This window comes from Xenopus laevis, chromosome 4S (genome assembly GCF_017654675.1).
Source record: "Xenopus laevis strain J_2021 chromosome 4S, Xenopus_laevis_v10.1, whole genome shotgun sequence".
In the NCBI taxonomy this organism is placed as follows: domain Eukaryota; kingdom Metazoa; phylum Chordata; class Amphibia; order Anura; family Pipidae; genus Xenopus; species Xenopus laevis.
The window spans coordinates 97,361,210-97,433,298 of record NC_054378.1 but is presented as its reverse complement, the minus strand read 5'-3'; the positions used below and the strand labels follow the sequence as shown (position 1 = coordinate 97,433,298).

The following is a 72,089-nucleotide window of genomic DNA, read 5'->3' as shown; positions in this document are numbered from 1 at the left end:
TGGTAAAACTGGTGTGTTTGCCTCAGAAACTCTTCTATATTTTATATAAACAAGCTGCTGTGTAGCCATGGGGGCAGCCATTCAGAACTGAAAAAGGAGAAATGGCACAGGATTCTTCCGAACGTATCTGTTATCTACTGTGTATCTTGTGCTTGAATGGCCGCCCCATGGTTACACAGCAAATTGCTTATATAAACTACCATAGTATTTCTGAAGCAAACACACCAGTTGTACCAATGCAGGGTAACAGTATATTCATCTCAACTGTCCCTTTTTTTGCTGGACAGTCCCGATTTTGACAGCTCAACCTGCAGTACTGGATTGTTACTGAACTGACCCAATTCCTGCACTGAACAGATAGAAAAAGATACAACTTTTCTAACTTAATTAGCTTTTGGCAGAGAGCCCAGAATACATGGCAGGTGCACTTAAGATACATTTGTAACAATTTAAGATAAGCAAAATAAACTATCATAACAATTTAAGATAAGCAGGTCTCTTGGGGAAACTGACTTGCAGCTTAAAGGGCAATTCACCTTCACTAGCAAAACTGTAATAACTGAAAATAAAACACTGAAATGTGTTCAAACTTTCATAACCTGCCAAATTTTGTAAAATGAACATGGTAATTGAACAGAATCTCAACCTTAATAAAATTAATTCTCACAGTTGCCCAGTACACATCGGTTTCCTGGTGCCAACTGCCTGGATGGAAATACGCAGAACCAAGCTGATACACAATTTTTAGGGAGCATATATTTTGTAAAACAGCTTTATTCTATTTGTTAGCCGTTCTGTTAAGCAAGAGAGTTACATTTATCCATTTGTTGACCACAGGACTAATATACTATAAATAACTTTTTTCCCCTCAAAATCAGATCTTTAAATTTATTATTTGCTTTCTCACCCCTCACCCTTCCAAAAATAAAATGAAAATCCTTCCAAACAGTTCATTAAACTATTTAGCCTGGCAACCTTTTGCTTGCAGCAGAAACAGTTGTGTTGTATGATTGGGAAGAAGGCTTTTCATTAAGTGTGGGCAATGTACCAACACATCCATTTTACCCTGTTCATGCAATACATCAGGTACCACATACTGCTAAAAACTTTCAAGAAAAACATTAACTGGTTATGACCCTCACTGCAAGAGACTTTTCTTCCCTTCGGATTAAATGTAGTTCATTATCCATAGTGTATCCTATAGTATGTGCTAAAACACATTTAACAAGGAAAATCTGATGTTTGCACGTAACAATTACAATATCAATTTCCCCTGGGAAATGTGAATATAGAGAGCACTGGCTGTGAAGAAGCAGCACTCAGATTTAGCTTGGAAGTAAAGGTAATTGGATAAATGAATTCTATAAAATGTTAAAAACACGTTTTAATTATATGTGTGCAGATGGGAATCTCCTTCTGCCACATCATGAGATGTTGTCGTCATTTTGTTGCTATTACCTACCCCATAAAAGTATCAGCAACAAATCTCTAATCTGTTCTGATTTCCCACTTTTTAATTCGGTCTCAAAAAGAAGACTGCTATTCTATTGTGCAGGTGTGCTATACCTGACTGGATCATAACTGTCTAAAATGGGGAAAAGACTGGTGTCAATTCCATGTGTTCTACTGTAGTGAAGGCACTAAAAAATATTTTATTGCATATTCAAAATTATTTCCTAACCTGCTTTCCTAACTTTTAAATCCCCTGAGCATGCATTGGGCAGAGAATCTTCTTTGGCACAAAAATAAAATGTAAAGCAAGGTTTTTGGAATCTAAATGGACATATAAAAGGACATGAGGATCACTCATTTGAAATGTCTTTCTAGAGGTAATAAACAGGAGATCTTATTAAACACACAAAACTCTCTGTGTTCCCAAATCAGAAATAAAAACAAAGAATGTGATGCCTGTTACTTCATACTGTGACTTTTGGGCTACAGTGCGAAAAGTGACATATGATCAATATGAACCTGAGGTTCTTGAAACCAATTGTTTAACAACCCTTTGCTTTTCATGAAGTTGAATGTTCCTTTTAAGTGTAGTGATGGGTGAATTTATTTGGCAGGCATGGATTTGCGGCACATTTCCTCATTTTGCTGACTGCAAATGTTTTTGCAAAACTGCAGTGAAAATTCGATGTGGAAAACTTTGCTGCGACATTTTTTTTTGCGCGTCAATTGACTTTAATGAATTCAGACAAAAGAGTTGTGTGTGTAAAAAGTTTTGCGCGTCAAAATTGTCAAACATCAAATTATTCGGACGTCCATTGACTTTAATGCATTTGGCCAAAAGAGTCACACGTATGAAAATTGACGCTCGTGTCAAAATTGACGTTTCAGAGTTTCATGGATTTTTCAGCGAAACAAAACAGATTCGCTCATCACTATTTATGAGTGGTGGTTATGGTGATACAGTAGATGTGTGGTAGCTAATGAGTTGGTTTAAAAGTGGTGTGCTTCTACGTACTCTGTATATCCTATATTTCTTGTAATTGTGCTATCTAGGATCTAGGGGTCTTTGTAGATAACACGTTGTCTAATTCTGGGCAGTGTCATTCTGTGGCTACTAAAGCAAATAAAGTTCTGTCTTGCATAAAAAAGGGCATTAACTCAAGGGATGAAAACATAATTATGCCTCTTTATAGGTCCCTGGTAAGGCCTCATCTGGAGTATGCAGTTCAGTTTTGGACTCCAGTCCTTAAGAGGGATATAAATGAGCTGGAGAGAGTGCAGAGACGTGCAACTAAATTGGTTAGAGGGACGGAAGACTTAAATTATGAGGGTAGACTGTCAAGGTTGGGGTTGTTTTCTCTGGAAAAAAGGCGCTTGCGAGGGGACATGATTACACTTTACAAGTACATTAGAGGACATTATAGACAAATGGCAGGGGACCTTTTTACCCATAAAGTGGATCACCGTACCAGAGGCCACCCCTTTAGACTAGAAGAAAAGAACTTTCATTTGAAGCAACGTAGAGGGTTCTTCACAGTCAGGACAGTGAGGTTGTGGAATGCACTGCCGGGTGATGTTGTGATGGCTGATTCAGTTAATGCCTTTAAGAATGGCTTGGATGATTTTTTGGACAGACATAATATTAAAGGCTATTGTGATACTAAACTCTATAGTTAATATAGGTATGGGTATATAGAATTTTAATTAAAAGTAGGGAGGGGTGTGTGTATGGATGCTGGGTTTTCATTTGGAGGGGTTGAACTTGATGGACTTTGTCTTTTTTCAACCCAATTTAACTATGTAACTATGTAACTATGTAACTATCATATAGAGGAAATCATGTCCTTCCTTATTTCATCATCAATGAAGCAGATAAACGCCCTGGAGTTGATTTGAGGAGGGTGCTTGTATGTGGAAGATTTTGCTGTGAACAGACAACATGAAAATAAGTTATCAGCACCCCTTTCTGCTCAAGCACTAGTATTTAAACTTCTAATACTGGCATTTGTGGTGAGGCCAGGGGGTACTATGGATGAGGGCAAGTTGACTATGTTAACTGCCCAGCCACACAAAGTATTCAAATCTCTCTGCAAAGTGAATACATCTTGAATAAACTTACTGATTTGAACTATTTAGTCTCATCAGCAAACACAGAAGCAGTACTTCCAATGTCAAACTCAAGGTTGTTTGTAAATAAGTTAAAAGCATGGACAAGACCGACCAAGACATACCCCCTCTAAGTACTCCACGAACAATGTTCCAAATGTTCCATTTATCACCACTTTAAATAAACTTTCAGCCAGTTCTCATGCAAATATTATGTTCAATGCCAATATTTCTTAATTTAATAAGCTAACTTTTGTGCTTTAGCAAAATCTAAATTAACCACATTCACTGCAACTCCAGAGTAGACATTTCTGCTTATTTCTCATAAAAGGCAATTTGATTAGTATTGCAGGATCTTCCCTTGGGCTTTAATACCAAAATAACCAACACCAAAAAAAGATGTCCTGTTTGCTGGTGAACTACAAATGAAAGGAAAATCCAGTTTTTGCTCCTAGAATGTAACCTTTTTGGGGTACTGCATAGAGTACCTCGAAGTAGACGAGAAATCCTTGGCTGTAGGAGTGTTATGGCCAAAGGCTGTAGAAAAGAAGCCACATATTTTTCCAAATCAATTAATTCAATTCTTTCTTCTTAACTCCGATTCTCTTTAACTATTGCTTTTTGAATCTTCATACCTTAAGTCGACTAGGCGATCATGTAAACATTAAATAAACCCAGTAAGCTGGTTCTGCTTCTAATAAGGAATAATTATATTTCAGTATGGATCATGTACAAATTACTGTTCTATTCTTACAGATAAAAAGTTCATAATTTTTAAAAATCTATAGGAGACAGCTTTCCATAATTCAGATCTTTCTGGATACCGGGTACCGGGCTTTCTTTCTACACCAAAAAGACAAGGGACACTCCTTTGAAGATAGCAATGTCCAAAGCTTGGATAAAGAAGACCGCTGGTATGAAAGAGGCGTGAAAGAGGCGATTCATGTCAAGGTGGAGAAACCAACCCTGAACAGAGGCGGGGGCCTTCGATACTACCTGTCTGCTACATACAAAGCTGTTCTAACATCTGTACCCCGGCATTTTCAGAACACTTCACACATCCATTCAGGCAGTTGGAGTTGCATGACACATTGATAATCCTATCACAGTAACTACACAGAATCAACACCTGTGAATTTTAGATGTTGCCTCTCTGAAGAGTGACAATGTGCCGTTGTGATTGAATTAGTGGAAGAAATGTCGAGAACTTCCCACACCAGTCAGTTGAACTAAAGAAGCTGCTCGGATGAATAGTGAAACGTCTTCAATAATTACTCAGCAAGTCCAGTTGTTTTTTGAAATTCTTATATTAGATATACCATGACCTGGATGAATGGAAATCTTCATAATCACTTATTACAAGCCCATCTCTGTTCTAAACAGACTATTACTTCCTCATCTAAGCTGCCCCCCACCACTTCCCTTTAGAAATCGGGTATGCCGCTGTTTGAGTTTCATCCACAGTGCTACTAATTATGCTTAATGCATTATAAACAAACATACCTAAATTGTGTATACTCATCCTGTCTTGATGATCTTTGATGTAACACAGGCTGAGGTGAAACACCGTGTTTATGGGAAGATGTTTTTATACATTTACACAACTACTACTGTGCTCTTTAATTTGTTAGATATGCATGTATATACTCAAAGCCTTAGGCAATACTAATCATAAGGTTCTCACAAGGCATCATATGTCACTTTGACCTTTAACTCAGACCTTTGGATCTAGCTTCAAGGCAGTGAGCCTCTGATTTTAACAGGTCAGTAGAGGCCTATCTGATGTCTAACCCACTTTCTCAAATTGGTCAGTACAACTAATAAACCACTAATAAAACGACAGGTTACTAGGGAAAGTAAAACGTCATTTCAAGAGTAGGAGAATAATTTTATTTCCCATCCAACTTTTTAATATTTCTAAACAGATATTTTATTATTTTTCCTTACACAACTTTAACAATCAAATCCAGAACGTTTTTAAAATGCACTAAGCACTAAAATGGTTATGATAATGTGATTATATGCTAGGCACAGAATTAAGGAACAATCAGCTTTGTTAGCTTGGAAACATAATATTCATTATATGAGTACATCTAGTTATTGTAGTACTGTGTAGATTAGGCAGAGATTTAAATGGCTGCAATACATGTTTAGTGCAGAGAGAACACATGGGGGCCCATTTACTTAGCTCGAAGGAATAGAATAAAAAAAAACTTCGAATTTCGAAAGATTTTTTTGGCTACTTCGACCATCGAATTGGCTACTTTGACCTTCGACTACGAATTGAACGATTCAAACTAAAAATCGTTCAACTATTCGACCATTAGATAGTCGAAGTACTGTCTCTTTAAAAAAAACTTCGACCCCCTACTTCGCCACCTTAAACCTACCGAGGTGCCATGTTAGCCTATGGGGAAGGTCCCCATAGGCTTTCTATCAATTTTTAGGTCGAAGAAAAATCGTTCGATGGATGGATTAAAATCCTTCGAATCGAATGATTCAAAGGATTTAATCGTTGGATCGAACGATTTTTCATTCGATCATTCGATCCTACTATTTGCGGTAAATCCTTCACCTTCGATATTTGAAGTCGAAGGATTTACATTCGCCAGTCGAATATCGAGGGTTATTTAACCCTCGATATTCGACCCTAGGTAAATCTGCCCCATGGTGTACAGTATTACTGTGAAGTTGCCACGGGTCAGAGGAAATTTCCAAATACATTAGTTTGGCTTGGATAGATGGAGATTAAATACTTTTAAAAGTGCAACAGTTAATGGGACTAGTAACTTAGTGCAAAATTAAGATCTTTATAAATTAATGTTAAAGCTCCTGTAGTAGGATCAGTGGTCTGTTTAAAGATATATGGGGAAATGTAATAATGATTGCTAACTCAAAAAGTGTTCACAAATCATTGCCAATGTGAATAAATGTTTACAAAATGAACAATCTCACCTTTGCGAACACTTTGCCCCTCAAGTGACAGTAGGATAGCAATTGCAATTTGCATTTGTCTTTGCACTCTGCCCCACTGATAACCCCAAAGATCATTTAAAGGAAATGGAAAGACTCAAACACTAAACAGGTACATTTGTTTAGAACATTGAATTATTCTTAATTGTAAGAATTTTATGTAGGTATGGTCACCAAGGCTATAAGCACGTCATTTCAGATGCATAATCTGGAGTAGGCAGCTATATTTTGCCAACAATGCCACTAGGGCAAAACAATAATAACAATTACAACAGCAATTCTGCAATTTAACAGCTGTGCTTTCTGCTAAAATGTTTCAGAATACAGGCAAGAGGTTGAAAACTAGCCATGGGGTAGAAAGAAAGTGGGAAGAGATGTTTTATGCAGAAACTTTACATTTTCCAGTCTTGATTATGGTCCTCAAATCTTTAACTTCAGCCCAAAGCAATAAAAGTAATTATCTGAAAAGCTGCCAAACTACCCCCTCCCACAGAATGAGGAAGCTCATTCTTTCTGAGGCTTCAGGGCTCTAACCCCAAGTGTGCTTATTGGCTGCTGAGCAAGCCCAATTAGATGCTTATACAGTCCCTGGTTGACTGTATTTTTCAACAAAGCTCAAGCCCAATGCATATTCAGAATTTAGGCTAGGCCTATTAACTATGTAGTGCTCTATTATGATTGTTTAAACCTACTGCCCACAAGATTGGATATGAAAACAGTTTTCTAGACATTTTTTCATTGCTTAACCGGTTTTGCTCTACATTTATCATTACTCTAGGTACAGATATGGGACCTGTTATCTTTTAGTTATTTGCATCTTCATACCTTAAGACTACTAAAAAATCATGTAAACATTAAATTAATCCAATAGGCTGGTTTTGCTTCAAATAAGTATAAATTATACCTTAGTTGGGATGAAGTACAAGGCACTGTTTTATTATTACAGAGAAAAGGAAATCATTTTTACATTTTTTGATTATTAGGATAACATGGAGTCTATGGGAGATGGCCTTTCCATAATTTGGAGCTTTCTGGGTAATGGGCTTCTGCATAACATTCTGGATACCATACCTGTAGAAAAATAGTAGTCAGCATTTCTTTCATTATATATTAAAAAAAACTTTTTTTTCAAAAAATGACACAGACTATAGCAGGCAATGTTTATGCCTTTAATCAATCTCAAAATATGGGTACAGACTATGACAAATTATATTTCAAGCCTATGCTAACAATTTGACAAGCACAGGCTGAACTTGTCATGGTCATTGCCTAATTTTGCAGATAAAGGCTCATTGAAAATATGAGCGTATGCATTAAACTGATGAGTGCTACCACAACTTAAATCCACGTAAAACCCATAAATACAGATGCCACTGATGTCACTAAAATGTTCTTCGCCTTCTTTGTGAAACTTGTTATTGATGACTCATTAATGTCACATAGAAGAACCCCAAACAAATCCAAAAAAGGCTAATCATGCTAATGGTACCACAAACTTTTAGTGAGTTTGACCAAATAGGGGTAAATTTACTAAGCGGCAAAATGCCCCAGCAATGGCTTTGCAGCCATCGCAACACTTCGCCAGGCAAAAAATCGCTCAGACAACGCTAAATTACTAAAATGAGAAGTTGCATCCAGGGCACTGAACGATTGCGAATTTTCACTAGCGTTACTTCAGCAATCAATGCAAAGATGCGATAGCGTTCAATTATGCCTAGCGCAACTTCATTAGAGGTCTTCGCTCAGGCTAATTTGCATACGATGGGAAATTATAGAGTTGAATGGACGTATATTTTGCAGCAAATACATTACATTACACAAGTCCACGGAAGGTTAATAAAGAAAATAGAGTTGTTATAATGCCCTACACATGAGCCCACTGTATAGTTTATGTTCCATATGTTAGAAAATGTATGGGGGATCCTGGTTACCCAAAAAAAAATTTAAGGACTTTTGCAGGCTATCACTCTGAAAAAAGAATTCGCTGTACAGTGCTGCATGCACACTGATATTGCATTGGTAGATTTCTCTCATTCTCCTACTATGTTACTGATTTCTGAATTGTCAACAGGTATACAGTATCAGATTCCAAAAATCCTATGTAAAAACAAACTCCTGTAACCTAACTTGCAGCAGCTTCCCCAGCAACCCAACTCATTACCCAATAAAACTGTAAGTGACATCATTTTGAAGAGAACGTGGAATCATAATCACCCAGAAAGATGAAGGAAGTTAAAAAAAGGAGGGTGGAGGGTATTAAAAACCTAATGGCTGACTCACACCTATACTCACATCTGAATTTTCTACCTGCAATACAACCAAGACCTACTTTTTTGCAGGTTCTCTATTCTCGGCAGGACTTGCTGTAAAATAGCTACCTACTCCAATAATATTATTTTTTATGTATGGGCTGTAATGCAATTCACACCTGCTAAATCCAACTGACGATTTTGTATGCAGGTCAGAGCTGTGTGATTTTCATATGTGAACCCCAGGTTCACCAGGGACCCTATTTGTGTAATCCATGCTAACAAAACAAAACTGTATAGAAACTACAATGGGCCTTGGATTTCTTACAGCCTAGACAAACATCTGACACAGCTAGAGTGTGAGAGGTTAAGTGTTTTTCCTTGCACCACTCTCTCCCAGCTACAAAGATCAAATACAAGCAAGAATGAGCATTTTTGTGGCAGCATAAAAACAATGCTTACCAAACACACACACATATATATATAAATAAATTCAGAATATGCAAAGGAGTTTTCCCTCTTTCCAGCACAAAAACCTTTTGTTCCATGAAGCCAGCAATGTTCAATTCAGCATTAACCCAGCTGTTACATATCAAGCAATATGCCATGCCAGCAAAGTTTGGTACAGATGGAAGTACACAAACTAATAGCCCTCCAGAAATGCCTTTTCTCCCTTCTGATTTCTGCAAATATTTTCAAATGTTAATGGGTTCCACTCAGCATCAACGTAGGGGAGGCTACAGAGCAGTCCTGTGTGTGTCCAGCAAATTAATAAATGGGATGCAAGGCGCCTTGGTGCTGTTTTGCCCTAAAGGCACTGTCTGGGGTTTTAACCTTTAAACTGCCATGCTAGTTTCTATGCTGATATGTTTCCCATGATGCAGGACTAGCATTTGAAGTAAAAAGATCTGAATCTGCAGAGCGAACAGAGATTCAGAGCTTTGCTGGGGCTGCCAGAAATGGATTAGGCCAAAGCCTTTGGCAAACTCTTGTTTCCTTAGATTTCCTATCTTAAATGCTGAGCCGAGTTTGCAGGCTGGATGCCTGAATGCAAAAATATCAGCAACTCTTTCACTTAACAACCCTTTCACAAATCCACAGTTTAAGTTAGCTATTTACAGGGATCCAGGGCAGTTGGACATTTCACAAAGACTCTCAGGGCTGAGTTTAATTACTAGTTCTGGCAATGGTTCTTGCCCATGGAATACCTGCTATTTCTTTCGAAAAGTGGAAGGATTATACATTTATAGAAATATATGTAGATGGTTCTATTTATTAACTATTGATTTATAATATAATCTACTTTATTTCTATTTGTTTGTGCATGAGATCAGCTTACACCAAGGGGCCGATTCACTAAGCTCGAGTGAAGGATTCGAATGAAAAAAATTCGAATTTCGAAGTATTTTTTTGGTACTTCGACCATCGAATTGGTTAAATTCGTTCGAATACGAACGAAATCGAACGAATCGAACGAAAAATCGTTCGACTATTCGACCATTCGATAGTCGAAGTACTTTCCCTTTAAAAAAAACTTCGACCCCCTACTTCGGCAGGTAAAACCTACCGAAGTCAATGTTAGCCTATGGGGAAGGTCCCCATAGGTTTGCTAACCTTTTTTTGATCGAAGGATTTTCCTTCGATCGTTGGATTAAAATCCTTCGAATCGTTCGATTCGAAGGATTTAATCGTTCGATCGAACGAAAAATCGTTCGATCGATTGAACGAACGTTTAGCGCTAAATCCTTCGACTTCGATATTCGAAGTCGAAGGATTTCAATTCGAGGGTCGAATTTCGAAGTATTTTTTACTTCGAAATTCGACCCTTAGTGAATCTGCCCCCAAGTAACACAAATTCAAACATCACTCGAATAAATGGTATCCAAGGCAGAAGGACTAACACATTAAACAAACTGTGTTTAAATGGAGGGATGTGTTGTTAGCACAAAAAAATGCTCACAGACACCTTTGCGAATGTTAGCGACCATGTTTATGTCCTTTTTGACTGATTACAGGCCTCAACGACACCAAATGGCTGTTGTGAACGTTTGCAGCATATGTAATAAAATTTTGCAAAGCATGTTTGGTTTCAAAACATTTAACGAAACGCCAGAGCAGGTGTTAACGGTAACCTCTGCTTAGCGATAATGTGCAATGTAATATTTGCTAGGGAATGTTTTTTCATTGCAAGCAGAACTAAGCATTCACAAAAATGCCTTGGGGTGGGCATTTTATTTCCCCCATATTTACAGTATATGTATAAAGAGATTTTAATTGCCAAAGCTTTTTAGCAAACAGTTATTATAGAAGAATTTTAGTATGAACACATTATATTGTGAGCATATTACTAGCCATTACATAGTGCTTGTAGATAAATACTTATATAATTATTTAAACTATTAAAACTTCTTTCCTACTATTCTCTTTAACCTGGGGAACATGGCAGTTTGCTTATTACAAACATTCCACAGATGTTGGTTCACATGGAGTGACATCTTGGTCCCCAAACATCAGTATTAGGGGCAGATTTACATAGGGTCGAATATCGAGGGTTAATTAACCCTCGATATTCGACTGTCGAAGTTAAATCCTTCGACTTCGAATATCGAAGTCGAAGGATTTAGCGCTTTTCGCTCGATTCGAAGGATTTTAATCCATCGATCGAACGATTTTTCTTGGACCTAAAAAACATTAGAAAGCCTATGGGGACCTTCCCCATAGGCTAATATTGCACCTCGGTAGGTTTTAGGTGGCGAAGTAGGGGGTCGAATTTTTTTTTAAAGAGTACTTTGACTATCGAATGGTCAAATAGTCGAACGATTTTAGTTCGAATCATTCAATTCGAAGTCGAAGTCATGGTCGAAGTAGCCAATTCGATGGTCGAAGTAGCCAAAAAAACCATTCGAAATTCGACTTTTTTTTATTCTATTCCTTCACTCGAGCCCCTTAGTGTACAATGACCAAGAAAGGTACATACAAAATGTGTGGTGTTGAGTGCAGTGGAAGTCGGGAGGGATCAAGGTCAGTATGAGTGAAATATGCAGCTAAATGTTTATTTACGGGTCACTTTGGGAAGCTTGCATCCAATTACACTCTACACACAATGGCTTAGGGTATGGTGTGACAACTGTTAATACATTGCAGACAAAAGCATTGTAAAATCACGGTACATGTGGCTTATCTTTTGCTGGTGTTTTGTAGCTAGCGGAGAAGTACCTGAATTTGGGTGTACAGCCTGTGAGTTGACAACATGCTTCTATTATAACAAACGACAGCATGTACTGCCAGGTTTGAGTGCTTTTGCACTGGCTTAAAAATGCTGGTAGAGAATATACCAAATGGGCAATTATTATTAACATAGTGAACATAATAAGAGTGAGGACCTGGCTTTTTTGAGCACATCATTCAAATAAGGAGATATCAGGCACAATAGGCCAGATGCAATTCAGTGAGGAAAGTCATCACATGATTTATCATGTGAAAAGTCATGGACGAAATTCAATTCAAGGAGAAAAAACTTTTCTCATAATTCAGTTCCAGTTTTTTCCCATTGACATCAATAGAGTTTGGTGAGATAAGTTTTTATCTTATCTGAACTGAATCTGGCTCAGTAGGGCAGATTTATCAATGTGTTAAATTTGAGTTCACCACAGAAAAAAATCACTCACACTCTATTAATTTCTATGGAATTTTCAGAAATGTATTTATGAAATTATAACTACGCTTCTAAAAATCCCATAGGAATAAAGAGAGTGAGTGAACTGTCCAGTGTTGAGCTCTAATTTCACATTTTGATCGATCTGCTCCAAGGTATAGGGTTGGGTCTTTTTAGCAGTTGGCTCTGGCTTGAAATTTTTCATGAAAGAGTGGGAGGAGATCTAAGCTAGATGAGTGAAGTAATGTGTTTTAAGAAATAATTTTAACACTGAAAAATTAGTCTGATGGAAGTTAAAAGGGAATTCCAGAGAAAGGGTGCAACTCTAGTAAAACATTGAAGCAACATATTAGAAATGAGAGTAGTATTAAGAAGCAGATATATAGACCGTTTATGAAGAGTTTGTTGAATACTAGGGGGCACGTTCACCAAGCTCGGGTGAATGAATAGAGGGAAAAAAGTTCAAATTTCGAGTAGTTTTTTGTGCTCCTCGACTATCGAATTGGCGTAAATTCGCCTGAGTAGAATGATTCGAATAGATTGAGCGCAAAAACGCTGCGAATATTCGCCCATTCGATAGTCGAAGTACTGTCTCTTTTAAAAATTTGACTGCCTACTTCGCCAGATTAAACCTACCGAATTGCTTTAAAGTCCCATAGGCTTGTTTTCTAAGTTTTTGATCGAATAAAAAGGCATTCGATCGAATGAAAATCCTTCAATCAAATATTCGATCATGCGACTATTCGCCGGGCGAATATTCGCCCATTCGACTATTCGCCAGAATTCCCTATTCGATTCTATTCCCCAGTCGAATTTCGAGGGATTTAACCCCTCGAAATTCGACCCTTGATACATCTGCCCCTAGATGTAGTGGTGAACTACTTAAACATCAGTATCAGTAGTTTAAATATAATTATGAATGGTATTCAAGCCAATGTAAGAATTAGCATGGAGGAGAATGATAATTTGGTAGGTGTATAAGCCTGGCAGCAGCTTCTGTTATAGACTGCAGTAGTGACTGTATGTGGAGGGAAGATTAATTACTAGAGAGTTACAGTTATCAATATATGGCAGGGTGAGAGAGCAAATTAGAACTTTTGTGACAACATCAGTAATGAATGGTATATGTTATAAATAACCTGTTGGTAAAATGTATGGGAGGTTATGAACGATGGAGAGTAGAAGAAAACACCCACCAACAAAAAGCTACATTGTTATTTAGTTATATACAGTAGGTGCATTTCTTAGAAAAGGAATTAGGCATTTTCAGTCATAAAATTAAATGCTACAGATGATTTTACAGCAAGCTAAAAACAAATAATAATAATAATAATAATAATAATAATACCCAGTTAACACATTTCTCCTATTTTATAGTACAGGCATGTTAAAATAATATTGTTGCCTATCCTATAATGTAGTATTTTTTCATTTACTTTCTTTTTGGCCTCCTTATTAGTGATGGGCAAATAAATTCGGCAGACACAAATTCACAGGGAATTTCCACGTTTTCACTGCAAGCAAATTAATTAAAGGGGTTGTTCACCTTTGAGATAACTTGTAGGATGATGTAGAGAGTGATATACTGAGACAATTTGCAATTGGTTTTAATTTTTTATTATTGAAGGTTTTTGAGTTATTCAGCAGCTCTTTTTTATAAGCAATCTGGTAACTAGGACCTAAATTACCCTAGCAACCATGCATTGATTCAAATAAGAGACTGGAATATGAATAGGAGAGGGTCTGAATAGAAGGATCAGTAATAAAAAGTAACAATAACAATACATTTGTAGCCTTACAGAGCATTTTTTTTAGAAGGGGACAGCGACGCCCATTTGAAAGCTGCAAAGAATCAGAAGAAAACAACAAATAACTATAAAACTATAAAAAAATTAATAATGAAAACCAATTGAAAAATTGCTTGGAATTGGTAATTCTATAACATAATAAAAGTTACTTTAAAGGTGAACCACCCCTTTAAATGCGTGCCAAAAAAATTGGTGCTCGTCAAAATTGAGGAGCGCATAAAAAATGTCCCAAGTCAAAACTATTCAGACGCCCATAGACTTTAATGCATTTGGCCAAATTAGTCATGTGTATAAAAATTGACGATCACGTCAAAATTGACGCTCGCCAAAATTATTTTGATGCCCATTGATTGAAATGTGTTTTTTGTGCCGTTTCGTGAGTTTTGCAGTAAATGCGGCACCGATTCGCCATCACTACTCATTATTCATCATTTAATACGTTTATGCTTTTTGCACGAACGATTGTAACAGCAGAAAAGCAGCCATACTGTGTGTGGCCTTTATATGCTTTGCTTTCAGTGGGTCAGTTGAATGGATAGTATCCCCTCCTTGATCGCTTTTAGTCTGCAAGCCTATGTATTATTTAGCAGGACATCAAACACAATAGAATTCAGTGTAATGTTGTTTGTAAGACATATAGACTGTTTCTTTAAAGGCAATCAGTCATCACTGCAAAAATGTATCTGGACTATCAATTTCCTGTGAGATGTTGAAATTGACAAACTTGTAATGTAAGTGGAAACATTCCTTACTCTACATTTACTCTGTCCAGTGACTAATTCAGTGTTCTGTATTGGCTTATCTACATTAAACTCAAATGGCCTTTTATTTTCTAGTTGCCAGCTTACTGCCTTCAGGAAGAAAAAGTCAAAGGTTAATAAAAGAATGGGCCTGACAGTAGAAAAAGCCCTAAGGGAGGGTCAGAATGTTAGAAGCAAACTGGCATCTGTATGTGTCTCCACTCAAACAGCATATTATCACAATGACTTAATTTGCTGCATGACACGGGGCGAGTGTATTCTTCCATTGATACTCAGGGTGAAAATAGTCATTTAATAACAACAGCCAAGGTTTTTGTTGTTACATCTGATGTTGATCACTACTAATAACTCTCTAAGCATCAGATAACATTTGGATTAACTCAACTTGGCTGAAAAGGCTTAGCTGTCTAAAGAGTAATATCTAAATCATGTGTTTCTACGGTGAAACAAGAATGGGGTGAAAATAACTATAATAGTATGGCAGTAACCATTACAGAATGTGTGATTTTTTTTTCTGCAGCTTGAAAAATAGTTTTTATATAAAACGCGGGCCTGTATTCTGTAATGTATCCTTGTAATGTATGTATATTTTAATGTCAGAATTCAGAAGGGAAAGTCTTTTGTATCCCTTGCACTTGTGTTTGGAGTCTCTGTAAATGACCCCTGACAATACAGAAACACTCAAATTAATAAAGGGATTTTTTAGAAGTGAGAGATGGACCAACAGAGTAAAGTAATTCAACCTAATACTAGTAGACTAAATAGACCAACTAGATAAGATGGCATAACAGGAAGTTTTTACTCTCATTATATTCTGTATGTTATAATATATGTAATATATGATATTATTAGGGAACTAAATTTCAAAGTCTTAAGGCGTTATTTACTAAACTCTGAATGCAAAAATCACGAAAAATTAATGATTTTATTTTATAAAATCGCACTTTTAAAAAATCACAATTTTTTTCGGAATTTATTAAACCCCGAGGATGGAAAAGTCCATATGTGAAAATCCAGCATCTCAGACCTGTCGAGGTTGCATATAAGCAAATGGGAGAAGTCCCAATGATTTTTTGATGTGCACTGGGTTTCATGCAATACCCCAAAGTTTTCCGGAAAAATCAGAGTTTTTGGGTGAAAAATCCCAAAAAAATGTATGGAAAAATGTAATAATAAATACGCGTAAAATAATAATTGAGATAAATTTGGAGTTTGATAATGATAATGATAATGATAATGCCAGAATGATGATCTCTTCTCAATTTTATGATGAGAAAAAATAAGTTTAGTGTTTCACCACTACTGTTTATTGCAATATGAGCTGAAGCAATTGCATAAAAAGATGCATCAAACTTTATCCAGACATTTTATTACGGTGGCTCGTCATTGCCATAATGCCAGGGTATTTAAATAGATATTTTTTGCTACAAAACAAAGTTTCCTGTATATGATTTATGAAGAAACTCCAGGTAAAGGTGAAGGTGTCATTTTAGGCAGTTGCTCGGATAGTTTCGAAAAATAGAAAACATATATGGGGTTATGTAATAAAAGGCACTAAGTTTGCCCTGGGGCAGTAACTCATAGCAACCAATCAGCAGGTAGCATTTACTAGTCACCTGTTTAAATGCAAGAATCTTATTGGTTGCTGTGGGTGACTGCTCCTGGGCAAACTTAGTGCCTTATATTACATATGGGGGATAAAGTTATAACTGTGATAGAATATTAAAGCCAATGTACAAATTGCTGTATAAAAACCATTATTAATATTCAGAACAGATATGTAAGGGTTTCAGAACATAACCACTACTGAAAGTAAAGGAGCGCAATTCAGTGTAACCAATGGAGCGAATTAGCCATTTTAATGAAAAAACCCCATGTTTGCAAATGCTTCCAAATTGCTTCATACATTCATCGTTATTTTACTGGGGAAAAAAGAGCTGGCAGAGTTGACTACCAATTAACTGCTACAAAAACAGTTATTTTGCCTTACAGCATAATTTATATTTAGCCATTTTATTTTGTTTTATACTTCTCCGCAGAGAACAGGGGGGAGATGTAAGTGCAAAACATGTGTTTCAATTAAGTGAGTGTGGTCCTTCATTAATTTAAAAATAAAGTTTGTGTATAAAGGTTCCTTACACTTCTTGACCCAGAGTATGGTTCTTAAATGAGCAAAGCGCCTGGCTGTTTTACATTCAAGACCCTCGGAAAATCATTTTTAATAATCCCACACACAATGTACAGCGGGCCATTCAGTTCACATTCTTTCGTTATAGCGCAAGTAGATTTAACAGAAACAATCGTTCATATTTTTCACTTATTTTTTCTCTTGGAAATGGGAACCTTGATTCTGTCTGAATATCACGATTGATATAAAACAACTAGACTTTAGACTTATGAAGCAGAGACAGAGCATATTATCATGCAATCAAGCATATACTGTACAAGCAAGGTACAAGTTGCTAAAATTGGTATTATTATCATATTTTCATTTCTTTTTATCATTCCATTTCATTTTTTTACTGGTTGGGATTTAAAATGCATTTGCTGCTCAAAAGAAAAACATAACTACTGTAAGAGATAGACACACATTACATCATGATGTGGCTATAGAGCGTTACAGATTTACCAAATATTTTCATGCCCTCAGAAGTGTGAATAGTAGAATTTACATGGTGTACCTTACAAAGGATTTCACCTTTTTTGGGAACAGGAACATTACATGAAACACAAAACTTAAAGGGAGTCAATTTAATTTCAGATTTGCCCCATTTTCATAAATTTGCCCTAATAAAGCTCAGAAAAATAACTTATTATCCAATAAGGATATTTATAAAAATCCCTATCTATCTCATTATTTTCTAAAATATACTCTGACCAAATCCCCGTTATTTATCAATACATTTTCCTGAAAAGTTTTGGAAACAACACAAATAAATCGGGAAAATTGGCAGAAAATTCGGATCGTATGAATGTTTCGGATTTTCCGCCTGATAAATACGATTTTATCAGATTTTTGCACGAAACCCAGCACAGATCAGCATATCTTCGGAACTTTGATTATATACAACCCTAGCAGGTCTGAGATGCCAGATTTTCGGATTCAGACTTTTTCCATCCTTGGGGTATTATATATCATGAAAAATTCTAGTTCTATTTTCACAAAAAATTCTGATTATATAGTAAAAAATACAAATTTTTTTTGAGTTTTTGACATTTGGACTTTAATAAATAACCCTCCGAGTGTTTTAAAAATAATAATGAGAGGAGAACTATTGGTTTATAAAAGTGTAATTATTCACACATAAATAAGTACTATAGCGTTGCTAGTATTTAGCATTACTGTCCTTCCCTAAAAAGAAATTATTTACATATCTATTATAAGTGCTATATATGTACGTTTTTAATATTCTATGTTTCATCTACTAAAGCAAGAGCAAGTGCAAGCATTTATATAAAGCTATGTTTTCATAAAAGGTACTTTCGTCAATACAAAAATAAAAAAAAAGAACATGGTAGCTAAAAATAATAAAAATAAAATATATGGAAACAAAAAATACATTAATAATAATATGATAAATAGTCATCAGTTCTACTAAAGCCAATAATAAATCTAATATATCAACACATGGCTGCTGCTTTGCAAAGCAGAAATGCAAACACAAATTGGAAAGAGTGCTACCGAGAACAAATAATGTAAGGACAAAATAATTACATAAATCATATCAATATATACAATGATTACTTTATAAGTTAAAATGTGAGCTGGAAAAAACAAATACTGGGGGATTACAAAATTCTTTCAGGCTAACCTTTTCTATATTAAAATACCTTAAATAATGCCATATCAGCTTATACTGCAAATTCAATATACAATCAATAAGATGCTCTACAGCAGCACCCTATTGTATGATCTACCAAATATATTGGCAACATTTTGGAACCTTAACACTGATATGTGGTTGTAATGCAATCTCAGCCTTACCTGAGCAATCATTGTCTTTACTTTAGTTAGCGTATGAATTGATATTGTAATATTGATATTATGATATTGAATAACGGATTGCTCTTTTCGGCTGTTATAGAGCATTTCAATGCGCTGCACCCTATAAATTGTGTCCTAAATGACTGCTGTATGTATAATAACACTGCACTATAGTCCAGACTAATAAGCAAGTTAAGGATGTGTGGGTCGAGAAAAATTATTAACCATGTATGTATTTATGTATGTATATTTTTATTTGTAAAGCGCTCCTTGAGGGCAAAGCACTGTACAACAAAACAATAAATTAGTAGTAACAAAAAAGGGGTCATTGGAATAAAAAGTAACAATAAGTGCATTATTAGAAATACAATTCACATAAATATGAAAAATATAATTACAATACAGATTAAGTGCTCAGTGCCAAGGAAACAAAAGGCTAGAGGACCCTACCCCGTAGGACTTACAGTCTAAATGGGAGAGTAACATACAGACACAATTCAGAGGGGTATTAAGGTGCTGTGGGTTACAGTTAGAGATGTCGCGAACTGTTCGCCGGCGAACTTGTTCGCGCGAACATCGGGTGTTCGCGCTCGCCGGAAGTTCGCGAACGTCGCGCGACGTTCGCCATTTTGGGTTCGCCATTGTTGGCGCTTTTTTTTGCCCTCTCACCCCAGACCAGCAGGTACATGGCAGCCAATCAGGAAGCTCTCCCCTGGACCACTCCCCTTCCCTATAAAAACCGAAGCCCTGCAGCGTTTTTCACTCTGCCTGTGTGTGCTGAAGAGATAGTGTAGGGAGAGAGCTGCTGCCTGTTAGTGATTTCAGGGACAGTTGAAAGTTTGCTGGCTAGTAATCGTTTTGATACTGCTCTGTTATTGGAGGGACAGAAGTCTGCAGGGGTTTGAGGGACATTTAAGCTTAGGTAGCTTTGCTGGCTAGTAATCTACCTTCTACTGCAGTGCTCTGTATGTAGCTGCAGTGGGCAGCTGTCCTGCTTCTGATCTCATCTGCTGACTGCTGCAATAACAGTAGTCCTTGTAAGGACTGCTTTTATTTATTTTTTTGTTGTTTTACTACTACTACTACTACTACTACTATAAGAGCCCAGTGCTATTAGTCTAGCAGTGTTGGGGAGTGGGACTGGTGTGCTAATCTGCTGCTCCTAGTAGTTCAGCAGCACCAACTTTAATTTTTTTTTTTAATATTCATTTTTTTTTATTTTACTTTTTTTATTTTACTACCGCTGTAGTAGTGTATAAGTTGACCTTTTAGGCATTATTTGCCCTGTAGGCATTATTTGCACACTGTTTTCTTCAACCCGCCATCGAGCTGTGTGACCTTGTTCACATTCTGTCTAAATATCCATAATATTACCGTCTCCAGAAAAAACACCGGAGTCACTTTTTTCAAGCAGCCATAATATATTTTACGTAATCCGTATCCACCGCTGTAGTAGTGTATACGTTGGCCTTGTAGGCATTATTTGCACACTGTTTTCTTCAACCCGCCATCGAGCTGTGTGACCTTGTTCCCATTCTGTCTAAATATCCATAATATTACCGTCTCCAGAAAAAACACCGGAGTCACTTTTTTCAAGCAGCATTCATATATTTTACGTAATCCGTATCCACCGCTGTAGTAGTGTATACGTTGGCCTTGTAGGCATTATTTGCACAGTGTTTTCTTCAACCCGCCATCGAGCTGTGTGAGCTTGTTCACATTTTGTCTAAATATTGATAATATTATCGTCTCTAGAAAAACCACTTGAGTTACTTTTTTTCAAGCAGCATTCATATATTTTACGTAATCCGTATCCACCGCTGTAGTAGTGTATACGTTGACCTTGTAGGCATTATTTGCACACTGTTTTCTTCAACCCGCCATCGAGCTGTGTGACCTTGTTCACATTTTGTCTAAATATTGATAATATTATCGTCTCTAGAAAAACCACTTGAGTTACTTTTTTTCAAGCAGCATTCATATATTTTACGTAATCCGTATCCACCGCTGTAGTAGTGTATACGTTGACCTTGTAGGCATTATTTGCACACTGTTTTCTTCAACCCGCCATCGAGCTGTGTGACCTTGTTCACATTTTGTCTAAATATTGATAATATTATCGTCTCTAGAAAAACCACTTGAGTTACTTTTTTTCAAGCAGCATTCATATATTTTACGTAATCCGTATCCACCGCTGTAGTAGTGTATACGTTGACCTTGTAGGCATTGTTTGCCCAGTTTTTTTGGCCACAGCCACTGAAGCACAGAGGCCAGAAAAAATATGCCATATAAATGCTGAAAATAGTCATTTTTTGCCATACGTTGACTCAACGTATATGGCAAAAAATGACTATTTTCAGCATTTATATGGCATATTTTTTCTGGCAACTGTGCTTCAGTGGCTGCGACCAAAAAAATGCATATTTTCTGCATTTATATGGCATAATTTTTCTGGCCTCTGTGCTTCAGTGGCTGCAACCAAAAAAATTTATATTTTCAGCATTTATATGGCATAATTTTTCTGGCAACTGTGCTTCAGTGGCTGCGTCCAAAAAAACTGGGCAAACAATGTCTACAAGGTCAACGTATGGCGAAAAATGACTATTTTCAGCATTTATATGGCATATTTTTTCTGGCAACTGTGCTTCAGTGGCTGCGTCCAAAAAAACTGGGCAAACAATGCCTACAAGGTCAACGTATGGCAGTTGTTTAAAGAGAACAGTAGATTACTAGCCAGCAAAGCTACCTAAGCTAAAATGTCCCTCAAATCCCTGCAGACTTCTGTCCCTCCAATACAGAGCAGTATCAAGCAGATTACTAGCCAGCAAACTTACTATCATCTGTCCCTGAAATCACTAACAGCTCTCCCCCTACACTATCTCTTCCAAGCACACACAGGCAGATTTTTCAGATACATTTTTGCCCTTGATCCCCCTCTGGCATGCCACTGTCCAGGTCGTTGCACCCTTTAAACAACTTTAAAATCATTTTTCTGGCCAGAAATGTCTTTTCTAGATGTTAAAGTTCGCCTTCCCATTGAAGTCTATGGGGTTCGCGAACCGTTCGCGAACCGCTCGCGTTTTTGCGCAAGTTCGCGAATATGTTCGCGAACTTTTTTTCCGACGTTCGCTACATCCCTAGTTACAGTTTGTTAGACATTTTTCCCATAACTAGAAATGGAACACAGAAACCTACAATCTATGACATGTGGTAGCCAGGTCCTGGGAGTTGGTGCTGTAGATTCTACATTCTAAACTACTAGAAATAAATTGGTGTAAACATATTCACAGTGGTCCTTTAAGCAAAAAACTATTAAAATAAAGTGTCAGCAATAGGGTTTCTTTGCACTTAAATTTGAATTAGAGTTTCCAAAATGTAAAGATTTATTAAGCGCAAAAAAATCAAATTTAAAAATTTGGCATCTAAAAGCTGCCGAGCTCATATAGAATTCAATGGTAATTGTCCTAGGCAAAATGTAATAATTTTTTAAATTTGAATGATTTGTTTTTGAATTTTTGTTGGTAGACCACTGAAGATGATGAGTAGAATACGAATTTCCTGTATTTTCGTTTTTTCACATTTTTATTGGATTGAGTTTTTATAGTTTTTTTTCATAAATAAGCATACATTCAAGTTTGGTAAGTTTTCAAGTTTAAAACAAACTCTAAGGAGTTTATTTACTAAACTCTGAATGGAAAAATCACAAAAAAATTGTGATTTTTTTAATATAAAATCTGACTTTAAAAAATCATGAATTTTTCAGTATTTATTAAACCCCGAGGATGGAAACGTCAGAATCCTGCATCTCAGACCTGTCGAGGTTGCATATAAGTCAATGGGAGAAGTCCCAATGATTTTTTGATGTGTGCTGGGTTTCGGGCAATAGCCCGAAGTTTTCGGATGAAAATTATGAAAGAATCGTGAAAATTGTATTAGAAAGTCCGAAAAATTAGTGAAATTCTGATTTTTTTTCCCACAAAGAACATTTTCGGGAAAATGTAATAATAAATAAGCGTAAAAAACCCGAGCGGATTTGATCAGAGTTTGTAGCAGAAAATATTGAGATAAATTTGGACTTTGATAAATAAAAAAATTCACAAACACACAAACTATTCACAAGCTAACTGCCTGTGTGCTTTTCATTTAACCTTTGGGTTGCTTTCAGTTGCTTTCAGTTGAGTTAAAAGGGGACACGCAGCACTAGACAATTTTGCAATATAGAAAAAACTGTGAAGACGATATTATAATAATTTAAGTATAAATATACAGAGATGAATTGCCATGTGACACAGTAGGAAGGAAGACTTTACCCTATAGACCATCTTAGTAAATCCAGATATTGTTTCTATGAGTAAAATAATTTCTATATTGATACATATTCCATGATGAAAATATTCTTTCCGCCTGTCCTACATAAAGACAAATGAGTAAAAGGGGAACTATCGCAAACATTTTAATTTAATATAAGCTTCAACATACTGATATAGGAAACATTGTAAATACAATCAAATAAATATTCTTTACTGTTTCTGAAATATTTAGTTTATCTTCATTATTCCTCTCTCAGCATCTATTTCTCTTCATTCTGTCTTCTTGCAGCAGGGTGTCAGATAATCATTGACAGTTAGATCCAATATATCTTATAGGGGGGCTTCCTTTCCTAGCAGATGTATTAGAGCTCACTCAAATAACGGATTCCAGTACAAACAAAATATAACAAAATAACTGCCTTTTGCACAAATTCTGCATGTAGAGAGACATGACGTCTGGTGATTTTAATAGACTGAGCTCTAATACATCTTCTAGGCAAAAGGAGGCCCCCTATAAGATATATTGGATCTAACTGTCAATGAATATCTGACACCCAACTCCTGCATGAAGACATAATGAAGAGAAACAGATGCTGAGAGAGAGGTGTGAGAATAGTGAAGATGAACTTGATTATTTCAGAAACAGTAAAGAATTTTTAATTGATTGTATTTAGAATGTTTATTATTTCAGTATGATGAAGCTTATATTAAATTTTAATTTCCACGATAGTTCCCCTTTAAACAAAAAAAAAATCAAGGTTATGTATAAATTGCAGATTTCCATGTATCAATAGCAACCAGTTAACCTTTACTGGTCTAGTGTAATAAGAATAATGAAAATAACTTAATTGGCTGCTATGGGTTCCAAATAGCCATAACTCTAAAACCTTTCATTAAATGTATCTATTAATTGACTAATCCTGTTTTCTGAATAAGCAAATTAAAACACGGGCTGCATATTTATTCACATGGTAAGGGCTGTTTGGTTAGAAAACATCTGAGAAACACTAAACCACTCTTCTGCAGCGAGAGGTATGTGCCAAACACCACTGTAGGGGTGAATGGTTAAAATGGGGTTTAAGATTGCAATTAGCTATATTAATTACAAGCCAATCATGTGGATATTAAATAAGGAACACTGGATACTTTCATTTGCAGAGCATTTAAAAAAATCTGCCAGCTACTAGGGTTTTACTGTAAGAACACTTGTAAAGAATAAAATGTAGCACGAACGGCATGAATTATCTACGCCGGAGGGCTGTACAGCGCATTTGTGACACAGAGACATTTAATTCTTTAAGGAAGTGGAGCAGAGATTAAATTAGTGGTTTGGCTCAGGCTGTAGGTGTAGTCTAGTTAAAGTCTAATCAGCCTTTGTTCAGCATACAGGGACTGTCACTGCTGGGTTACAGATTTACTGTCAGCAGGCAGGTGTGCCATTTTTAAAATATGGAAAAAGATTAGAATGCATTCCAGACCTCAGATGATATGATTTTCACGGGCCATGCTGCTTTTGGAAAACTGTTCATTTGCAACCATATGAAAACAAACCGCATTAAAAATTGTAAGTATTTTGTATTCTTTATGATATACAGCATCCTTCCCGTTAGCTCAGCAAAAGTCGACCTATCGCATACATATCAAAATAATATGGATTTATTGAATGCAATATGGTGTAGCATGTCTTACGCTTTCTCAGACAGCTAATTTATGAACAGGGCTTTCTGTGAACTAGAATGTTTACTTAACATCCAGACTGTAACTTTTTTACATTTTTATTTCTGTAAAATATTGCATATTCTTAAATATTTATTCCCTGCTACTTGGAAATATACAAACTAAACAAGTAACCAAGTATGAAACCTGTTATCCAGCTCAGGACCTGAGGTTTTACAGATAAGAGATCTTTTGGCAGTTTGGATTACCATACATGAAGTCTACTAAAAAGTAATTTAAACATTAAATAAACCCAATAGGATTGTTTTGCCTCCAATTTGATTTGATTTTTTTTTACTTTTTATTTGATTTGATCATAGTTAGGATCAGGTACAAGGTACTGATATGGGACCTATTATCCAGAATGCTCGGGACCAGGAGATTTCCAGATAAGGAATCTTTCCATAATTTGGATCTCCATTCTCCATATTTCCATATGTCCCTAACATGGATCTCTGTAAGTCTACTTAAAAATAATGTAAACTTTAAAGAAAACCCAATTGTTTTGCCTTTAGTAAGGATTTGTTTTATCTTAGTTTGGATCAAATACAAGATCCTGTTTTTTTATTACAGAGAAAAGGGAAATCATTTTTAAAATGTCAATTATTTGATTAAAATGGAGTCTATGGGAGATGGCCTTCCTGTAATTCTATGCTTTCTGGATAACGAGTTTCCGGCTAATGGATCCCATACATGTACTGTTTTATAATTACAGAGAAAACGGTTTGAATTATTTGATTAAAATGGAGTCTTTGGGAGATGGCCTTTCTGTAAATTTGGAGCTTTCTATATAATGGATCATACACCTATACTTTTTGGTCTTTAATAAGCCAATCAAGGGTCTAATTCAGTGGCAGGTGCTAACAGTGATCAATTATTATGCCACAAAATATCTGCATCCATAAATAATAGAATTTCAATTAAATACCAAACCTCATAACCATTATAATGAATACTGAAACTGAGTATAGCAGCTTGGTGTTTACTTGTTCTCCATGGCATTAGCATTCATAAGTTCTATGACAGTGGGAGATACATTGTTGGGCATGTAGTGTCCTGGGCAGGCCCGGACTGGCAATCTGTGGGTTCTGGCAAATGCCAGAGGAGCTGCTATAAAGTGTCATAGAAAGTCAGTATTTAGTGGGCTGGTGGGGGCTGTTTGGGCCTCTATGTTGGCTGTTTGGGCCTCTGTGTACCTGAAATGCCAGGGTCTATTTTAATTCTCAGTCCAGACCTGGTCCTGGGAACATATAATTATCCTAAATATGATAGCTAAGCTAGCTGACAGCAAGCCATTCTGTGCGATATCCAATACCTTTTTCCACCGCAGGCTGCCCATGTCCAGTTCCAAGTTCACTGGATGCTGAGAGTGTCTGTTCAGTAAGCAGTCTGTATTGTCTGTTTGTTCCAGGAAGTTCCAGGAAGCAGTGTATAGGATTCACTGACATGGAAAGACTGTAAAATGTAGCTGTCTAGTTGCACCTGGTGTGCATGCTTAGAGGGGAAGTAGCAAAAATTATGTTTAGTTCAGTGAAAGCCCTATTTATTGAACTCAAGTTTAACAAGATGGTCTACTTCCCTCAAAAATGCTGAAATTCAGAATATGTGTAAACACATCTGAATTAAAAAATAACATTTAATTACACAATTCATGAAAACAAATGCCAGACATTGGTCATAAGAATAGGTTCAGTAGGGATTATGTATAATCTAGATTGAAAGGACGGGTTCTTTTTTGGTATGATATTGCCTTATTGCTTTTGTACTGAATGATGTACAATTTATTATCTCCATGAGGCTTTGTTATTTATGATTGTTTTTTTTATTAAAGTTTTTGTTTATTTATTTGTTTATTTAACTCTCCAGGGAAAGGGGGATGGGAAACATGAAACAACCTGGTTCATACAAGCGATAACTATTGGTACACCTTTAGAGCATGATAAAATAAGCTTAGTGTAAACTATGGAAGACAGGGTTTTAGAGCATTGCAACAGCTCACTTTACATACATGCATCAACATATCCATTATGACATCTAAATGTACGGCCAATCTACTTAAACCCTCAGGAAGCTCAATCAAATTAATGTCTGTTATTTATGATTGTTGATATTTAGGTGGGTTAGTGCACTGAGCGGGCCCTCTTTATTAAATTCTTTGTCAATCAATTTTAGAATTAAATTTGTATGTTTGATGTGCACACCATTCCATTGTAGAGTGGAAAATTCACAGGTTACAAAACAATGGCACTCCAGATCTTCATCTTCTTTACAACAGACATACAGTTGCTTTAATTATTTACTGTCACTACAACCTTTGTATTACTAATCTAGTGATTTCAGTTGAAACATAAATGTACAGGTTTACTCATATGTGCAAAGAAGATTACCTTTTCAAAGATGGGTGATGGCCTGAAAAAGATTCTGCTATGGGACCCAGCATATAGTTCCACCACTGCATCTGTTTTGTTGCTTTCAGGTTAAGATTAAACACCTCATTTGCAGCTGTGCCTGTAAACAGTTTTAGAGATTTTATGACCTTTAATGAAAAGCAGAAAACTATATAGTGTAAAATAGCACTAAAGGTTGTTACCAAAGTGGTGACATCTACGTATCTGAAATAACAGTACCTATCAATGAGGGGAACCAATAGCATCCTTACTTGCAGCAGGGAGAGGAGCAAACTAGCAAAGTACCCTCAGTATACAACTAGGGATCAAGAGACAAAAAGTATTAATTTGTATGTGTTCTTATGCACTTTGTTGTCCAATCATATGAATTTCCCAGTAACAACAAAAGAAATCAACATGATTCAACTGAATTGGCATAGCTGTTATTCTGGTCATGTGCAAGTGAACTGTTTTCATTGAAGTGGAAGCCTAGTTCTTACTGCAGGGTATTCCTATCACTTCTGCTATGATTTGTAGTCTTTTTCAGAGCTGCCAGCATTCCCTAATTTCCAGGGATAATCCATGGTTTTGGCTCTCTGTCCCTGGAAATGCTTCTGATTTTTTTTAAAACTAAAGAACGGTAAATAAGTAAATAAGTATTTCAATGACCTTATGACTATAAATCAGTTCTTAGAGCCTGCACTCAGTTTACAGCTGACTTACTTTAACAACATATTATACTAGTGAAACCCAGATCTACCTGTCTCCTTGAATCTCTCGGTGTGACAGACTGTCTTTCTGATATCTGTTCCTGGATGTTACAGCACTACCTAAGACTCAACCTGTCTAAAAAATAATTAATTGTAATTCTACAAGCATCAAATTTTACTCACCACCAACAATGTCATCTTACAGTCACCGACAAAGTCTAGGAGCTATTTTTCTACTCTGATATCTGTTATACCCCATATCCAAACCCTGGCCCGGGGTTCCACTAGTGAGCACCATGGAGCACCCCGAAGTATAAAAAAATGTTCCTTCTCCTTTTAACATTAAATAAACCCAATAGGATTATTTTTCCACCAATTTGGATTCATGCAGCTTGTGTACAATTAACTACAAGGAACTGGTTAAACTGCCTCCACATTAGGAAATCAAGACAGGGCTTTAAATAAATGAAATGGTGATCAGTCAATTACAGATAGCTGCACCATAGTCCCTGTTCTGAGTCCATTATATCATAAATCTTTAAAATTGTTAACAAAAATTGTGAAAACTTGACTTGCAACAAAAATGTACTGCACTTGATAATAACTAAGCTATGTTAAGGTTAGTATCTTAGTATTTAAATGTTTTTCATTTATTGGGCAGATCGGAGTTGCCAGGTTTCCAGCCAAATTGTGCTATTAATTTAAAGCCCAGGTGGGTTGTGAAAGTACAAACTAGCCAAGGTACGGATTTGGGCTACTTTTTGGGTCTTTGGCTAGTTTGTACTTTGGAAACCTGCCAAAGTTTTCTCTAGCCCTAATGTGCCTGTGTCTCCCAGTGCATGTTGGGTAATGTCGTTTTTGTTTAACAACTGACTACCAAGTTTAATGGTAAGACTACAATACACAGCATGCAATGGGACTGACTTGCATAGAAGTCGGGAGTTACCAGATTTTGGGCTCTGTTCCCCAGTCTCCCGTCACTCTTAAGCATTCTCTAATTTTCCTGTGACTTTCCTCAATTTCAGACAAATTTGGGGCAAAAATCTGCTGGCCACCAAAATGTCTAGAGGCTGACCTGTTTTACAAATATTTATTGAAATTGTATATGAATTAGGGCCTCGTGAGGCCCTTATACCTCCTGAGCCCCCCAATCAGTGAAAATTGAAAAAGGAGTATTTTCACATCTATTCGTTTATTTTGAAGACTTTTTTTCACTGCACATATTGTGCTATTTTTGGGCTACTTTTGAAGTTTCGCTGGTTTTGTAGCTGACTTTGGCTAGGGTTGCCACCTTTTAAAATAATATATACCGGCAGGTGGAGGGGGCGGTGTTAAAAGGGCGGGGCTGTGACTATAAAGGGGGCAGGACCGTGACGTGCTATTGGCTGGCCGGGTCGTGACGTCAAAGGGGGCGGAGCCATATGCGTAAATTTGGCAAGAAGCCCAGGAAACAGGTAAGTTTGGAGCAGGCTGGGGGCAGGCCACAGGCTTTTTTTTTAGGTATATTACACATATTACAAATTTACCGGCAGCTACATTGCCGGTAAATTTGTAATACCGGCCCCGGCTGGTTTTTTACCGGCTAGGCCGGTAAAATACCGGCCGGGTGGCAACACTAACTTTGGCTAGTTTGGAAAAATAGACCTGGCAAACCTGGGGCAGATTATTGTTCAGGCTTCTCAAGGCTGAAAACTTAACAGAAAGTTCAGACCAGAACAGGCCTTAGAAAAAGTGAACTGTTCAGTTAAACCCAACAGGTGGCAACTGTAGTGTGTCCCAGTGCCAGGCTGACTGGTTATACTGGAGAGAGAAGGTAACCCCACACTAGACACAACCTTGCTGGCAGTTACACCTCTGACAAATAGAGACTTCTCAATTTACAGACTATTTCTGCTGCTCCATAGCAACAAGGCGAGTGCTCGAATGTGTGCCCGACAGCTCTATGGATTCGCGCTTTAAAATGTACACTTTTTTGCATTACAGTATTATGTTGGTATGCCTTGGCTTTCCATGAGAACCGGGCGAATATATAAAGGTTCGGCGTTTTATCAGCAGAAAACTGTAAGCGCTTTCCGCCTTTCCCTTTGTGCCAGGCATTCCCACAAACAGCCTAAACGTCTGGCGCATCCTGGATGGAAGGGGCCTCTACGTGGCAGTCGCGGTGGAGGCGGAAGTAGGGCTGTTTGGAAGCAGCTTTCGTGAATAAGGAAACATGTCTGGCTGGCAGGGATTCTCAGAAGAGGAGCTTAGGAACCTGAAAATGAAACAAGGTACAAAGCTGAGATTTGCGCGGTGCCACTCTTGTAGCTGTTATACTTTATAGCGCAGTTGCTGTTGTGAATGTCATGTCGATGCCTGAAACGAGCACTGCTGAACATACAGTATATGTCTGTGTGTAAATATACACTGTCTATTCATGATTACACCCAAACCTGGCAGGAGGGGAGTGTCAACACCTTGAGCAGCAATAGCCTTTAATTTACAATTTAGAATACCCTCTCCCGAGCCATGAATATCCTGTAAATTATATCCTTAGAAACGGTGGCTAGTGATGTCATCAGTTATAAACGGTGAGTAGTGATGTCATTTGTCACAAGACTCACTAAAACTTGTGTATTCTAATAAATAAAGTACCTCTTGTTGGAAAATATGAGGATATTAGAAGTAACCTCGGAGTTCCATGACCTGTATAAAAGCACTCAGCCTTTGGCCTCATGTTTTTATATGGTCATGAAACTCCTCAGTGACTTATAATATCCTTATAATACACAAAAGCCATGAATATCCTGTAAATTATATCCTTATAAACGGTGAGTTCTGATGTCATCAGTTATAAACGGTGAGTTCTGATGTCATTTCTGTCACATGACTCACCGAAACTTGTGTATTATAATAAATAAAGTACCCCCAGTTGCAAAATATGAGGATATTAGAAGTTACCTCGGAGTATCATGACCTGTATAAAAACACTCGGCCTTCGGCCTCGTGTTTTTATATGGTCATGAAACTCCTCGGTAACTTATAATATCCTTATATTTTACAAGAGGGGGTACTTTATTCACTATATATTTTACAATAAGGGGTACTTTATTCACACAAAAAAAAACCCCAAGTCCAATGGTGGGTGCTAGGTCAAATTATGATGTATAATGTGTAAAGTGGACCAGTACTCCAGTAATTTTCCAAAAGACTTTATTGAGTCATCACTCGTGTGTCCAACGTTTCGGCCCACACTCTCGATAAGATGCAATAAGTTGCCTGGGTGTACAATCAACAAACTTCTCCATACAATCGCAAAAAGGGGATCAGCACTACTCAGGTCTTAAACAGAATTTATTTAGTAAAATAGCAGCAGACTGACGTTTCAGCTGACTCCACAGCCTTTCTCAAAGTGCCAAAGTCAATACTGAACATGTCTTTTAACCACACACTGGCAGGAAACCACCAGCTACAAGCTAATTAAAAAATCGACTAGGTATATTTCAGTTTGTATTCAACTCTCCTAGCAGAAAAGACTAAATTAAAAACACCATAATAGCAAGAATATAAAAAATTTGGACACAATTTGTTATATTATTGCTATTGGTGTTGTTTCCTGCTAGTGAGCGATATTATGACATAATTGAGTATTTGGAGATTAAATGCTCTGTGGTATGAGCCACCCTCTAAACCAGTGGTTCATATGTTTTGAGGGTGCCCCTAATGAGTGACTGGAGCTGTTACTGGGGAGAGGGTAGGCTCCCCAGTAGGTAGGCAAGCACAATCACAAATAAATTACAATTAAAGTAATGGTTCACCTTCAAAATACTATTTTTTTCCGATAGATCCCCAGAAATAAAGACTTTTTCCAATTACTTTCTATTTTCTATGTGTCACTGTTTTTCTAATATTGAAGTGTAAATTGATACATTTAGTTGATACATTTCCTATCTCTGTCCCTGCTGAGCAGAATCTCTGGTTTTCATTACAGGCAGCTGTTAGAATTGATACAATAGTTACTAATACTCCCAGAGATGCTGCTGAGAAATGTATCAACTACAATTGCAAAATTGTAACAGTTCCAAATCTGCGCCTGTATTACCGAGCTGCCAGACTCAAACACCAGAGACAGGGACATTCAACTTTAAACTTAGATTGTGGAAAAACAGTAAAAAATAAATAATGGGAAGTAATTGAAAAAAAGTCTTTTATTTCTGGGGAACAATCTGAAAACAGCTGAACTGAAAAAGTGTTTGGAAGGTAAACAACCCGTTTTAATTCAGTTGTTTTCCGGTTTTTCAACAGACTTTTTTCACTGGCTGTTTTTCTAATACTGGCGTTTAAAGTTTCATTTTGCACTTATGTATTTCTAAAGTAACTATGGGGGGGCGTCACTGAATCTAAATGATACATAAGTTGATATATTTCTTATCTTTGTCCCTGCTGAGCAAAATCCCTGAGTTACATGAAATGCAGCTGTTAAAATTGATACACTAGTTGCTAATATTCCACAGATACTGCTGAGAAATGTATAAATGAATGTAGCAAATTGTAAAAGTTCAGATTCTGAAAAGTTCAGAGACAGGAACATTACACTTCTTTGATTTTGGAAAAACGATTTTAAAAAAAAAAATGCATTTGAAATAAAATATTTATTTTTAGAGAACAATTGGGGAAAAAAAACTTAACTGTTTGCAGGTTGAACCAGCCCTTTAAGCTGTTTCTCAGCCTGCATTTCTGCTCTACTGTCTAGTGTGTCTGAATACAGAGCTGCTGTCTCTGCCTGGATGCAAACACACACAAAGAATTTCTGTGCTGAAATGCATACTCACACGTTTCTGCACTGAAATCCACTCCATTTGTCTTTACTCAGACTCTGGGTTCAGACACACACAGGAGCAGATCAGAGTGGAGGGGCAAATGTTATTTGCTGACTTGTAGGGCAAAGGCACATGAAGCAAGTGCCACTGTTTTGCTTCCTGCAAAATATTATGCTAGTAAGGCAAACAGCACAGCACTTACAATTACCCCTTCACTGACCTTAAAGGAAAAATTAACCCATTTGTAAAAAAAACCGAGTACCACCACCCCAGGTAGACCTCCTTCCCCAGGCTAACTGCCCCCCCCCCCGGTGAAATGCCCCATACTTTATACTTACCGCTCGGCGCAGATTCTTCCAGCGAAGTTCCACGCATCCATCTTCCGGGTCCTCGGTAAGCTGACTGGGAGATTGGTATTTCGGCGCATGCGCAGTTGGAGCAGTTTGCCGGTCTGCGACAAATGCGCATGCGAGGAATTACGCAGAAATTGCCTGTCTCCCAGTCAGCTTACCGAGGACCCAGAAGATGGATCCGCTGGCAGAATCTGTGCTGAGGGGTAAGTATAAAGTATGGGGCATTTCCCCGGAGGGGGGGCAGTTAGTGTGGGGGGAGGAGGGAGGTCTACCTGGAGTGGGGGGTACCTGGTTTTTTACAAATGGGTTGAATTCTCCTTTAAAGGAGAAGGAAAGCCACAGAGACATTTTATTGCCAATAGATTAGCTGCAATAGTGCAAGCTAGAATGCTATAGTTATTCTGTAGAATGTTTTACCATACCTGAGTAAACCACTCTAGAAGCTCTGTTTGTTTAGGATAGGAGCTGCCATATTAGCTTGGTGTGACATCACGTCCTGCCCGAGTCTCTCCCTGCTCACTTATAGCTCTGGGCTCAGATTACAGCAGAGAAGGGGGGGAGAAGTGGAGCAAACTGAGCATGCTCACGCCTGGAGCAAGGAGGTTTAAGCTGAAGGCAGGAAGTCTGATAAGAAGCCCGTGTGTACACAATAGAAGGAAAGAAATGCAGTGTTTCTTTTGACAGAGGACTCAGAGCAGCATTACTTTGGGGGTTTACTGGTATATTTAGGTGGACCTTTCTGATAAGGCTTACTTAGTTTTAACCTTTCCTTCTCCTTTAAGAGCTATGATACATGGTGCTACTTGTAGCCAGCTACTTGTGGATACAAAACCCCAGAAAACACCCTGTCATAGTCAATACTTAGAATTATCAGAATTGTCTATTTTGTAACTGGCTACGGGCAGCTCTGTGATTCATCACCATAAGTGTTAATCTTTTGGACCCTATTGATGTACCTGTGGGCACAGTTCCCACCTGGCAAGTATTTTATGGCCCTGGCCATTTATAAGTTATACATGAAACTAAACGTATCTCAAATTTTCAAATTTTTTCGAAAAGTTTTTAAACCCATTGAAAATGAGTAGAATACAAAATTGATGCATTAGAAGGTTTTTTTTACAATCAAGTTTTTTATATTCAAATTCTTTAATAAATAACCAAACATTTGGTGAATTTGCAAGTTTATTTGAATTTAAAAACTCTAAAACAAAGGCCTATTAAATAATGTTTGAGGTTGGGGAGGCACAAATGCCAAAGAAGGAAAACATTACAAAACTCATGTGACTTTTTTTCTTGAACGCTAGATTATTTAAGAACAAACCACAACATAATATTGCCCATTAATCAATGAGGCTAAAAAAACTCAAATGTTTTAATGAACTGGGAAAAAAATAAAGTTGTTAGAGACAAATCCCATTCACTTCTCTTTAGCCCAACTATTTGAGGTTCCAAAGAATGTTTTCAAGTATATTCATGTTTTTAACAAATTTTTTCTCAAATCGACTTTTGATGGGTCTTCCTTTTACTGTAGTGTTTTTAGTCATTACACAATGCCTGATAAAGCAATGTTTTCATATACAGGTATGGGATCAGTTAACCCGGAAACCCGTTTTGCAGAAAGCTCAGAATTACGGAAAAGCCGTCTCCCATATACTCCATTTTATCCAAATAATCCAAATAATTTAAAGTGTTTCCTTTTTTTCTATAATAATAAAACAGTTCCTTTGTACTTGTTCCATGTAATTAATCCTTATTGGAAGCAGAACCAGCCTATTGTGTTTATTTAATGTTTACATAATTTTCTAGTAGACTTAAGGTATGAAGATCCAAATTACGGAAAGATCTGTTAATCAGAAAGCCCCATGTCCCGAGAAATCTGGATAACCGGTCCCATACCTGTACCTCAAAACTTGTTATAAGCTATAGGGGAATCCGGTACCCAATGTCAGAGCTCATAACTGGGCTTGAACAAAGTTGAAAACATGGAAAGACACAACAGACAACTCCATGATAAGATTCTGACTCACCCAAAGTACTGTAGCTTTCCCCATCTACAAGGATATTAAAATGTTTACCACTATAATAGTTCCTGAATCCATGTAATCGGAGCATGAGCAGTCAGAGTCAGGGCCGGATTTACATAGTGGCAGCCCCTAGGCCCACTGCCGTTCGTCGCCCCTGTCCCCTCCCTTTTTATCAACTGGACCGAAGCAATGGGGATTGGCGCACAGGAAATTTTAAAAAATGGTTGTATCTCCAACGCATCCCCAGTGTTTTTGAACCAATGTGGGTGTGTTTGGGCATCATGCCGCCCCCTTAAAATCCTGCTACCCTAGGCCCGGCCTATGTGGCCTTTCCACAAATTCAGGCCTGATCAGAGTGTTAATCACAATTTACCATTTCTTGCAAACTACTGACATTCTACTGAATAGTCATTGTAGCTGCATCTGTTTGATTATATTATGCAGGCATTATATTGTTAATAAATTAACTGCTATGATAATACCCCATGGGTGGAAAGAAATAAGTGAAGACCACTTCATGCCAAACCTCTCAACTGTGATTGTGTCGGATTACACCTATATCAAGCATGCTAGTTATTCATAAATTGTATGTGTCAGGCCATATGATTATATAGTTAGACTAAAAATGTAAAATGCTAATATTACCACTATAGTTTCATACTGATTTAAAAGTAACATTACAGAAAATTCCATGTTATAAAGAACATACATGCAAGCCTTTAAAGGGGAACTATAGCGAACTTTGCTATTTCTGAATTATGGATCAGAACTGAATACACTAAAAAGTACACAGTGTGCTATAAGCATTAATGTATAGATACTTTCCAGGCATGACCCCACTGGTCTCAGCCATAGTGAATTGCAGATAGATATCTATGTGATAACTACAAAGTGAGGATTTAAAAAAACAAAAAAAAAAAGTACCATATTAAAATACAAAACTAACCCAAAAACAAAATATTTGCCAATTGTCTTGGTGTCTATGTGGTCACTGGGGACATTTCTTGCAAACAACAATGCTTCATTTTCTCCTATAGTATTTAAAGGGGAACTCCACATAAACATAACTTGAGCTTTTTGAAAAGTAAACATAATTTCAAGCAACTTTGAAATATACATGAGTTAAAAAATATGCAGACTTTTCATGATTTTTAAAGTTTTGAAACAGTTCCCTAAGCCTAGCCCCCTGCTCTTCTGCTAATCCGTCTGACTACTTTGCTGAGCTGGCTGACTACTGTTAATTTGTATCAGCAGCCATTTGTCCTTGGCCTGCATCCTCCAAACCCCACAATTCCCTGCACATGTGATTTCAATAAAGAACTGAACATCATAGTGCAATGCATTGTGGGTTATGTAGTTCCTGCTGTCTGTAAGCTGTGGAGAAGTTGTTACAATTTGTAACATCAGTTTTTAGTCCCTCCTTCCCTGCCAGGATTTCAAATGATGCAGAAAGAGAAGAGCTGTTAAACAACCGGATTTCACCATAGAAAATGGCATTTATTCATACTTTTTGAAGTAACTGTGATGGATATAATAGGGGTTTCGGTGTTATGTGGGCCTCTTTATCAAATTTTGGTTTGGAAGCCGGAGTTCCCCTTTAATATAGCTAAGAGTAATCAAGAAAAACACTTGCTGTATTGTTCATCCTTGTTAGTGTGTTAGTGGTATGCCTGCTTACATGTTTCTGGGCCAATCACCACTTGGCTCCACTTCGAAGGCTCTCTTACAGATGCTTTAGTAGAAATGAAAACTTTTGAAAAACATGTATAGTTTTCCAGTGTAATGAAGTGTTGACTCAAACATTTGTTTTGTTTTTTTCTAGAATTACCACATCAACCTGATCATTCAAGAAGACAACCCACATCAGCCAAACCTGCAGCAGCCAAAAGTCGACGGCAGATGCAGAGAAAGATGGCTTTGCAAGCACAGAGTCAGCAGTTGGCTAAGCAGAATGGATCCCTTTCTGTTCCCCCTGAGCAGCAGCTTTCCAGACCAACCAGCAGCTCATCACCAAATGTAATATCCTGCCCAGTTGAAAAAAAGCAAATCATACACGGACAACCACAAATGAGCACATCAGTTAGCTCTGGCACTGACCACAAGGAGGAGGATTTGTGTTCTGAAGAAAATGAAGAGCTAAACAAAAAGGAAATGGAATTGTTAGTAAGTCTGTTTTATTAAGTGGTTGTTTATCATTTCCAGGACATTGAGACATTTTGTGCCTTAAGTATAATTAATAGTAGTAAAATCACGGATCCACATACATACTGTTCTCTGCAGTGAGGGACGTGGCCCCTTTTTTTATTATTATACCACCAACAAGATCAACGTTTCGGGGGGGGGGGGAGTTTAACCTCCCTTCATCCTGATGCCGGGTCGACGGAGGACCAGCACCACCATTGCAGTAAAAGTGGATTTGCGGGAGTGCGGTAGATATACCACCTAAAGGTCCTCATACATGGAAAGATCCGCTCGTTTGGCGATGACGCCAAACGAGTGGATCTCCCTCCGATATGCCCACAATGGGCAATATCGGGCTGATCCGATCGTGGGCCCTAGGGCCCAACGATCGAATCCTAGCATTCGCAAACGGGCGGTCGGATCGCGGGACCGCATCAACGAACAGATGCGGCCGCGATCCGACGGGATTTTTAATCCCATCCGATCGAGATCTGGCCGACTTTCGGCCAGATCTCGATCGGGGAAGCCCGTTGGGGGCCCCCATACACGGGCCAATAAGCTGCCGACTCGGTCTGTCTGCAGCTTTTATCGGCCCGTGTATGGCCACCTTAAGGCCTTTCACATTGATTTCTAAAATACACTTGAACTCAGAAGACCAGATACATGTACAAAATTTAAATATTAAAGCAGTTCGGCCTATTTTGAATATACTCCTTCGCCGGGTGGGTGTCGGCTTTGTGTTCAATTTTGTCAGACCATCCTTTGATCCTATTAAACAAAAAAAAAATTCAGACACTAAGGAGCAGATTTATTAAGGGTCAAATTCCGTATACATGGGAGTTTTTTTTATGAATTTGAATATACTCAAAATTCCACCGGGGGGTTATTTATAAAAAAGAAAATGTAATATCTAAAACTCAGATGAAGACTCGAAAACTCCATTCGAATGTCAGGAAGGCTACTGACATTTCCAAATCGGTCCCTTGAATTCTCCCTTTAACTTATACATGAACTCAGCAGGTTTTAGGTGGCGAATAGTCGAATTCGAGTTCTTAAAGGGCCAGAGTATGATAAATCTCAAAATTCTAATTAAAACTCGAATTGAGTTTGGATAATTCACAATTCGAATTTGAGAGTTTCAGCAGATGAGAAGATGCAACTTAATTTACTTCAAATTCAAACGTTTAGGCCATAAGTCAGAAGAGGTAGAGTAATAGGATTTTGCCATCACTTTGTATGACCAGTTGTACAACATTTGTCAGGTCAGTCTGAGGCTCTGAGTGAATAGTAATCTGAGTGAAAAGATAAATTAGCTGATTCTTTTCTCCAGCATTCAATTCTGTTTTTTGTTTCTAGTAATTATATTTATCTTTTTTGCCTCTGCCTTACTATATTGTGCAAGGAGGAAAAATGAAAAATTGGCAAGAATTTGGATGTAGTCAGTAAATGGCATCCTTTCCATAATCTAACCTATTGCCTAGAGTTAAATAAACTATGCCTGATGCTGGTGGAAATACGCTGAATGACCAATTTCCCTTCCAGAATAAAGACCCAATGACTTCATGTAACTCTCTGCTATTTTAAGGAGATATTTCCACAAGGCTGGATTGTTTTTTCCCCCTTTTTTGTCAGTTAGAAAAGCCATAGCTAAATATGTTACCAAATTAAAAATAAATCTCTTGGGAAGCCATTACAATTTTTTTAAGTCTCGTTCATACTTCATGAAATAACAGATGCATGAAATTAGCCACACGCTAGTGAAAGAAGCCAAAGAATAGCTTAATGCTTGTTTTTGAACTAGAAGCCCTGTGGGAAAAGAAAAGCACATAGTGAATTAATAATGTTACTGAAAGGCAGAGATACACTGTCAGATTCCGGGAGATTAGTCACCCGGCGACAAATCTCCTCTTCTATGGGGCGACTAATCTCCCCCCGAACTTCCTTCCCGCTGGCTAGAATGTAAAACGGAGAGGTTCGTTTTCCGAAGTCGCCCAAAGTTTCCTCATGAGGTAACTTTCGACGACTCCCAGGTTGCTAGAGTAAATAAGACCATAGTGGCTGCAATATCCAACTGAAGAACTATTGAACAAAAAATGTAAGAAAAACACACAAATAAAACCATAAGACCAACTGCAAATATAAAGCTGTATAATAAATGTCCTTTTCAAATTAAACATGAAACCAAAATTCTTTTTAAATTTTAGCATTCATAGCTGTTATAAACTCATTTAAAAATCTCAGCTGTCAATCAAATATTGCCTGCCCCTCCTCTATGCCTTAGGCATAGAGGCCGGGCAAGCAATTACTTTCACTTTCCATTGAGCACTTCCTAGATGTCACTGCTCGCCCAACATTCCCTCTGTTCTCTTCACCATTTAATTGTGTGGCCAGGGCATGGGGATGGACATCAGGTCCCCCATTCTGGTGCACAAACAAGATTCTGAGATGATACAAGGCTTATCTTAATAACAGTGTCCACAAAATGGCTCCTGCCTGCTTGTTATAATTATGAATTCCCTGACTGAACAAAACAAGATTCAAATAATGTATATAGTGTTATTAAAGTTCATTTTGCTTGACTGACATGATAAAATAGGATTTGGAATCATTTTTTTGGGTTATGTGTCCCCTTTAAGAATATAAATATTGCCATCATAAATTTAGTGCAAAGGTGAACTGTGCCTTTAGTGGGTATCTGTAGAAAATGAGAAAACATAAAGCATGAATAATATTGTTGTCACAGAGCTTTATGTCTAGTTTTCCATATGTATGATTGAATTTGGTTCTGCTGCATTATTTCTAGGGTGATCTTTACGGGTAGTAAGTTTCTTGGTGTACTGTTGATTGCAATGGATCATGTTATGCTTCAGAACTGAAGTACGGGGAAGATGCAGTTTATGTACCTTTAATGGGTAAACATGGAATAACTGGCAGTACAGGTATGGGACCTGTTATCCAGAATGCTTGGGACCTGGGGTTTTCTGGATAACTGATCTTTCTGTAATTTGGAATATACTTTTAGAAAAGAAAGGCAGAAGCGCTCAAACCACCCGCCACACTTTAATTTCACAAGTTGGAAACTCTTTCTATGTAGCGGTATATTATATCATTCAATGCAAATGCGCTCACCGCTGTTTCAAATTGGCTCGGGTGCACTTGCCCCGGGCCCTCCGCTTAAAATATTCCAATGTGGTAAAACTGTGGGTCACTCACCGCTCCTGTTCGGTGGTCCGGGTGCTGCGCCCCGAACCCTCAGCATGGGGGAGACATCAAAGTAAAAAGACAACTGCTTGGCACGCACTCCACAGGACTCCAGGTAGCGGTAAAAACTTATTTCTTTATTGCACAAACATATATCCTAACGCGTTTCGTGTGTTGCCACACGTAATCATAGGCATGCCTATGATTACGTGTGGCAACACACGAAACGCGTTAGGATATATGTTTGTGCAATAAAGAAATAAGTTTTTACCGCTACCTGGAGTCCTGTGGAGTGCGTGCCAAGCAGTTGTCTTTTCTGTAATTTGGATCTTCTAGAAAATAATGGAAATGTTAAATATTGAAATGTTAAATATACCCAATTGGCTGGCTTTGCTTGCAATAAGAATTAATTATATCTAAGTTTGGATCAAGTACAAGGTACTGTTTTATTATTACAGTGAAAAAGGAAATCATTTTAAAAAATTTGGATTACTTTTTTTTTAAAAAAATTTAGTCTATGGGAGATGGCCTTTCTGTAATTCGGAGCTTTCTGGATAACGGGTTTCCAGATAACAAATCCCACACCTGTACTGACTGCGTATTAGCCATATTAAAAGCAGTCCATGCAACACTTTTAGATTGTCGTATTTATTTAAGTGGGAAGTTGAGTTAGAAAGTGAATCCTAGCACTGGATTGTTCAGCAGTTATTTAGGAATAGCTTTTCGGATCACGTTATTTCAAAGTTGACTTTCTCTATGATCATTGAAACGGCCATTTATAGCTACTCTAAATATCTCAACAGGAGAGAGAAATCTCGGTTGGATCAACTTCAACTAGAACAACGACTTATGGAAGAGAAGAATAAGCGTAAGAAGGCTTTACTTGCAAAAGCTATTGCTGAAAGGTAAGGAGACTACCTGGCATAGGTGGAAAATATTCATTTCAGACTCCCAATAGTGTTTGAGATATTAACACAGATTGTTAAAAAAAAAAAAAATTTTATATCAAGGTCCAAAAAAACCCAGGCAGAGGTTGTGAAACTGAAGAGGATCCAGACGCAGCTCCAGGCTTTGGATGATTTAGTATCCACGGATATTGGTATTTTAAGGAACTGTATTGACCAGGCATGCATAGAATTTTCTCAAGCCAAGTAAGCAAATAATCCGTTAATATTTAAATCGGTTTTATAGGGAAAACATCATCTAATGGTGATTGTTTGTAAAATGTTTATGGTTAAAGGGATACTGTCATGGGAAAAATTTTTTTTTTCAAAATGAATCAGTTAATAGTGCTGCTCCAGCAGAATTCTGCACTGAAATCCATTTCTCAAAAGAGCAAACAGATTTTTTTATATTCAATTTTGAAATCTGACATGGGGCTAGACATTTTGTCAATTTCCCAGCTGCCCCATGTCATGTGACTTGTGCTCTGATAAACTTCAATCACTCTTTACTGCTGTACTGCAAGTTGGAGTGATTATCACCCCCTCCCTTTTCCCCCCAGCAGCCAAATAAAAGAACAATGGGAAGGTAACCAGATAACAGCTCCCTAACACAAGATAACAGCTGCCTGGTAGATCTAAGAACAACACTCAATCATAAAAACCCATGTCCCACTGAGACTCCTTCAGTTACATTGAGAAGGAGAAACAGCAGCCTGCCAAAAAGCATTACTCTCCTGAAGTGCAGGCACAAGTCACATGACATGGGGCAGCTGGGAAATTGACAAAATGTCTAGCCCCGTGTCAGATTTCAAAATTGAATATAAAAAAATCTGTTTGCTCTTTTGAGAAATGGATTTCAGTGCAGAACTCTGCTGGAGCAGCACTATTAACTGATTCATTTTGAAAAAAAAATTTTTTCCCATGACAGTATCCCTTTAAGTTTAAAGGACAAGAAAAGCCACTTTTTTCATGAAGTTGTTAAATAAGTTGTTACTGTTTCCTCTCCACAATGTCTAGGTTTAAATCACTTAAGTCTAATACGGGGAGGCACATTTAACAAGGGTCAAATTTTTGATTCATGTGAGTTTTTTTTAACTCGCATGAATTAGATTTTACTTGAAATTCAATTGGGGAGATGATTTATAAAAAAAAATTGAATACCGGTATGTCAAATTTTACCGACCAAAAAACTCGAATCATTGACCTCTCCTATCGACTTATACATGAATTTGGCAGGTTTTAGGTGGTGAATAGTCGAATTCGAAGAGCCACAGTATGCTAAATCTTCAAAATCGAATTCAGATTTTTTTTAAAAAAAACTTGAATTGAGTTTGGATAATTCCCTTGTCAAATTTGACATTTTTGACCATAAAAAAATTTGGAAAATTCGAATTTTCAATTCGACCCTTAATAAATCTGCCCCTTAGTGCTGCACTGATGAAACTCCTAAGTTGCGTCCTCCATCTTTACAGATCATGCGTCATGATGAGCAACGGATTTGCTGAACTGCGCATGCGTGCCTGCTTCCCTTACATGTACCAGCTTTCTTTGTAACTTGCAAACCTCAGTATTGCTGGTATGTGCTGCAGAGTGGTATAGTTCAACAAGGCTGGGGTCAAAGAAGGCAAAGTGAGGGGAGAACAGACACCAATCAGCGCAGGCCATGAATGGATACTATTCTGCTGGCAATCGGTTTTTGTTTGTATGTTTGTTTTTTTTCCCCTGTATTAAGCGCAAGACTATGGATTTGAATCTAGTAAAGGGCATAGAAGTTGAGCAAAATAAAAGCACTATTAGACAGTATTCAGGTATTCCTTTCCATAGACTCAGTATTGTGTTTTGCCTTTCCTTGTCGTTAAACCAATTTGCTTTATAAGAACAATGAATTGCAGAAAAACTGAGTGCATTCTTGAACTCACTTGTGATTTCGGAAATCTAAGAATCCAAACCTTGAAGGTTCGTAGATCTGATATTAGGTTAGATGCAGTGGCCCAAATACTTTTAGCCTTGTAGTATAATTCAAAGAAATTAACTTCCAGCCTGTAGGAAAGGGCAATGAGTAAGACTTATTTTAGCACATATTATAGTCACACCAAACTACCAGGAAAACACAGCCTAACATGTTCTTTTTTTATCTCTTTACATGAAGGAAGCGTTATGATAAAGCTGAAGCAGAATATATTCTGGCCAAGGTGGATTTGCATAAGAAGACTGAAATCAAGGAACAGTTGACAGAGCATCTGTGCACCATAATACAGCAGAACGAGCTCCGCAAAGCCAAAAAATTAGAGGAGCTTATGCAGCAGCTAGAAGTTGACGCTGACGAGGAGAAGCTTGAACTCGAAATTGAAGTAGAGCAGATGCTGCAGCAGCAAGAGACAGAAGCAAAAAGACAACTAGTAGCAACTCAACAAACTCAAGTGCAAGTAGATTCACCGACCGAAAAAAATGTTGAGCCACCAGAAAAAGAAAAAAGTGCAGAAAAAGAAGCAAGTTCAGATCAGAATGGTCCGTGTCAGTCCTCACCTCATCTGACAAATGAGTCTTGTGTCCAAGATAAAAGCACAGCTAAGTCAGAACCTAATTCCTTATCTGATAAGCAACCAGTATAACTAAGCCTACAGATGTTTCTGGACCTTGGGGCTTAAGGCGTGTAGTGCACATCTAAAACTGGTACATTTGTGTCCGTTGTCATGTGTTGTGAATTGTTACACAATTGTGTTACATAATCAGGATGATTGCACAGTGAGTTCATGTTTTTTACTTTTGGTGCTGGGATATCACACAAACGACGGTTCCTACAGTTCAGTTTAGGGATTCAGACTTCTCAGAGGAATGAGAATTTACTTTTCTAATGTTTTTGGGTTTAGTGCAATTAAAACAGATATATTACGTGACATTATTCATTCTCCCTTAGGTATGTTTGGCTCTAAATGTGTGTATAATCTTGCCTCAGAGGAACAATGCTGAAAAAAAATGATTTAGCAATATGAAGACTTTGTATGCAAATAGAGCTGGTGTACCAGAAGCATTTAACTGCTCCGTGTAGTGGTTAGATAGATGCAGGGCACAGCTTTTGTTGTCATTTAAGACATTTTTCACTGATTTTAAGGGGCAGATTTATCAAGGGTCGAATACTAAATTTGCATTCAAATTTAGAATTTTCGAGTTCACACATTCTAATTTTAATCCCCCTATTGAAAGTAAATATGAATGTAAGATTTATGACACTTCGACCATGGAAACAGTCCCAATTCGAATATTTGCCACCTAAAACCAGCCGAAATTTTTGTAGAAGTCAATGGCAGAGGTCGGTTGAGCCATTTGGAGATTTTAATAGCCTTCCTCACATTCGAGTTTTTTTTTCAAGAGAAAAACTCGATTAGTGTGAATCGAATATGAATCGAATACAATTTGAATTTTCAGGTCGGAACCATATAATCGAATATTAGACATTCACATTTTTTCTTAAACATCCCAGTCGATTTGTGAGTATATTTGATTAAAAAAAATAATTCACATTAATTCAACCTTTGATAAATGGGCCTCTAAGTATAATACTGTCTCCTTACTTCAATTCATTTCTATTTTCTGTCTATTTAGATTAGAAATTGTGATACAGTTTAGTAAAACATTATTCTATGAAGCTCTTCAGCTATCGAAACTGTAGCTGAAGAAAATGCAGGTTTGGGACCTATTATTCGGAATGTTCGGGACCAGAGGTTTTCCGGTTAAGGGCACTTTCCATAATTTGGATCTACTAGAAAATTGTGTAAACATTAAATAACCCTAATAGAGTAGTTTTGAATCCAATAAGGATTAATCATATCTTAGTTTGGATTAAGTACAAGGTACAGCTTTATTATTACAGAGAAAAAGGAAATCACTTTTTATAATTTGGATAAATGAAGTCTATGGGAGATGGCCTTTCCGTAATTCTGAGCTTTCCAGATAACGGATCCCATACCTGTAAAGTGGATACAGTAGATTACTTGGCATGGAAATCTCATATATTCATTGTATATATTGCCACTTTTCTGTTTCTTCCTCTTTTTTTATTCTATTTTATTGTGATATTTTTTCAACTTGTGAACCTTTTTCACAGTTGTGAGTTATAGTTTATACCCGACACTTAAATATTTATACTATCCCTTTGTCTGTTTTGATTTAGGATTTCTTCAGTAATTCCTTCTTACACCTTTTGAAACTAGTTTCCTCTATTTTTAATAAAGCTCTGACTATTTTCTTTTGTCTTCAGCAGGATGTTATAGTAAGGAGATTAACATTTCAGGTCTTGAGTACTTGAATAAGTATGTTGTTATTATTATTTAGAAAATGCATATTCACAGTTTAGATTAGCAGTTCACTTTCCTGTTAAGATTATAACTACCTTTTTCTATTTAGTTCTTTAGTCATTTAAGAAGTGCCTCTCAGCTGGCAGCTCTTAGTTGATGAGCCTTTTGCACTCACCGAAGAGAAACAAACATAAAATTATTTCTTGACTTGTATGGTACAGGTGTCCTTTATCTGCAAGCATGTTATCCAGAGAGCTCCGAATTACGGAAAGGCCATCTCCCATAGACTCCATTACAATTAAACAACGAATATTATTTTTTTTTTTAAATGAGTTGCTTTTTCTCTGTAATAACAAAACAGTCATTTATACTTGATAGAACTAAGATAATTAATTAATTGATCCTTATTGATGGTAAAACAATCCTATTGGGTTATTTAATGTTTAAAAGATTTTTAGTAGACTTAAGGGGGCAAATTCCCTAACCGCCGAAAATTCGCCATCGATTTCACGGCAATCGCAACACTTCGCCAGGTGTTAATTCGCTAGGACAACGCTAATTCACTAAGATGCGCAGTTGCGTCCAGGGCACCGAACGCTGGCGTTACTTCGGCAATCAAAGCGAAGATGCGCTAGCGTTGTCTAATTTGCAAACGGCGGGAAATGATAAAGTTACATGGATGTATATATTGCAGCAAATACTTACATTAATAAACCTTAATAAAATAAAATAGAGTTGTTATAATGCCCTACACATGAGACTTTTACAGGCTATTATTCTGAAAAAAGGAATAGACGCCAGCGTTTTTTGGGACTAAAAATTAAGGAAGTCCTATACATTTCAATGCACTTCACCTGGTCTAAGCTGGCGAAGGCAAGTCTGGCGAAAGAGGTAACGTTCAGTAAAATCCGTATCTTCGTGAATTTGCAGAGTTACGTCCATTTGCCAGAGTGAAAATTCGCCTGGAGATAGAGTGCGAATGAGCGATAGCGTCTGTCTTTTTCGCTAGCGAAGTTACGCCTGCACCCATTAGTAAATCAGCAAAGTGCCTGAATGAAGTCACGCTGGCGAATTTTCACCAACGTTACTCGCTTCTCCATTTAGAAAATCTGCCCCAAGGTATGAAGATCCAAGTTTCGAAAACATCCCTTATCCGGAAAACCACAGGTCCTATACGATATCTGTATGGTTGTGCTAATGTTTGTCTCTCATGTTTAACCTTCATCTACTTTAATATTTCACTTTATAAAATGACAAAGAAACAGTTTTATGATCAAGTTTTGTTCCTAGATGTAAAATGGCATACAAAAGGTTTATGATCAAGGTTAATGAATTATGTTTATATTGTGTAATTAACTTGTAAAATTGGGTTGGGTTCAAAGAGATTTTTTTTTATGACTGTAAAGCATTTTATTTGAGAACTGGTTTTAATATGACGGACTACACTAATCTTAAAATCTTATGCTGTTAAGTCTTTTGGCACATTACATATTTATATACTGTATATAGAGGTTGATGAAATCATTAAATATATTTTTAGTTGGACTTTATTAGTCTTATTTGTGGGAACCAAAAACACTTTCTATGTGCTGTAAATCAGCATTTCTTATTTATTACTGTGTATAAATGACTGTATGAACATATAAGTCTGGGATGGCCAGACTGCAGGGGATGCTGGAAGTCGCAATACAGCGGGGGATAATTGGCCAGTCATAGGACACTGCTGTACAGTCGGTGTCGATGTGTTGGCAAATGAAAAACCATATAATATACCTTTGTTCTGAAAAACATGTATGCTGGAATTATAAACGTTGGTTTTTGTTATATGAGGATGGTGAAGGTTGTAGTCCAACAGACCTGACACATTCATTATCGCTCCAGCTCCTGATTTAGTACTGGCTCCACTGGGACTCTGGTTAAGGTTTTTGCATAACTCAGAGATTAATATGTATATAATGCAAAATAAAGCAGTCTCTAACAGCTGGTTTAACTCTGCAAATGTTTATGGATGTTGTGAATATAGAATTCACGATTGAATGACTTGTATATTATGTTTTTTCCCTTCATGCACTACCTTTGTTTTATCAAAAACAAGCGACCATGGGGGCCCTGTGAATTGCTACTGTTAAATGTGCACATTTGAAAAGGAGAAATAATAGATACAGGTATGGGATCTGTCATCAAAAGCCTTACAGAAAATAAAGGACAGTATGTGAGTCGTCAAGTATATTTATGAGACCAAGCTAAATTTGATATGAAATTCCCTTGTATATGTTGGATTGCTGCATTACATTTTAACTAGTTAAAGGGCTTGTTCACCTTCAAACACTTTTTTTCAGTTCAGTTGGTTTCAGACAATTCACCATAAATAAAGGTTTTTTCCAATTACTTTATATTTGTGAACATTTTTCTAATATTGAAGTGTAAACTTTCATTATTCACCTTCTAAAGTAGCTCTGGGGGAGGGGGTCGCCGACTCTTTGATATTTAATACATTTGTTATCTTTGTCCCTGTTGAGCAGAATCCCTTAGTTTTATTAAAGGCAGTGGTTAGAATTGATACAATACTTGCTAATATCCCACAGATACTGCTGAGAAATCAACTAAAATAGCAAATTGTAACTTTTCAGAATCTGCACCTGGATTAGAGTCCTGCAGCGGGTCGGATACCTGCGGGTTACCCGCAAAAACCTGCGGTACCCTGCGGGTTGCAGGTAGAAGTTTCGGGAGCGGGTATAGACGTGGGTTGGCAGTTCTCCGGATTTGCGGGTCTTCTCAATAGCGAGTTTTACTCCTTTTTTTTTTTACTTCTTTTTTTCTGATCACACCTACTTCTAATGATGTCACTTCCAGTTTACAATGGCAGCACTTCTTGTTTTAATCCTTTTTTCTGATCACGCCTACTTCTAATGATGTCACTTCCGGTTTACAATGACGGCACAATGTTTCTTGATGGTCAGTGGGTTGCGGATCGGGTTGTTGATAAGGTACTTGTGGGTCGGGTAGATGGTCCAAGCAGGTAAGTATGAGGGTTGTGTTTCCAGATGCGGGGGTCGGGTTTAACGGATTGGTTCCACGCAGGACTCTAACCTGGATCACTGAGCTGCCAGACTGAAGCACCAGAGACACAAACATTAAAGGGGTTGTTCACCTTTGAGATAACTTTTAGTATGATATAGAGAGTGATATTCTGAGACAATTTGCAATGTTTTTTTATTATTTGTGGTTTTTGAGTTATTTAGCTTTTTATTCAGCAGCTCTTCAATTTGCATCTTAACCAATCTGGTAACTAGTTTCCAAATTACCCTAGTAACCATACATTTATTTGAATAAGAGACTGGAATATGGATAGGAGAGACCTGAATAGAAGGATCAATAATAAGAAGTAACAATAACAACAATACATTTGTAGCCTGACAGAGCATTTGTTTTTTAGAAGGTAGTCCATGACGCCCATTTGTAAGCTGCAAAAAGTCAAAAAAAATAAGTAATGAAAACCAATTGAAAAGTTGCTTAGAATTGGCAGCTCGATAACATAATAAAGTTTTAAACTTTAAAGGACCAGTAACATCAAAATTTTTTTTAAAAAATTCGTTAGAAAACAACGAAAAAAAACACCAAGACAAATTAAAATTTCAAAATTGTAAAGCCTTTATAAGAAATAACTTACTGAAACTCCACTTCCTGTCCTCTTCTGAAACGGCGATATGGCAACCAACCATAGTGCGGTGCTGGATTTGTCCTCCCTGGCTAGCTCCCATAGGCTACTGACAGCAGGAAGACGGTGCTGGAAAGCAGACGGCTGGATGAAGAGCTGAAGTGCCCGGTGTGTTCCCGGAACATCCTTGTGGAGAGCAGCGCAGCTCTGGGGAGATCTTGCAGGGACTCAGCCTCCTACTAACCCAGCCCTGCAGCAGCAGGCGATTCTTAGCGAGAGTGCCCCAGGTGGGTGGCAGGGCACACAGACATCGCAGACATCACAGATTGTCTCTTCATCCCCTCTGGGACGCATCTATCAGCACAGGAGTGTTACATCGCAGGAGCGTTACAAGCGGTGTGCGGCTGGTGCCGGGCCGGTGTCTGTGTGAGGCGCAAGAGTGAGCGCACACTGACAGCCGCACGCTTTTTTCACAGGCAGCAGCAGCACTCGGCCATTCTCATGCATGGATTGCATCGCGCCGCTGCTCGGAAGCCTCCTTAGTCCCGCTCTGGAGAGAGGCTGCTGGGATTGTACCGATTCCCCCTTTTGGTTCCAAGTCGGAGCGATGGAGGCTGTCAGTGTGCGCTCACTCTTGCGCCTCACACAGACACCGGCCCGGCACCAGCCGCACACCGCTTGTAACGCTCCTGCGATGTAACACTCCTGTGCTGATAGATGCGTCCCAGAGGGGATGAAGAGACAATCTGTGATGTCTGCGATGTCTGTGTGCCCTGCCACCCGCCTGGGGCACTCTCGCTAAGAATGGCCTGCTGCTGCAGGGCTGGGTTAGTAGGAGGCTGAGTCCCTGCAAGATCTCCCCAGAGGTGCGCTGCTCTGCACAAGGATGTTCCGGGAACACACCGGGCACTTCAGCTCTTCATCCAGCCGTCTGCTTTCCAGCACCGTCTTCCTGCTGTCAGTAGCCTATGGGAGCTAGCCAGGGAGGACAAATCCAGCACCGCACTATGGATGGTCGCCATATCGCCGTTTCAGAAGAGGACAGGAAGTGGAGTTTCAGTAAGTTATTTCTTATAAAGGCTTTGCAATTTTGAAATTTTAATTTGTCTTGGTGTTTTTTTTTTGTTGTTTTCTAACGAATTTTTTTAAAAAAAAATTTTGATGTTACTGGTCCTTTAACTTCAATTTTAAACTTCAATTTTGGAAAAACAACAAAAATTAAAAAATGGAAAGAAATTGATAAAAGTCTTTATTTCTGGTGAGCAATCTGAAAACAACTCAAATGAAAAAAGTGTTTGGAAGGTGAACAACCCCTTAGTTTCAGTGTATTTCTAATTGGCTTCAACCCAAACTGTTACACAATACAGCGTTCTCCTATGTACTGTACACCAGTTATGTTGTTTCGGCTGGATTGCCTAGTGGCGTGAGCTCCTTCATTTAATTTTTCTATTAATCAAAAGTCATCTAAGAGCCTACGTTTCTCCCTTGCAGTACCTTGGTTGTCCCCAGAATAATGCAGTCTTACGTCTTCAGAAAAGACACTTGCTTTTGCAAGCTCTGTTGAATTATTTGTGGTCCCCAGACTTTCTGCTGCAACACAGAGATCGAACTTCATTCTTTGGCAAAGGCAAGAATTAAATAGTAGATTTGGAACCAAATTTAGTTTGGTGGGCATAAGGCTTTGGTACAAAAGGAGAGAAATCTATAGCCAAGATTATTCTATGCAATTTCAGTTTGGGGAAGGAATTCACCCCAACTCTTGTGGTTTCTTTGTTCTGTGGTTGATAGAGGTGAAGTTCAGCTTGATCCTGATCAATTTACAAGAAGCCTCCAAATTGTACACCACTATCTGAAACAATAAAAGAGGAAATTCTATACAAACGAGGGTTTTATGATAAAAAAAACTTAGCTGGTTCAGATGCAAAAGGTAGTTCCATAAGTGGAACAAAGTTTACTTTCTTGTAGATTTAACAACCACCACAACAGGTTTTATCATGCTTCTTGATTAGGGAAGATCTTAGTAAGAAGCAAAAGTAAACGCACAAGGAGTCTTCTATTGAATGAAGACTGCTGGAAAGACCGCAACCAACATTAAAGCAGCACTTTGCTTTTCTTGATCCCTGAGTGGCTGGCAGTCTTGCCCATTCAAGAATTTGAGAATGAACATTTTTGAGGGCTTCTGTTAGAACAAAGAGACAGAAGTGTAATATGTGTAATAGATCTTGCCAGACTAACTTCATTTCTTTTTATGAGAAGGTGAGCAGGGAACTAGATTCTGGGATGGCAGTGGATGTGATTTACTTAGACTTTGCTAAAGCATTTGATACACTACCACACAGAAGGTTACTGGTTAGATTAAGGAATGTTGGCCTGGAACATAGTATTTGTACCTGGATAGAGAACTGGCTAAAAGATAGACTACAAAGAGTGGTGGTAAATGGAACATTTTCTAATTGGACCAGTGTTGTTAGTGGAGTATCACAGGGCTCTGTACTAGGTCCTTTGCTTTTCAACTTGTTTATTAATGACCTGGAGGTGGGCATTGAAAGTACTGTTTCTATTTTTGCAGATGATACTAAATTGTGCAGAACTATAGGTTCCATGCAGGATGCTGCCACTTTGCTGAGTGATTTGTCTAAGTTGTGAAACTGGGCAGCAAACTGGAAAATGAGGTTCAATGTTGATAAATGCAAAGTTATGCACTTTGGCAAAAATAATATAAATGCAAGTTATACACTAAATGGCAGTGTGTTGGGAGTTTCCTTAAATGAGAAGGATCTGGGGTTTTTTGTAGATTATAATTTGCCTAATAATTTGATAATAATTTCTGTCTTGCATATAAAGGGCATAAATTCAAGGGATGAAAACATAATTTTGCCTCTTTATAGGTCCCTGGTAAGGCCGCACCTGGAGTATGCAGTGCAGTTTTGGACTCCAGTCCTTAAGAGGGATATAAATGAGCTGGAGAGAGTGCAGAGACTAAGTGCAACTAAACTGCTGAGAGGGATGGAAGACTTAAATTATGAGGGTAGACTGTCACAGTTGGGGTTGTTTTCTCTGGAGAAAAGGTGCTTGAGAGGGGGACATGATTACACTTTACAAGTACATTAGAGGACATTATAGACAAATGGCAGGGGACCTTTTTACTCATAAAGATGATCAACGCACCAGAGGCCACCCCTTCAGACTACAAGAAAACTTTCATTTGACTCATTCCTGGGGGTATACAGTAGAGTGAGATGCAGCATCAGTTAATCAGCAGCAAAGGCCCCGGTACTGGTGTCAACTGTAGTATTTTTAGAGCCAAGAAGAATGAAAATTCATTGGAAGTCTTCTACAGTAACTGCGAAAGGGCACCAATTTGGCAGAGGCATTTAATGAAACATCTTTAATGGCGGACAAAGCTCCAAAGTTTTCTGATGCCTTTTGAAAGTAAGGAGAGCTCAGCCAGTGCAGATATTACAGATTCATTTTTGGGGGGGGGAGGTAAGACCTACAGAGATCTCACTTCTTTTAGACAATTAGATGGATGAAATAGCAGAGGATTAGGGAATCAGTGCTATAGGCAGCAAAACAGGAGTAAAGTAAAGAGTAAAATGTAAAAGTATCCACAGGGGCGATCCTGGCCCCTCCACCACCTGAGGCAGCAGTAGTTGCCACCGCCCCCCTCCCCCGTGCGCTTACCTTTTAGCGCCTGAGGGGGTCCACAAGGGTGGCAGAGAGGGACAGTATGCTAGCGCAGAGAGCCTAACTGCGCTCTCTTCGCTAGAAGAACCAGAAATTCGGCTCTTAAAGTACCAGGAGCGGCATTTTTGCTGCCCCTGGTACCTAGTGGGGTGCTGCCGCCTGAGGCGACAGCCTCAACTCGCCTCATTAGCGAAGCACCCCTGAGTATCCATCCCAACGGTTGGAATAGGCAGACAGTGTCATATTCCGTGGGCACTGGGCAGTCAAAACCAGGACAGTAGAATAACCAATGGAGAAAAGGATTTAGCAGGTGCTGCAGTAAAGCCAAATGGAGGAGGGCAGATTTAAATAGAGGATTTGTTGGCAAAGCGCAATTCAGAGTCTAAAAGGGGTGCAGTAATGTACAAGGACCCTGTGGAACCACGTCACTACTTTCTCTGCAATAGAATTATAGTAAATTAACACAGAGGGCATGAACTGCAGATGTCAGTACTTACTGTACTTGCTTAGATTGTTAAATGCAACATTCCCAGGCTTAGAGTTGCTTTTAGCAAGGTGATATTCTCCTCTGTCTATATAAACCATATCTATATAAATCATAAATATTCAAAACCTACTTGATTAGGCTTTTCTGTCTGCTGAACTTTTGTCAACTGTTTGTTTGGGCTTCCCAAGATTTCTGTCTGTCCCCTTATTAGCTGTCTGGTAGGGAGAACAGTAACGGTCGCATGCTGAACTGGCTAAGGGCAGTGGCTTTATGGGGTCTGAATAGCTTCAGACAGAAGAGTTTCGTGTTTTCAATGCAGACTCTCATATTGCTGTTGTATCAGGTTTCTGTTCAATTAAGTCAAGGACATATACAGATGTCTGTTTCCATCTACGGAAGCAAATCCCAGATCCCCATGTTGCACAGAAATCACAAGGGAAGAGACTTCATGAAAATATTTACCTACACAGCAAGACTACAGACCAAGTCATTTCCATTTGGCTCACACTTCCTCACTGGATAAAAAGAAAGGTTAGCCAAAAGATTTCATAGAATAAACCCTTTACTGCTCAGAATCAATGACATGCCCTCCTGTCTGCACTAGTCACTCTTTCCTCAACACTAAAAGGAGTGTCAGATCTGAAACCCTTCTTAGCCAATATAGTGGAATAACAGTGCAATGCAATGGAAGAACTCTCAGGATGGATAAAATAAAGTCCACATAAACCAAGGTGCATTTCCTTATGGTTGGAAAATTGTTTAAAATTCCATCTAGTATGTAATTAGTCTTGAAGCACTGGTACTGTGCTTGTGTAATGGGTGCATGTGTGCGTGTGTGTATATATATATATATATATATAAAACAAGGGAAAGTTCTGCTCAGCTCACCACTAATTCTTAAAAATTTAAGTGAGGGTATAAGGAGGATGTGACCACAAAATTCACATAGACAGATACAAGACAGATGATGCAAAGCTTGCTTTAATAACAGTGTCCACAAAATGGTGCCTGCCTACTTGCCTTGATTGTTAATTCCAACACTGAAGGAAGCAAGACTTAAATAATTTTATATAGTGTAAGTGAAGTTTATTTTGCTTGACAAACACAATAGATTTTAGAATTATTTCTTAGGGTGGCAGGTCCCCTTTAAAGGAAATGAAAGCATCCCACCCACCTCAGGCTCCCTCCAATGGCTTCCCTATCTGCTCCACTAGTTAGTGTGAAAACACAGTCTTATTTCTATCACCACAGGGGCATGTTCAGTTTCATCCAATCCTGAACTGGCTTCAACTGGACATTCCCCATGTCACCAATCGAACAGAAGTGGACCCAAAGCTGCACAAAATGACACCTGCTACTCCCATAATGCAACATTATATTAGGAGGAACACCAAGAGGGACACTTTACACTCTAGTTGCTGATGTTGGAGACGGAGGTCGTTGGAGTTCCTTTAAAGTCATTGGATGTTCCTGTTTGTAAACATAATTCACATCTTATTAATAGACTGTAAAGTATGTAAACCCTGCTAATCTGTGTGATATGATTGCAAGATAACAAGCTAGAATGTAAGAAATACCCTCTAATTAATAGTTTTTTTTGTTAAGTAAACCCCTATTCATTTAAACAGGAAACATACTGCCTATGGCAAATTCTGGTGCTGTGAGTAGGGGATCACTTGGGAACACACCTTCAGAAAACTACAGTAGTAAAACGCACTATATGCCTTGGGCCTCAGTTTTGGAGATCATTTTAATAAAAGTGTTTTCATAAATGCTGGCATTAATCCATCTCCAACATGCTCAAATATACACAAACATTAGCAGGGGGGATGATAAAAAAAGTAGGAGCAGATTGCTTGTCAGGCTTCTTGTCTTCCTCTCAGAAGGAAATATTACAATAAATAATTAAATAAACAAGCAGACGTTCCTTAAGAGAAGGAAAGTTTAAACTAAGTAAGCTTTATCAGAAAGGCCTGTATGAATATACCAGTAAACCTTCAAAGTAATGCTGATCTGAGTCCTCTGTCAAAAGAAACACCACATTTCTTTCCTTCTATTGTGTACATATGGGCTTCTGTATCAAGCTTCCTTTTTTCATCTTAAACCTCCAGGGCTAGGGCTTGAGCATGCTCAGTTTGCTCCTCTCTCCCCCTCCCTGCTGTAATCTGAGCTCAGAGCTATGATTGAGCAGGGAGAGACTCCAGCAGGAAGTCACAGCAAGCTAATATGGCAGTTGCTATCCTAAACAAACAGAGAGAGCTTCTAGAGCTGTTCACTCAGATATGGTAAAGCATTTTGCAGAATAAATATAGCATTCTAGCTTGCACTGTTGTGGCTAATCTATTGGCAATAAACTGTCTCGGCAGCTTTCCTTCTCTTTTAAATAATGGGTGCATCCATCAGCCCTCATTGCAGATGTATTAACGAGGTCCTTACTGTAAAGTTACAAGATTAGTAGACTACCCTTTTAATAGACGAGTTTCAAACATTAAATTCAGATCTATGCTGAGATATACGCATGCCCCCGTTCAGCTCAAGCCACTTGACTCATTTCTAAAACATTATAATATAAAGGTGCAGAAGTTAAAATTGCAAAAAGTGATCATAGTAAACTATAATTCCCTGTGGCTTAATAGAAACCAGGCCTTGCCTTATTAAATCTCTATGACTCCATTACAATTAGACTAGGCGCATGTTATCTTTAACAAGCCGACAGTACAAGGTTCGCCTTTAACCTGATTTACAGGCAGTCAAATTCTTGACAGGTTAAAAAAACATTTTGTAAGTAAACAGCCAAAGAACAAGTGGAAATAGATTCTAATGATCAATTTAAGAACTGTGAAATCTGTTGTTTGGACGGCGATGATTTTGACCTCATGCAAGCAAGTGATGTGCCTAATTTACATGAAAATTCAAGGTTTAAAGGCACGGCCCAATTTTTTATTTAATTAATTGGCCATATATACCCACACCAATATGGGACTTAACCTCCAAATGCAATTATAGCAATATTAGATAACCAATGGCCATACAAAAGTAGTTGAATTAAAAAGCAATATTTATTAACACCATGCCAAAATTACTAAAACCATTGAGAATTAAGAAGGGATATTGGGATCCCCACCCCCCAAGCAGCGCTGCTTATTTTAAATGGTTTTAGTAATTTTGGCATGGTGATAATAAATATTGCTTTTTAATTCAACTACTTTTGTATGGCCATTGGTTATCTAATATTGCTATAATTGCATTTGGAGGTTAAGTCCCATATTGGTGTGGGTATATATGGCAATTTAAAGTAAGTGTGGGCACCTCCATTAATGCGGGCTATTAATTAGCCATTGATTCATGTATGCACCTTGCTTGGGTTGAATAGGCATATAATTGGCCATATGATAAAAGTGGTATCATCTTAGATGATTTTCAGAAATCTATATCAAAGTGAATAATACCATTACATTTCTAGACATAGGAAGTAAATAATACAATTAAATAATGTAAATACATTTCTAGACACGATCAAACTTGGTGCCCTTCAAGTTTTTTAATGGCTCAACCTCGAAGCAAGATCCATGGGAGACCTGAATGCAGCATATATTCTACTCATAACTGCAAAAAAAGAAATATTTTTGCTGCAGCTGAACATTTTTAGTCTGACAGCTGTTTTGAATAGAAGTTTTTGTGCAGTTAGGTCCCATTAGGCTATCACTAGTCTAATTTGCTTCTGTAGATAAGGGACCACTAAAAAAAAGCGTATGTCTGATCTATTGAATATAGTGAGACACGTGAACCAAGGGGCACATTTACTAAGGGTCGAATATCGAGGGTTAATTAACCCTCGATATTCGACCATCGAAGTAAAATCCTTCGACTTCGAATATCGAAGTCAAAGGATTTAACGCAATTCTTGCGATCGCACGATTGAAGGAAAAATCTTTGATTGAACGATTAAATCCTTTGATCCTGGATTTTAATCCATCGATCGAACGATTTTCCTTCTATCCCAAATTGGCTAGAAAGCCCATGGGGACCTTCCCCATAGGCTAACATTGATGCTCGGTAGGTTTTAGGTGGCGAAGTAGGTGGTCGAAATATTTTTTAAAGAGACAGTACTTCGACTATCGAATGGTCGAATAGTCAAACGATTTTTAGTTCGAATCATTCGATTCGAGGTCGTAGTCGAAGGTTGAAGTAGCCAATTCGATGGTCGAAGTAGCCAAAAAAATACTTCGAAATTCGAAGTATTTTTTATTCTATTCCTTCACTCAAGCTAAGTAAATGTGCCCCCAAGTGTTTGATGCAGTTTAGTTATTTCCAACTGAAATGTATGGCCATGAGATGATGGAGATCCCTAGCACAAGGCAACTGGCCAATCAGAAAACCAGGATCTTCATTGGCACATGTTTGGAGTCAGCAGTTGACCTGAAACACCAAACAAATACATCAACCTGGTTGGCCTGTGCAGTCATATATAAATAACAAATGAATATACAATTTGTGCCAGAAATGTAGCCCAGTTAAATTACTGTACTTTACAATGCAGTAGTGCATGAAACATTGGAATTCCAGTAACATTGTACTATTGGTACTACAGAAACTAAATATCCAGTATCAAACTATTGCAACATAAGCATAGCTTAGTTATGACCTAATATTTAATTACTAATTTTACCTGTATAGTAAAAAAAAACACAATGTTTTCTCATCCTTATTCCCTTAATGGTATTGCCTTGGCAAATTCATAATGGAGAAGGACCTTGGCATTCATGCAGAACAAGGTTTTGAGCTGTATTATAAAGGACATAGGGGGAGAGGTTAATTTGTTTACTTTAGAGAGTGTTAGTAGTGCTCCATTTAGAATATGCTGTGCAGTTTTGGGGGCAGATTCACTAAAGGGCAAAAATTTGTCAGCAACCGTTTCGGCACGCGAAAATTCGCTCATACTGCGCTAATTCACTAAAATGCAGAGTTTCATCGTGGGCGTCGAATGCTGATGACTTTTTCCTATCGTTACTTTGGCAATGCGAGCAATTCAAATCGAAGCTGTGCTAGCGTTCATTTTAAAGACAATAGAGTTGCTACGCCACGTGTATAATGCCCTGCACATGAGCCCACTGTATAGTTAATGTTACATATGTTATAAAATGTATGGGGGAAACCAGTTACCCAAAAAAAATTTTTTGCAGGCTATCACTCTGAAAAAAGTAAAAGACACCAGCGTTTTTTGAACTTTGATGCTTTTTCCACTGACAGAATATGATGTAAGTAACAGAAGATTGAGGAAGTCCTATGCACTCCAGTGCACTATGCCTTGTCTGAGCTGGAGAAGCCAAGTCTGGCGAAAGAGTCCAGTAAAATCTGCATTTTAGTGAATTTGCGGCGTAACGTCCAGTCGCCAGAGCGAATTGTCACCTGGCAATAAAATGCAAATGAACGCTACCGATGGTCCCGTTCGCTGGCGAATTGGCGCCTGCACCCATTTGTGAATTGGTGATTTCCCTGCAGGTGGCAACGCTGGCAAAAAGTCGCTAGCGTTAGCCACTTCGCCCTTTAGTGAATCTGCCCCTTGGTCTTTAGTGCTCAAACTGGATATTGGTGGACTAGACAGAGTCCGACAAAGGGTAACTAAGCTGGTTATGATTATAAAAAATCTCAGTTATAATGCAACACTGGCCAAGTTGGGGTTGTTTACCCTGGATGAGAGGCTTGTAAGGGAGATATAATATGTATACAGTAAAGTATAAGGTGTCAATACAATAAACTAACTGATACTTTATTTACCAGTAAGTCCTTCCAGCATCCATCCACATTAAAAGAAAAGAGGTTCCATCTTAATATTGGTAAAGGAGTTTTTAAAGTGAGAGCAGTGAAGTTGTGGGATTCTCTCCCCAAAATCATTTGTATTGGTAGATACATTGGATAGCTATAAGAAGGGGTTAGACACCTTATTAGCAAGTGAGGAAGTGCATGGCTTCTGAAACTAGCTCTTAGAGTAGAGTTGATCCAGGGACTTTTTTAAAGGCAAACTGGACAGGCTTTGGAGCATAGTATAAACTCTCTTGTAAAGAGGCAGAGTGCTTGCACAAAATGGCAAGGAGGTGAAATATTTCTTAGACTATTCTGCATTTGTATTAAATAATCTGTAGATGTATATCAGTCCTTGGACTCTCCAGATGTTCTTGAACTGCAACTGTGACACGTGCTGGGAATACTAGTTCAGGCACATTTGATGAGCCACAGATACATGTTTTTGCTGGTACTGCATATGCAAAGCATTTTATTAAAGATTTCATAAATCCTGATTGGGGATGAGAGATGAGGTAAATATTAAACATAAAATGAAAAATCAAAGAAAATAACTACTTTTATTTTATAAAAATGCCTACTTCTATCATGAAAGATTCCATATTAGACATCAATATTCGCTTATTGGTTTAAATCCCTGGATAATATGTTCAGTAGGGATGTAGCGAACGTCGGAAAAAAAGTTCGCGAACATATTCGCGAACTTGCGCAAAAATGCGAGCGGTTCGCGAACGGTTCGCGAACCCCATAGACTTCAATGGGAAGGCGAACTTTAACATCTAGAAAAGACATTTCTGGCCAGAAAAATGATTTTAAAGTTGTTTAAAGGGTGCAACGACCTGGACAGTGGCATGCCAGAGGGGGATCAAGGGCAAAAATGTATCTGAAAAATCTGCCTGTGTGTGCTTGGAAGAGATAGTGTAGGGGGAGAGTTGTTAGTGATTTCAGGGACAGATGATAGTAAGTTTGCTGGCTAGTAATCTGCTTGATACTGCTCTGTATTGGAGGGACAGAAGTCTGCAGGGATTTGAGGGACATTTTAGCTTAGGTAGCTTTGCTGGCTAGTAATCTACTGTTCTCTTTAAACAACTGCCATACGTTGACCTTGTAGGCATTGTTTGCCCAGTTTTTTTGGACGCAGCCACTGAAGCACAGTTGCCATAAAAAATATGCCATATAAATGCTGAAAATAGTCATTTTTCGCCATACGTTGACCTTGTAGACATTGTTTGCCCAGTTTTTTTGGTTGCAGCCACTGAAGCACAGTTGCCAGAAAAAATATGCCATATAAATGCTGAAAATAGTCATTTTTCGCCATACGTTGACCTTGTAGACATTGTTTGCCCAGTTTTTTTGGTTGCAGCCACTGAAGCACAGTTGCCAGAAAAAATATGCCATATAAATGCTGAAAATAGTCATTTTTTGCCATACGTTGACCTTGTAGGCATTGTTTGCCCAGTTTTTTTGGTCGCAGCCACTGAAGCACAGTTGCCATAAAAAATATGCCATATAAATGCTGAAAATAGTCATTTTTCGCCATACGTTGACCTTGTAGACATTGTTTGCCCAGTTTTTTTGGTTGCAGCCACTGAAGCACAGTTGCCAGAAAAAATATGCCATATAAATGCTGAAAATAGTCATTTTTCGCCATACGTTGACCTTGTAGACATTGTTTGCCCAGTTTTTTTGGTCGCAGCCACTGAAGCACAGTTGCCAGAAAAATTATGCCATATAAATGCTGAAAATATGCATTTTTTTGGTTGCAGCCACTGAAGCACAGAGGCCAGAAAAATTATGCCATATAAATGCTGAAAATATAAATTTTTTTGGTTGCAGCCACTGAAGCACAGAGGCCAGAAAAATTATGCCATATAAATGCTGAAAATATGCATTTTTTTGGTCGCAGCCACTGAAGCACAGTTGCCAGAAAAATTATGCCATATAAATGCTGAAAATATAAATTTTTTTGGTTGCAGCCACTGAAGCACAGAGGCCAGAAAAATTATGCCATATAAATGCTGAAAATATGCATTTTTTTGGTTGCAGCCACTGAAGCACAGAGGCCAGAAAAATTATGCCATATAAATGCAGAAAATATGCATTTTTTTGGACGCAGCCACTGAAGCACAGTTGCCAGAAAAAATATGCCATATAAATGCTGAAAATAGTCATTTTTTGCCATAGGTTGACCTTGTAGACATTGTTTGCCCAGTTTTTTTGGTTGCAGCCACTGAAGCACAGAGGCCAGAAAAAATTAAACCAGTAGGGTTTGCACCCTAGTTTGTAACGGTGGCGGAGGGAGGAGGAGGACGCTAAAGGACAGCTGTGTGTGGAGTCATGAGGCTTGAAGAGAAGGACAGCTGCATAGAAGTCAGAACAAGTCTTCCGGCGTGCAGTAACCCTCCGAGATCCACCCCTCATTCATTTTAATAAAGGTCAGGTAATCGACACTTTTGTGACCTAGGCGAGTTCTCTTCTCAGTTACAATCCCTCCTGCTGCACTGAAGGTCCTTTCTGAGAGCACACTTGAGGCTGGGCAAGACAAGAGGTTCATGGCAAATTGTGACAGCTCTGGCCACAGATCAAGCCTGCACACCCAGTAGTCCAGGGGTTCATCGCTCCTCAGAGTGTCGATATCTGCAGTTAATGCCAGGTAGTCCGCTACCTGCCGGTCGAGGCGTTCTTTGAGGGTGGATCCAGAAGGGTTGTGGCGCTGCCTTGGACAGAAAAACATTTGCATGTCTGACGTTACAGACTGGCCAAAGGGCTTTGTCCTTGCAGGTGTGCTCGTGGCAGGATTACTGGCACCTCTGCCCCTGGAATGTTGATGAGTTCCTGAAGTGACATCACCCTTAAAAGCATTGTACAACATGTTTTGCAGGCTGGTTTGTAAATGCCGCATCTTTTCGGACTTGTGGTATGTTGGTAACATTTCTGACACTTTATGCTTGTACCGAGGGTCTAGTAGCGTTGCGACCCAGTACAGGTCCTTCTCCTTAAGCCTCTTGATACGGGGGTCCTTCAACAGGCATGACAGCATGAAAGACCCCATTCTCACAAGGTTGGATGCAGAGCTATCCATCTCCGCTTCCTCATTATCAAGGACTGCATCATCCACGGTCTCCTCCCCCCAGCCACGTACAAGACCAGGGGTCCCCAAAAGGTCACCACTAGCCCCCTGGGAAGCCTGCTCCTGTTGGTCCTCCTCCTCCTCCTCCACAAAGCCACCTTCCTCCTCTGACTCCACTTCTGGCACCTCTCCCTGCGTTGCAGCAGGTGCCTGGGTTCGTTCTGGTGATTCCGACCAGAAATCGTGCGCTTCCAGCTCCTCGTCACACTGGTCTACAGCCTCATCTGTCACTCGTCGCACGGCACGCTCCAGGAAGAAAGCGAAGGGTATTAGGTCGCTGATGGTGCCTTCGGTGCGACTGACCATATTTGTCACCTCTTCAAAAGGTCGCATGAGCCTGCAGGCATCGCGCATAAGCACCCAGTAACGGGGGAAAAAAATCCCCAGCTGTGCAGATCCAGTCCTACCACCCAGTTCAAAAAGGTACTCGTTGACGGCCCTTTGTTGTTGCAGCAGACGTTCCAACATAAGGAGCGTTGAATTCCAGCGAGTCTGGCTGTCAGAAATCAAACGCCTGACTGGCATGTTGTAGCGCTGCTGAATGTCAGCAAGGCGTGCCATGGCTGTGTAGGAACGTCTGAAATGGGCCGACACCTTTCTGGACTGGGTGAGAACGTCCTGGAATCCTGGGTACTTGGAGACAAAACGTTGGACTATTAAATTTAACACATGTGCCATGCAGGGCACATGTGTTAAATTGCCTAGTCTCAACGCTGCCAACAGATTGCTTCCATTGTCACACACCACTTTTCCGATCTGCAGTTGGTGTGGGGTCAGCCACCGATCGGCCTGTGACTGCAGAGATGACAGGAGTACAGATCCGGTATGGTTTTTGCTTTCCAGGCACGTCATCCCCAAGACAGCGTGACAACGGCGTACCTGGCACGTCGAATAGCCTAGGGGGAGCTGGGGGTGCACAGGTGTGGAGGAGGAGAAGGAGGACCCAGCAGCAGAGTAAGAAGAAGAAGAAGACGAGGTAGAGAGCGATGGAGGAGTAGAGGTGGTGGCAGAACCGCGTGCAATCCGTGGCGGTGACACCAACTCCACTGTTGTTGTTGAGCTACCCATTCCCTGCTTCCCAGCCATTACCAAGTTCACCCAGTGGGCAGTGTAGGTGACATACCTGCCCTGACCATGCTTGGAGGACCATGCGTCAGTAGTCATATGGACCTTTGGCCCAACACTAAGTGACAGAGATGCGGTAACTTGGCTCTGCACATGTTGGTACAGGTGTGGTATTCCCTTTTTAGAAAAAATATTGCGGCTGGGTACCTTCCACTGCGGTGTCCCAATTGCTACAAATTTGCGGAAGGCCTCAGAGTCCACCAGCTGGTATGGTAAAAGCTGGCGGGCTAAGAGTGCAGACAAGCCAGCTGTCAGACGCCGGGCAAGGGGGTGACAGTCAGATATTGGCTTCTTACGCTCAAACATGGCCTTCACAGAAACTTGGCTGGTGGCAGATGACTGGGAATGGGAACAGGTGGTCAAGGTGGAAGGCGGAGTGGAGGGTGGTTCAGACGGGTCAAGGAGAGCAGAGGTAGAGCAGTAAGATGCTGGACCAGAAGGAGTGTGGCTTTTAGTTTGCCTGTTGCCTTTGAGGTGTTGCTCCCAAAGTGCTTTGTGCTTGCCGCTCATGTGCCTTCGCATAGAAGTTGTACCTATGTGGCTGTTGGGCTTACCAAGGCTCAGTTTCTGACTGCACTCATTGCAAATTACAATGCTTTTGTCAGAGGCACACACATTAAAAAAATCCCACACTGCTGACTTTTTGGAAGTGTGCGATCTGGCGGTAACAGTAGAAGTTGGCGGCATTGGCGGCAATGGCGGGTGCGTTGGCCGGCTGAACACAGGTGCCGATACATGTTGTTGCCCTACTGATCCCTGCGGGCTGTCCTCCCTGCTTCTTCTAAGTCTTATTCTCCTACTGCCTCTCTGACTCTCCGTCTCTCCATCTGAACTACCCTCCTCTTGCTCTCTTCTACTAGGCACCCACAAAACATCAATCTCCTCATCATCATTCTCCTCAGATGCATCAATTTCTTCTGACACATCACAGAAGGAAGCAGCAGCGGGGACCTCCTCCTCATCACTCATTATGTCCATCTCTATCGTGTTCTCTGCCAGAATTAAATCTGGTGTAAGGTCCTCATCTCCTTCATCTTCTTCTGGCAATAATGGTTGCGCATTACTCAGTTCAAGAAACTCATGGGAAAATAACTCCTCTGACCCCAGTGAAGAAGGGGCACCGGTGGTGGAGGAAGTGTTACGTGGGGTGGCCATAGCAGTGGAGGATGAGGAGGATGTTGTGGTAAAGTTAGAAACGGTAGAGGATGGGGTGTGCTGTGTAAGCCAGTCAACTACCTCTTCAGCATTTTGGGAGTTCAGGGTCATTGGCTTTTTAAAACTGGGCAATTTGCTAGGGCCACAGGATTGCATAGCAGCACGGCCCCTAGCACGGCCTCTGCGTGGCGGCCTGCCTTTGCCTGGCATTATTTTTAAAAAAACAACAACAACAACAAAAACTCAGTTGGTTTTTCTGGAAACGATAATACACACAGCTAGATGGCGGGTTGAAGAAAACAGTGTGCAAATAATGCCTACAAGGTCAACGTATACACTACTACAGCGGTGGATACGGATTACGTAAAATATATGAATGCTGCTTGAAAAAAAGTAACTCAAGTGGTTTTTCTAGAGACGATAATATTATCAATATTTAGACAAAATGTGAACAAGCTCACACAGCTAGATGGCGGGTTGAAGAAAACAGTGTGCAAATAATGCCTACAAGGTCAACGTATACACTACTACAGCGGTGGATACGGATTACGTAAAATATATTATGGCTGCTTGAAAAAAAGTAACTCAAGTGGTTTTTCTAGAGACGATAATATTATCAATATTTAGACAAAATGTGAACAAGCTCACACAGCTAGATGGCGGGTTGAAGAAAACAGTGTGCAAATAATGCCTACAAGGTCAACGTATACACTACTACAGCGGTGGATACGGATTACGTAAAATATATTATGGCTGCTTGAAAAAAGTCACTCCGGTGTTTTTTCTGGAGACGGTAATATTATGGATATTTAGACAGAATGTGAACAAGGTCACACAGCTAGATGGCGGGTTGAAGAAAACAGTGTGCAAATAATGCCTACAAGGTCAACGTATACACTACTACAGCGGTGGATACGGATTACGTAAAATATATGAATGCTGCTTGAAAAAAAGTAACTCAAGTGGTTTTTCTAGAGACGATAATATTATCAATATTTAGACAAAATGTGAACAAGGTCACACAGCTAGATGGCGGGTTGAAGAAAACACTGTGCAAATAATGCCTACAAGGTCAACGTATACACTACTACAGCGGTGGATACGGATTACGTAAAATATATGAATGCTGCTTGAAAAAAAGTAACTCAAGTGGTTTTTCTAGAGACGATAATATTATCAATATTTAGACAAAATGTGAACAAGGTCACACAGCTAGATGGCGGGTTGAAGAAAACACTGTGCAAATAATGCCTACAAGGTCAACGTATACACTACTACAGCGGTGGATACGGATTACGTAAAATATATTATGGCTGCTTGAAAAAAGTCACTCCGGTGTTTTTTCTGGAGACGGTAATATTATGGATATTTAGACAGAATGTGAACAAGGTCACACAGCTAGATGGCGGGTTGAAGAAAACAGTGTGCAAATAATGCCTACAAGGTCAACGTATACACTACTACAGCGGTGGATACGGATTACGTAAAATATATTATGGCTGCTTGAAAAAAGTCACTCCGGTGTTTTTTCTGGAGACGGTAATATTATGGATATTTAGACAGAATGTGAACAAGGTCACACAGCTAGATGGCGGGTTGAAGAAAACAGTGTGCAAATAATGCCTACAAGGTCAACGTATACACTACTACAGCGGTGGATACGGATTACGTAAAATATATTATGGCTGCTTGAAAAAAGTCACTCCGGTGTTTTTTCTGGAGACGGTAATATTATGGATATTTAGACAGAATGTGAACAAGGTCACACAGCTAGATGGCGGGTTGAAGAAAACAGTGTGCAAATAATGCCTACAGGGCAAATAATGCCTAAAAGGTCAACTTATACACTACTACAGCGGTAGTAAAATTAAAAAAAGTAAAATAAAAAAAAAATGAATATTAAAAAAAAAAAATTAAAGTTGGTGCTGCTGAACTACTAGGAGCAGCAGATTAGCACACCAGTCCCACTCCCCAACACTGCTAGACTAATAGCACTGGGCTCTTATAGTAGTAGTAGTAGTAGTAGTAAAACAACAAAAAAATAAATAAAAGCAGTCCTTACAAGGACTACTGTTATTGCAGCAGTCAGCAGATGAGATCAGAAGCAGGACAGCTGCCCACTGCAGCTACATACAGAGCACTGCAGTAGAAGGTAGATTACTAGCCAGCAAAGCTACCTAAGCTTAAATGTCCCTCAAACCCCTGCAGACTTCTGTCCCTCCAATAACAGAGCAGTATCAAAACGATTACTAGCCAGCAAACTTTCAACTGTCCCTGAAATCACTAACAGGCAGCAGCTCTCTCCCTACACTATCTCTTCAGCACACACAGGCAGAGTGAAAAAACGCTGCAGGGCTTCGGTTTTTATAGGGAAGGGGAGTGGTCCAGGGGAGAGCTTCCTGATTGGCTGCCATGTACCTGCTGGTCTGGGGTGAGAGGGCAAAAAAAAGCGCCAACAATGGCGAACCCAAAATGGCGAACGTCGCGCGACGTTCGCGAACTTCCGGCGAGCGCGAACACCCGATGTTCGCGCGAACAAGTTCGCCGGCGAACAGTTCGCGACATCTCTAATGTTCAGCCCCTGCACAATCTGAGATCCTGGTGTTGACCTGTCATTACTTCAACTCAGTGCCATCTTTTTCTAACTGTGACTAATCTGTACATATATAGACTGGTATTGTGAGGTGCCAGACTTGCCCTAGTAACATGAGTTATCACCAGAGCTTCATATAGTACAGGACTCATAAATGGACCCCACAGACACTTAAGTTATCCAGTAGGAACTCAGTCACAGGTTCTACCATATGCATTCCCAATTTGAATTCCCAGCCAGTCTTAGCTCAACACCTGGAAAGTCGAAAACGGATAATCAGATTCTTTATAAAAATTATTTGTATTGCTTATCTGGAGTAATCACATGGCATTGTCAAAGAAAAATAGATTTTTACTAGATCCAATCGTTTATCAAATCATGCTGTAGAATTGCACTCTACATATGCCCCAAGGTTCTTAAAGAGGTGGTTCACCTAACTTTTAGTATGAAACATAGAGTGATATTCTGAGACTATTTGCAATTGGTTTTTATTATTTATTATTTGTGATTTTTGAGTTATTTAGCTTTTTATTCAGCAGCTCTCCAGTGTTTCAGAGATCTGGTTGCTAGGGTCCAAATCACCCTATCAACCATACTGATTTGAATAAGAGAATGGAATATGAATAGGAGAGGGCCTGAAAGGAAAGATTAGAAGCAAAAAGTAGCAAAACATGTGTAGCCTTACAGAGCATTTGTTTTTAGATGGGGTCTGTGACCCCTATTTGAAAACTGAAAATAGTTGGAAGAATAAGGCAAATAATTAAAAAACTATAAAATATAATTAATGAAGACCAATTGAAAAGTTGCTCAGAATTCGCCATTTTGTAACATATTAAATTTTAACTTAAACGTGACCCATCCCTTTAATGTAATATCAGAAAGACCTCTGGTTTCCCTAAAAGCCCCAAAAGGCACATCATCAAAAAATATGTTGCATATCATCATCAAAAGCATATGTTGTAAATAACTGTAAACATGACGCTAATAACTGAGGAACTAGTATATCATTTTCAGCCAAATATAACAATGAACATTTTGACACATCAACCCATTTCTTCAACTCGACCATTAGTGACAGTCCCAGTGCTTTGATATTGACCCAAGTCTCGGTAACAAATGGAGCAGGAAACGCCCGTCCAGTTTTGCATAACTGATTTCTGCAAAGTGTTGCAAAAATAAATGATTAGGCGAATTAGTCATTGTTAATGCAAGGGACTGTGAAAGTTGTTAAAGGTAAGTCGCATATTTTTGTTTCTCTTGATAGAATCATTATGTCTGAGAGCAGAGCTTGAGAAATGTTTGTGCTGCGGTGTCACTTTTGTGCTACACTGAAATCCATCAAATTAACAAGCTTCGTTTCATGAGAAGTCAAGCCAAGTAATGCAGTATTAGCGGCAACACAGTAGAAACCTAATCAGTCCGTTAGAGTGAAGAACTCAGATGCAGATTATTCACTGCAATAGGGACTAAGCTAAGATTTCAGCTCTTCTCCATCAACATCCTCCTAATGATCCAGAACTGAATGGGATATTAATGTTTGCAATATGAAGAATTATTATTATTGGGTCAGTCTTATAAATATGTATCTAAGACTTCCAACCACTTTAAAGGGCCAGCAACAGTAAAAAGTGGCATTTTATTTGGTCGTCTAGCAGCAGCAGCAAATTTGCTATTTCTTTTCAGCAAGTCTTATTTAGTGTACAAATAGTTTTAATGCTCTAGAATATGTTGGCACATTATGGGGCCCATTTAATAACAATTGAATATTTCCATGAATCTCACAAAATTTGTGGTTTTTATATACAGTATTTCCTGAAAAAGCTCTAAATATATAAAGTAATTTATTTTCTTAAAGGGATACTGTCATGGGGCAGCTGGGAAATTGACAAAATATCTAGCCCCATGTCAGATTTCAAAATTGAATATAAAAAAATCTGTTTGCTCTTTTGAGAAATGGATTTCAGTGCAGAATTCTGCTGGAGTAGCACTATTAACTGATGCGTTTTGAAAAAAACATGTTTTCCGATGACAGGATCCCTTTAACAAAAGGTATTTCAGAAGTAAATAGGAAGCAGCAGGGGAGCTTCTTCACCAACTGCAGTATGTTAACAGATAACCAATTCTACTCTTAGGGGGTTATTTTCTAAACTATGATTTTTTCTGGTCTGAGTTTTAAAGCGAAAACACAATTTTTTCATAGGGTTTCGCACAATAATCCAATTAATTCATGCTTTTGGGCGATTCGGATTTTTTTCACGATTTTATTGAGACTTTTCCAGCACCAGTTTTTTTCAAGTACATTTTTTGATAAATAGGGTAAAACCGTTCTCTGGAGTTTGATTGAAATAGTTAGAAAAATAGTGAGAACATTTTGGATTTTAGTAAATAACCCCCCTTAAAGGAGAACTAAAGCTTAACCAAAGAATTTTGTACATTATGTTTTCGGTTTCTGTACCAGCCCAAGGCAACCATAACCTTTAGCAGGTAAGATCTGTGTCTCTGAAGATGTCCCTGTAGCTCCCGATCTTCTTTTCTGCTGATGCACTGCACATGCTCTGTGCTGCTGTCACTTACTGAGTTAAGATGGCACCCGTGAGCTCCTCTGCGCTTACTCTGCAACAAGGGGTAATTACAGGATTAGGGGCAATTACTGGAGTTATCACCTGTGCGGGCTGGATCAGGGACGGGGGACTATGTAGGGTAGGGGGTAGTAGTAGTGAGTTTTATTATATGGGGGGGTTGAATTCTCCTTTAAAACTAGGAGATGCAAGGAATCCCTTTACTTAATGCTTGCTCTGGGGACACTTAAAGGGATACTGTCATGGGAAAAAAAATTTTTTCAAAATAAATCAGTTAATAGTGCTGCTCCAGCAGAATTCTGCACTGAAATCCATTTCTCAAAAGAGCAAACAGATTTTTTTATATTCAATTTTGAAATCTGACATGGGGCTAGACATATTGTCAATTTCCCAGCTGCCCCAAGTCATGTGACTTGTGCTCTGTTAAACTTCAATCACTCTTTACTGCTGTACTGCAAGTTGGAGTGATATCACCCCCTCCCTTTTCCCCCCAGCAGCCAAACAAAAGAACAATGGGAAGGTAACCAGATAGCAGCTCCCTAACACAAGATAACAGCTGCCTGGTAGATCTAAGAACAACACTCAATAGTAAAAACCCATGTCCCACTGAGACACATTCAGTTACATTGAGAAGGAAAAACAGCAACCTGCCAAAAAGCATTTCTCTCCTAAAGTGCAGGTACAAGTCACATGACCAGGGGCAGCTGGGAAATTGACAAAATGTCTAGCCCCATGTCAGATTTTAAAATTGAATATAAAAAAATCTGTTTGCTCTTTTGAGAAATGGATTTCAGTGCAGAATTTTACTGGAGCAGCACTATCAACTGATTCATTTTGAAAAAAAATTTTTTTCCCATGACAGTATCCCTTTAATGACTAGGGACCCATCACACCTAACTATTGACAGAGATGTAGTGGGCCCAAATATGAACATTGCCTAAAGAAAAAGCCAAAGCATAGAAAAGTAGTAAATGTTACTATTTACTGTATAAATAGGGCCCTTAGTCTTATCCATTTTCCTTACTATTTCAAATCAGGGTCCTGTTAACAGTGTTGGACTAAATTTACCCAAAACAGGGCCTGTATGATTCTACTCATATATTCATACCTTTGTTTATTCTGATTACTGACATATATAGCGACACCTAAGAAAAGAAGCAATAATAAATCACTACTGAAGCCCAATTTGTCAGATGTATTTAGAGTCTGGAGACAATGAAGAGTGCATTTTATAATCAGTGACATAAAACCGATGTCATATATAAGAAACATAGCATGCAGCTTTCTTATATTTCACACAAGGCAGATTTACAGGACCCTGCCTTTCTACCCCAACCCCATGGACAGGAAAATCAGTACTTAGATTGTTACAGTAACAGTACAGAATTTTCATGCTGTTCTTCATTCATTCTAATAGACAAGAGGACACACGGTACAGGCTCAGCCTACACATGCCCGGCACAAATATTATGCAATTGGTTCAGTCTGGTTTCTGTTACTTGTTTATAATCTGGGAAGCCTTTCATGGGGTTTTGGAGTGCAGTGATTCAACAAACAACAGCAGTCACTTGATGCACTCATGTCAAATTCTATGTTACAAGTAATGGTACATATGTAAATACAGGTTCAGTCGTCTAGAGGATGTTTAAATTTTTTCATAATGCAAAACAGATTCGGCAAGATGGTATTTGCTTTTATGTAGCTACTAAGTGTAGGGGAGCCCCTTTTACACAAAGCGGTAAACCAGTAATGTCTTTCAGTCAACCCAAATGTATTTTGATGTAATTCAGAGAAGAGAAATGTGCTGGACCCAATTACTGAATCATGGGAGGCAAAGATTGCCCCATTCTACATGTATCATGAATTAGAGCTCAGGACACAAGTCCTATTTTGATTACATCTTCTTAAAGAGATCACTATTAGTCATCAATGCCATTGCTAGTGGGACATGCAACAGGGAAAGC

At 38.6% G+C, this 72,089-nt stretch overlaps 1 protein-coding gene across 2 annotated transcripts; it reads left to right on the top strand.

Annotated features, from left to right (window-relative positions):
* Nucleotides 1-29,732: 29,732 nt before the first annotated feature.
* Nucleotides 29,733-46,240, top strand: LOC108706001 (RAB6-interacting golgin-like). Of its 2 annotated transcripts, XM_041561600.1 has the most exons (5): nt 29,736-30,382; nt 37,111-37,447; nt 41,474-41,575; nt 41,681-41,821; nt 43,764-46,240. In XM_041561600.1, exons 1-5 carry the CDS (start codon nt 30,325-30,327, stop codon nt 44,224-44,226), a joined length of 1,101 nt encoding a protein of 366 aa, XP_041417534.1. In that variant the 5' UTR covers nt 29,736-30,324; the 3' UTR covers nt 44,227-46,240. The 2 variants fall into 2 exon arrangements, with proteins under 2 accessions (XP_041417535.1, XP_041417534.1); XM_041561601.1 differs by lacking the exon at nt 41,681-41,821 and having other exon boundaries at nt 29,733-30,382.
* The last annotated feature ends 25,849 nt before the right edge of the window (nt 46,241-72,089 follow it).

What these genes read in the sequence shown, in the direction of transcription:
- LOC108706001 (XM_041561600.1), top strand. Translation starts at nt 30,325, where the DNA reads ATGTCTGGCTGGCAGGGATTCTCAGAAGAGGAGCTTAGGAACCTGAAA. An exon ending in GAACCTGAAAATGAAACAAG is followed by an intron (nt 30,383 to 37,110) that starts GTACAAAGCTGA and finishes GTTTTTTTCTAG; the next exon opens with AATTACCACATCAACCTGAT. An exon ending in ATAGAATTTTCTCAAGCCAA is followed by an intron (nt 41,822 to 43,763) that starts GTAAGCAAATAA and finishes CTTTACATGAAG; the next exon opens with GAAGCGTTATGATAAAGCTG.